General features: G+C 52.8%; 3 protein-coding genes across 7 annotated transcripts in view; 2 read left to right on the top strand and 1 right to left on the bottom strand.

Moving 5' to 3' along the window:
• The window catches only part of PPP1R12C (protein phosphatase 1 regulatory subunit 12C), a 21,488-nt gene extending 4,179 nt beyond the window's left edge, over positions 1 to 17,309 (top strand). The window contains exons 3-23 of one of the 4 annotated variants that reach the window (XM_029244543.1): positions 432 to 562; positions 639 to 757; positions 6,916 to 7,075; positions 10,725 to 10,869; positions 10,959 to 11,033; positions 12,347 to 12,420; positions 12,501 to 12,628; positions 12,727 to 12,800; positions 13,063 to 13,221; positions 13,298 to 13,365; positions 13,983 to 14,120; positions 14,307 to 14,397; positions 14,519 to 14,602; positions 14,681 to 14,741; positions 14,897 to 14,979; positions 15,080 to 15,126; positions 15,208 to 15,301; positions 15,519 to 15,623; positions 15,974 to 16,024; positions 16,215 to 16,265; positions 16,358 to 17,309. In XM_029244543.1, the coding sequence (XP_029100376.1) occupies positions 432 to 562; positions 639 to 757; positions 6,916 to 7,075; positions 10,725 to 10,869; positions 10,959 to 11,033; positions 12,347 to 12,420; positions 12,501 to 12,628; positions 12,727 to 12,800; positions 13,063 to 13,221; positions 13,298 to 13,365; positions 13,983 to 14,120; positions 14,307 to 14,397; positions 14,519 to 14,602; positions 14,681 to 14,741; positions 14,897 to 14,979; positions 15,080 to 15,126; positions 15,208 to 15,301; positions 15,519 to 15,623; positions 15,974 to 16,024; positions 16,215 to 16,265; positions 16,358 to 16,444 (2,025 nt within the window). In that variant the 3' untranslated portion in view covers positions 16,445 to 17,309. Of the gene's footprint in view, positions 1 to 431; positions 563 to 638; positions 758 to 6,915; positions 7,076 to 10,724; positions 10,870 to 10,958; positions 11,034 to 12,346; positions 12,421 to 12,500; positions 12,629 to 12,726; positions 12,801 to 13,062; positions 13,222 to 13,297; positions 13,366 to 13,982; positions 14,121 to 14,306; positions 14,398 to 14,518; positions 14,603 to 14,680; positions 14,742 to 14,893; positions 14,980 to 15,079; positions 15,127 to 15,207; positions 15,302 to 15,518; positions 15,624 to 15,973; positions 16,025 to 16,214; positions 16,266 to 16,357 lie in introns of all 4 variants that reach the window. The other 3 variants (XM_029244541.1, XM_029244540.1, XM_029244542.1) reach the window with 3 other exon arrangements.
• A 1,318-nt stretch (positions 17,310 to 18,627) lies between these two features.
• On the bottom strand, positions 18,628 to 33,337 carry EPS8L1 (EPS8 like 1). 2 transcript variants are annotated; one of them, XM_029244453.1, is made up of 20 exons: positions 30,977 to 33,337; positions 30,306 to 30,358; positions 28,804 to 28,844; positions 28,565 to 28,623; positions 27,842 to 28,003; positions 27,372 to 27,521; positions 26,718 to 26,800; positions 26,084 to 26,345; positions 25,694 to 25,820; positions 25,401 to 25,489; positions 25,231 to 25,305; positions 24,991 to 25,139; positions 23,746 to 23,887; positions 23,611 to 23,639; positions 21,521 to 21,650; positions 21,313 to 21,426; positions 20,842 to 21,106; positions 20,468 to 20,657; positions 19,913 to 20,045; positions 18,628 to 19,818 (listed from the first exon to the last, which is right to left on the bottom strand). In XM_029244453.1, the coding sequence occupies exons 2-20, from the start codon at positions 30,320 to 30,322 to the stop codon at positions 19,732 to 19,734; spliced, it is 2,304 nt and encodes a 767-aa protein (XP_029100286.1). In that variant the 5' UTR covers positions 30,323 to 30,358; positions 30,977 to 33,337; the 3' UTR covers positions 18,628 to 19,731. The 2 variants fall into 2 exon arrangements, with proteins under 2 accessions (XP_029100286.1, XP_029100276.1); XM_029244443.1 differs by lacking the exons at positions 30,306 to 30,358; positions 30,977 to 33,337 and having other exon boundaries at positions 28,804 to 28,973.
• An 8,801-nt stretch (positions 33,338 to 42,138) lies between these two features.
• RDH13 (retinol dehydrogenase 13) lies at positions 42,139 to 59,701 on the top strand. The gene is made up of 7 exons (XM_029244923.1): positions 42,139 to 42,344; positions 45,161 to 45,279; positions 48,249 to 48,404; positions 51,230 to 51,334; positions 52,452 to 52,664; positions 53,446 to 53,547; positions 54,916 to 59,701. The coding sequence occupies exons 1-7, from the start codon at positions 42,280 to 42,282 to the stop codon at positions 55,158 to 55,160; spliced, it is 1,005 nt and encodes a 334-aa protein (XP_029100756.1). The 5' UTR covers positions 42,139 to 42,279; the 3' UTR covers positions 55,161 to 59,701.
• The last annotated feature ends 8,479 nt before the right edge of the window (positions 59,702 to 68,180 follow it).

Raw genomic sequence — 68,180 nt, 5'->3', positions numbered from 1 at the left:
GGGGCTGGGGCCCTGGACCCCTGGGTCTGAGGGAGGAGGGGCTGGGCCTCCTCCCTTCGGTTCATCACTGGAAGCCCCATCCGTCGGCGGTGACTGTGGGTGCGTCTCGTCTAACAAGCACCGTTCAGGATTCCTACACCTGGGTGTGAAGCCCCCCTCTCTTCTCTGTCCAGCTCCTCCTCTCATGGTCTCCAGTAAGCCCCAGATGCCTGGCTGACCTAAGCACTGGGAAGCCGGGGGGTTTTAAACAGCTGGGTGGCTGGAGGGGCCTCCGGGGACAGGGTTGGTGCTTTCTAGAGCCATCTGGGTCTTCTCCTTGATTGTCAGGGCCGCTTGGCCCTGCATCTGCCTAGCGGTCCCTGCCGGGGGTCCTGCCGGCAGGGCATGCAGGGTCTGGACCAGGTGAAGGTGACAGCCTGTCCTGCCCCCAGGCCTGCATCGACGAGAACCTGGAGGTGGTGCGCTTCCTGGTGGAGCAGGGTGCCACGGTGAACCAGGCAGATAACGAGGGCTGGACACCCCTGCATGTGGCCGCCTCCTGTGGTTACCTGGACATTGCCAGGTGAGGCGGGGAGGGTGGGCGGGGCCTGATGAGAACGGGCCCGGACCCCTCCGCTCTGACCTCGCCCTGCCCCCAGGTACCTACTGAGCCACGGGGCCAACATCGCCACGGTGAACAGTGATGGGGACCTGCCCCTGGACCTGGCCGAGTCTGACGCCATGGAGGGGCTGCTGAAGGCGGAGATTGCCCGCCGAGGTGGGCCTCGGGGGCTGCTGCGGGGCGGGCCCTCCGTTCCCGAGGACCCTGACTCTCTGGGCCTCAGTCCCTACATGGGAAGCGGGGTGTGAGTACCTACCCCCAGGGTTATCCAGAGTAATTGGAGGAAGTGCTTGGCACAGAATAAGAGCGCAAACCACTGTTGGCCTGCAGTGTCACTTTATCCTCGAGTGACTGAGGAAGTTGAGGTAGAGGCTTGTCCAGGGATTCGTTACGTGATTGCAGGTGATCTCAGGAATTTTACTGGGGTGTGGGTAGCGGAATGCACAGGCTTCTGGGGAACTGGTCTGTCCCGTGCTCAGGATCACTGAGCCCCAGTGTCCTTAATATGGGGCCCAGGACCCCTCAAAACTCTGTCTGGCCATGCTCATTTTTCTAGGGGGAGTGTGTATTACTTCTAGCAGGTTCTCACCTTCCCCCTGCCCCGCTACAAATAGCCGTCTGGGGCCAGTTGGTGTGCAGTGTGCGTGGCTGAGCTGGGGGCGGAGGACACGGGGCAGGTCAGGTGGGGGATGGCCAGCAGCTTCACCGCTTCACCCAGTCTCCCGCCGGAGCCCTGGGTCACAGCCCAGCTGTGGAGGTGACTGTCTCATCCACAGAGCGAGGGTGGCGGCAGCAGTGCCTCGCGGGTGGTCAGGGCTCAGTGGGTGGGAAGGTGTGAGCGCAGGGCCAGTGGGCCTGGCAGGTCTGGAGGGCTGCACAGGAGGTGCGGGCAGGCTGGTGAAAAGTAGATGCCGGGGCGTCCGAGGTGACGCCCAGACTGCTGGCTTGGCTCTGGGTGGGAGGGACAAGGGCCCGCCCTTGGGCAGCTGTGTGTCGGTGGTCGTGAGAGCCACGCAGGGTATGGAGGTGCTGGTGGGCGAGCCGAGGTGGGCAGCTGAGGTCCAGGAGCCCTGCTTTGGTTCAGGTGGAGGGGAGTGGGAAGCAAAGGAAAGACAGAACCGGGGTTTTCTCCCTCCCCTTCTCCACCTTTTTATCTGAAAAAACTTCAAACTCAGAGGCAGGTTTCGATAGCAGTCCGATGAGTGCCCACACGACCTTCACTGAGATTTACCAGGGCTTTTCAGCAGCCTCATGGAGATACAATTCACAGTGTGTACAGTTCACCCTTTGGAAGTGTACGATCTGGTGTTTGTTTGTTTTTAGTGTGTTCACACTAAATGTTGTGCATCCATCACCACATCGATTTTATTTTATTTTTTAAATTTTTATTATTTTTTAAAATTTTATTTTATTTATTTAGTTTTGGCTGCGCGGGCTTCAGCAGTTGTAGCATGCGGGCTCGGTAGTTGTGGCACGCGGGCTCTAGAGTGCAGGCTCAGTAGTTGTGGCGCTCGGGCTTAGTTGTTCCGCGGCATGTGGGATCTTCCCGGACCAGGGCCCGAACCCATGTCCCCTGCATTGGCAGGCAGATTCTTAACCACTGTGCCACCAGGGAAGTCCCCACATCGATTTTAGATGATTTTGATCACCCCCAGAGAAATCCCACACCCCTGAGCTGTCATCCCCAGCCCTGCATCCATCTCATTGGCTTTGTGTCTCTAGATTTGCCTATTCTGGACGTTTTGTATAAGTGGAATCGTAAAGTATGGACTCAGGGGTTTTTCACTTTTTGGCATGATTGCCCGTGCTCCCTCCCTCTCCTCTGGGGGTGGACCTCCCTGGGTCTCTCCCTGCACCTGGTTCTCATGTCACGTCCAGCTCCCTCCACCTGGATCAGCCTTCGCCCTCCTCACCCCCCGTTGTTTCACACACGGCTCCCTCAGCTTGGACCTGGCTGTTTCTTCAGTTCTGCAGTTTTGGAACTTCTCAGCGAGTCCCTCCGGGAGACAGGCTCTGTCTCTCTGCCCCGTTACTGGTGATGTTAACCTGGAACCTCGTTCGGGGGGTTGCCCAGGTGACTCTACCGTGGAGGCATCTTCCTCCCTTTGTAGTTAAAAAGTAGTCTGAGATGGGGATGGACACATAATACACTAATGTGTATAAAATAGATAACTAATAAGAACCTGCTGTATAAAAAATAAATTAAATAAAATTTAAAAATAAAAAAAAAAAAAGTAGTCTGCAGGGCAATGCTTGGAGGCCACCAGGGGGTGGGTGATCTCTCGGACATCCTGTGTGTTTCTGCAGGAAGTGCCCAGAGCTCACATCACCTTCTCACAGCAGCCCATGTTCCCCTTCTGCGGGGCGAAGGTTGGGGGATGTTGGCTTGTAGGGCCGACCAGGCACAAAGGCCTGTGGTCCTACTGGGAGGCCCCTCTGCTGCACTGCTGGGGGTGGGAGGCACCTGCCAACAGCACTGTAGCCACCGCCTCCGGAGTCGGGTGGCTCCTGCCCCACGGCTCCGCGATGCTTGCCTTCACACGGAAGCCTCAGCGGAGCGTGGTCGGCAGAGTCTCTGCATTTTACCACAGTTTAAAAAAGAAGGGCTTCCCTGGTAGCGCAGTGGTTGAGAGTCCGCCTGCCGATGCAGGGGACATGGGTTCGTGCCCCGGTCCGGGAAGATCCCACATGCCGCGGAGCGGCTGGGCCTGTGAGCCATGGCCGCTGAGCCTATGCATCCGGGAGCCTGTGCTCCGCAACGGGAGAGGCCACAACAGTGAGAGGCCCGCGTACCGCAAAAAAAAAAATAAATAAATAAAATAAATAAAATAAAATAAAAAAGAAGACAATTTATGGCCTTAGGTAACCGCGGTCTAGGAGTTACATGGACTTGAGGTGTGGTTTGATCGAGGTGCACAGTAAAAAGAACCCCTCCATCACTGCTGAACTCTGTATTGACTTCATTCTTAGACAGCTTCTCTCCGTGAGGCATTGATTCTTAGCATGGCTGCTAGCAGTGCGGGCTGGTGCCCCAGCGGAGCTAGAGCTCGACTCCTCCGTAGCCCCATCCACAGTCCTCTGACTGGCGCTCTTAGGGCCGCCTTGGCCACAAGCTTGCCCCTGAGCCAGTCACGGTGGCAAGGAGGATGGCCAGGCCTGGCGAAGTGGCCACCCATGGAGCCGGGCTGTGGGCTCAGCCACGTAGGCTGAAAGCAGGGGTCAGGAAAAGGCAGAAGTCTTCACGGAGGCGGGAGACTGGATGCCTGCAGGTCCAAGCAACAGCTCCACCGCAGATGCTGTTCCCACAGCCCGGGCCGCAGGGACACAGTCCAAGCACAGGACTCTCTGGCTGCTTGCTCAGAAGGGCCATGGTCGGACCCACAGGGACTTGGAACTGGGCAGGGAGGACACGTAAAGTGTTTCTGAAGCATTTGAAGCAATCACTTGGAATCCTAACATCAGGACAGTGGCCGTGGGGCAGTTACTCTCAGAGACGGGCAGCTCTGACAGTCAGTTCCGGTGATGGCAAGGCAGAGCACTCTTATCTCTGGCTGGCAGGAGTGCGGGTGATTCCAGCCACCGTGGGAACCAGCTGGACAGCATGGATTACAGCTGGAGATCCACATTCCCAGTGTTCCAGCACTCCTAGGCCACCCGATGGAGGCTTCAGTGTTGAGAGGATGTGGCCAACACCCAAGGGCGAAGGGATCAGTCAGTAATCTATAAATGAGTGATCCAAGCAGTGGTCGGCAAACGTTTTAGGCAGTAAATTTTTTTTTTTTTTTTTAGCCACACTACATGGCATGTGGAACTTCCCCGACCAGGGATCGAACCCAGGCCCCCTGCCCATGGAAGCTCAGAGTCTTAACCACTGGACCACTGGGGAAGTCCGTAGGCAGTAAATATTTTAGGCTTTGCGGGACATGCTGTCAGGTTGCAACCACTCTACCCTGCTGCTGTGGGGGGGGAAACAGCCAGGGAGGATATGTAAATGAGTGGGTGTGGCTGTGTTCCGATAAAACTTTACTTACAAACACAGGTGGCTGTCCAGAAGAGGCAAGTCCACAGTGACAGGAAGTGGATTGGTGGTTGCCAGGGGCTGGGGAGGGACTGCTTAATGGGGTACGAGGTTTCCATTTGGGGTGATGAGAAAGTTGAGGTACAGATAGGGTCAGTAGTTGCACATTGTGAAAGTCCTAAAAGCCACTGAGTAGTATGCTTTAAAATAGTGAAATTGGGCTTCCCTGGTGGTGCAGTGGTTGAGAACCTGCTTGCCGATGCAGGGGACACGGGTTCGAGCCCTGGTCTGGGAAGATCCCACATGCCGCGGAGCAACTAGGCCCATGAGCCACAACTACTGAGCCTGCACGTCTGGAGCCTGTGCTCCGCAACAAGAGAGGCTGCGATAGTGAGAGGCCCGCATACCGCGATGAAGAGTGGCCCCCCAAAAAAACAAAACAAAACAAAAAAATAAAAATAAAAAAAAAAGACTGGCCCCCACTTGCCGCAGCTAGAGAAAGCCCTTGCACAGAAACGAAGACCCAACACAGCAAAATTAAATAAGATAAATAAATAAATAAAATAGTGAAATTGGTAAATTTTATGTTAACCAAACTGGTGGCCCGCACGTGCAGGCTGTAGTTTGCCAACCCCCATGAAGAGCTCTGTTAATAAACATGGGCAAATCTCGGCAAAGAGCAAAGTTGCAGAAGGATGCGTTTGAACACGCAGGATACTAACTGTGGTTGCTGAATAAAAGATTGGCAAACTCTGCCCTTCCCTGCCCGCAGCAAGGCGCCTGCATCTATAATAGGACTGAATGTAGGTGATTCCCTATGAGGAGGTCGGGGAGGAGAGAGGGAGGGGGGGTCCCTGAGTCCCTGGCACTCTCCTGGCCTCCACCCCAGCCTGGGCCTGCGGGATGGGCCCTAGCCAGCCAGACATTCCTGGAATAGCTGCCCCTGGGAGTCCCCGCCAGCCAGGGGACCCTAAGGTAATCCATTGGAGTTTAGTCCGAGTGCCCAGGTGCCACCGGGTGGCGCCAGTGCGCAGCTGGACCTGGACAGATTTGGTCCGGGCGGGGATTGCGTTTCTGGGATCCTCCGGGTAGCCCCGGGGCAGCATTTCCAACCTGCAGTAAAGGTGTAACCAGTTTCACGTTCAGGAAAGCAGATTCATGATGGTGGTTACCTCTGGGGCCGCGGGGAGGGGCACCCTGTCATTGCCTCTGTTGCCTTGTACTGCTGTAAGCCAAGCGGCCGTACACCGCATCTTCGCCAGTGCTGTCCAGTGGAAAGCCAGAGTCAGCCACAAGCGTGATTGAGAATTTCCAAGTAGGTGCGTGGAAAAACAAAAACAGTTGAAGTTAATTATAGTAATATAGTTATTTAATCCAGTACGTCCGAGACATTATCATTTCAATATGTAATCAATATGAAAAACTATGCGTGAGCTGCCGCACACTCTTTTTTTCTGTGCTTCGAAATCCAGTGTATTTTACATTTACAAGGCGTCTCAGTGGGAAGTAGCCACAGTTCAGGGGCTCCGTAGCTGCACGTTGCTGACGGCTGTTGAGCAGGGCGGCTCAACTCTGTGCAGCGCTTGGGTGAGTGAGAAATTTCACAATCGAAAAACTAACAGCCAGTAATACACTTCCCAGGAGAGAGAGTACACATTCCCTAGAAGGGACTGTTTTTGACTCCCGTCTCAATAGGTCATAACGTGCAAAGTACAGATTCTCAGTGACAGTCTAAAGGTAATATTCCAGCCTCACAAGGCTGCCCGTTTTGATCCACAGCCAACTTACGTTTAAAGTCATAACTTGCCTTTTGCATCCATAAATGCAGTACAGTTTTCCATGAGACCAGTTGACTACAGTGAAATTGGCGAGTGAGGAAGCATGCTTGCCTCGCACAGATGGTGCAGGTGACAGCAGGGAACAGCAGCTGGTGGGAAGGTGCCGCTGCCCCAAGGTACGGGCACTGTTTAGTGGCTTTTTGCCTGGTTTATCCTACTCATGAGTGATAACGGTGACAAAACACACAAAGATGCTGGGCTAAGGACTGTATCTGTAGTGATAGGAAGTGTAAGATGTAAGATTCCTGCGCCCTCCATCCTCCCAGCCCCCAGCAGTGACTCAGAGACCCTTAGTGGACCCCAGGGCTTCACGGAGCATGGTTGGGAAGTAACAGAGCTAGTTCAGAGCTAGTCCTCCCAGAGGAGGCTCAGAGCAGAGGGACCAGGCCAGGTGCCACTCTGTGCTTCCTGGGTCTCAGGATGGGAGTCCCACCTATCCTCCCTTCTTGTCCTCCCAGGTGTGGATGTGGAAGCAGCCAAACGGGCCGAGGAGGAGTTGCTGCTTCACGACACAAGGTGCTGGCTGAACGGGGGCGCCATGCCAGAGGCCCGGCACCCCCGCACGGGGGCCTCTGCCCTGCATGTGGCCGCCGCCAAGGGCTACATTGAAGTGATGAGGTGAGCTGGGCCGGTGTAGACCCTCCCTCTTCCCCTGCCCCTTGCACTGGGCCAGCCTGTTGCTTCTCACTGTCTTACACCTTCTTGTGGATTTTGTCCCTTCCCTCCCTTTTCTAATTTATGTACCTAAGGCCATGCATTTCCCTCTAAATACAGCCTTAGCTGCATCCATAAGTCTTGATGTGCAGGCTTCTCCGTCCTTCAGTTTAAAACGTTTTCCAACTTGTAGTCTTCCTTGACCCAGGGATCACTTAGAAGTATGTCGTTAATTTCCAAATACATGGGATTTTCTGGTCGTAGTTGAATTACATGCATGCCTTATTTCATTGTGCTTCGCCAATAGTGTTTTTTTGAAGATTTGTGGCAACCCTACGTTGTCAGATGAAGGTGAATGTTTTTTAGCAATAAAGTGTTTTTTAATGTATGTACATTTTTTTAAAGACATAATGCTGTTGTACACATAACGGACTTAACTTTTATATGCACTGGCAAACCAAAAAATTAATGTGACTCGCTTTATTTCAATATTTGCTCTATTTCTGTGGTCTGGAACCAAATCCTCAATATCTCCGAGATCTGCCTGTACTCACTTCCTGGCTTACTTGCACTGTGGTCAGAGAACAGGTTCTCTATGATTCCAGATTTCTGGAATTCATTGAGGTTTGCTTCATACCCCAGTCTGTGTAAGCTGGAATGCTTCATAACCCAGTCCGTAAGCTGGAAAAGAATTGTGTTGTTAAGTACAGCGTCCTATATAGGTTATTAGGTCCACTTTGTACTCATGCTATTTAAATCTTCTGTATCCGTAGTGATTTTTCCCCCCATCTGCTTATTCTCTCAGTTGCTGTGAGAAGTGCAGTAAAATGTCTCACGATGATTGGATTTTTGCTGTTTCTCCTTGTAGTTGTGTCAGTTTTTGTGCTGCATATTTCGAGGCCAGGTTATGTGGTGCATCTGTATTTTAAATTGTTGCAGCGTGTACTCTCTGCTCCTCATCCTCGCCTTGGTCTTGTCCATTTCTGAGTGCCTCACCCCTTCCTGTCAGTAGTTGGTTCTACTTCTTATCATCAGACTCCCCTGTTCTCTCTTTATTTTTTCCCTCTCTCTCATGTGATGTTATACTTTCTATTTAGTATATAAATGGAGTCCAGATGAATCTCTCCATCTCTGCTCACCTCTGTGTTAATGAATTTTTAGAAAGGTCTTCCAGGGGAATTCCCTGGTGGCCTAGTGGTTAGGATGCTGGGCTTTCATTGCCGTGGCCCAGGTTCAGTACCTGGTCGGGAAACTGAGATTCCGAAAGCTGCACGGTGCGGCTGGGGAAGAAAAAAAAAAAGGAAGCTTTTCAGTGAGGAACTTAAGATGACGCCTAACAGCTCCAGGCTCATGTCCTGGCTGCTTCCCCTAATTCAGAGGTAGAGTGCCTCGTCCTCCGTAGTTCCAGCAAAAGTCCTAGGTCTGATACTCACTGGGCTACCTTGCACACCTGCTCATCCCAGGGCTGATCCCTGTGGCAAGGAGGGTGGGACACTGTGAATGGTCAGGCCCGGTGATGTGCCCAGCCCTGGAAGCTGTGCCCTCTTCTACCCGTGGCTTCCACCCCTGAGTCTCAGGTGGCCGCTTCAGCTCCTGCCATTGAATCTGTGTCCCAGCCAGCAGGAAAAAGCAGGGGGAAAAAGGAGCAAATGTCCATTTCTTTTAAAAGAACAGTCCAGAAGCGGCGTACATACTGAATACTGACATCCCATTTGCCAGACCTTTCTCAGCTGGCCACTCCTAGCTGTGAAGGAGACTGGGAGATTCTACTTCAGCAGGCAACCCACTGAAAGCTGGGTGCCATTTTTTTTTTTTTTTTAGAAGGGTCTTCCCAGGGCAGGGGGCCTCATCTTCATTCAGGGCTCTGCAGTGGCTCCCCACCTATTTATCTATTTATTTATTTGGCTGCACCAGGTCTTAGATGCAGCACACGGGATCTAGTTCCCTGACCAGGGATTGAACCCAACCCGGGCCTCCTGCATTGGGAGCACAGTGTCTTAACCACTGGACCACTGGGGAAGTCCCTGGGTGCCATTATTAAAGGTGGAAGGAGAGTGGATATTCATGGACAGCCTCATTCTCTGCCACAGAACTGAAACGCTTTGGCCTTAGAGATACTCACTGACTGTAATTTCATTTCCGCCCCTTAGTATGGGTTTATAACCGGATCTATGGACTGCATTTTTGGAAGAATGTAGCTGACATTCTCCTCGTTAAAGATGAGTGGCAGGGTAAAGGTGTACATTTCTTTGATGGTATTCACTCAACACTTACTGAGCACCTGCTGTATGCCAGGCCATCTTTTAGGTACTGGTGATATAGCAGCAAACGAGACAGATCTGGGCCCATGTGCAGTTCGCAGCCTTGTCGGGGAGGCAGACAGACAAGTGACTGAGGAAGCCGGTCACATCACATGGCCCTGAGTGCTCAGAGAGGGGTCCTCAGCCTCCACCCTGGTGACGTGGGGCTGGATAACCCTGGGGGCCTGTCCTGTTCATGGGGGTGGGACACTGACCTCCACCCACTAGGTGCCAGGAGCCACACCCCACCGCAGTAACGACAACCAGGCACATCTCTGGGCGTTGCCCAACGTCCCTTGGGGGTCAGCGTCGTCCCCAGTTGAGAACCACTGGTCCAGAGGGATATAAACAGGGCAGTGGGGGAGAGCGAGTGTGGTGGGGAGGTCCCCTTCGAGATTCGGGGAGGAGGTTGTGACTACCGGGGAGGAGGTTGTGGCGCGTGCTTGGGGGAGGAGCGGACGCCCACACGGCTGGAGCAGAGTGAGCTGGGGGGCCCCACAGAGGCGCTTTTGTTTAAAATGGCTCTTTACAAGGTACCTCGTCTCTCCGCCTTTCCCACCTTGCTTCAGCTCTTTCTCACTGACACGGAACCTAAATGCAGTTCTCTAAAAGCAGGCGTGTCTACCCTACGCTGAGTTTGCAGAATTGCCCTGGACCAGATCGTGTGGTCTAAGGTGGTGATTATCTCACGGGAAAGAACCGTCTAAGCCAGGGGTTCTGTCTCGGCACTGGTGGCATTTGGACCAGATTGTTCCTGGCTGTGGGCCCATCCTCTGTGCTGCGGGATGTTTAGCAGCATCCCTGGCGCCGACCCGCTGATGCTTCTGGCTCCCACCCCTACGTTGTGACATCCAGAAACATCTCCAGACATGGCCAGACGTCCCCAGGCGGCTCTGTGGTCCTGGTTGAGAACCGCTGCTCTGAGCCAGAGGGGTCCTGGAACAGTGCTGCCCCCAGGCCGCCCCTTCTGGGGTCTCATCCTTTCTCTAGGCTTGGGTGCTGGGAACCCCTGCCCTCACCTCCCCTGGAGCTGTCTCACAACCAGGGGTGACGCTCAAAAGAGTTGAGCACTGCAGGTACAAGAAGCAGGGTTCCAGAGGCCACCTGCTAGGCCAGGGGAGGAGTCAAAGCGGTGGCAGAGAGGGTCACTTCCGGGAGGCGGCGCCTTGGGGCCATGGCGCTTCACCCCCTGGCCCAGGACCGTTTTCAGTACTGTCACAGGTGGTACTGCCACCACAGCACAGCTGGCCGACCTTAGCTCTTGGCCCCGAGCCCCTGTCCTGGTCCTTGACCTGAGCCTCCCTGGCCCCCAGGCTGCTGCTTCAGGCCGGCTACGACCCGGAGCTGCGGGATGGGGACGGCTGGACGCCCCTGCACGCCGCAGCCCACTGGGGCGTGGAGGACGCCTGCCGCCTGCTGGCGGAGCACGGCGGGGGCATGGACTCGCTGACGCACGCGGTGAGGGCCGGTCCGGGGCCCCGGGGACGGTGGGGGGTGGGAGGGCCTCTCCACCAACTCCTCACCTGCCTTTTCCCCTCCCCACCCAGGGGCAGCGTCCCTGTGATCTAGCGGATGAGGAGGTGCTGAGCCTGCTGGAGGAGCTGGCCCGGAAGCAGGAGGACGTGAGTGTCTGTCTGCAGCCAGGAGGGAGGGCCTCCACGTCCCTGGGGACCTGCTCTTCCCTGGACGGTGACCTGGGCCCAGTGGGGATCCAGGAGGAGGGGCACAGCTGGGTACTAGGGGGAGGCGGGACCTTGGGCCCCGGGGGACCTTGGGACGCAGATGGGAGTCATCTATCCAGGCTTGGGCTGGGCCTTGTCACCCCTGGGACGCCCCCCCCCCCCCCCCACTGGGCCAGGCCTTGTTGCTGGAAAAACGCAGAATGAAGGGGTGAACGGTGTGGACTCGGGGTCTGAATCCCAGCTCTGCCATGGATTTGCTGTGTGAGCTCAGGCCAGTCACTTAACCTCTTTGGGCCTCAGTTAACTCATCTGTAAAATGGGGATGGGCGCACTTTATGAGTTACATGTTCTGTTACGTGGAGTATGTATTATGCTATGAGTGGTACGTATGTAACTAAACAAAAGCATTCAGAACCCGAACTGGCACACAGTAAGCACTCTTAGGTGGCAGGAAACATCTCCTGAGGCCTTCTGGGGGCCAGGCCCTCTGCCTGGAGCTTCTGGTGAGTGGCAGGTAGACAGGACCAGACCCCCGTGTTTACAGCTTGGCTGTGGCAACATTGAGGGAGACGGTCCTGTTTCCGGCTTGGCGGACTTGGGCAGCTTCCTGGGGACCAGGGCTCGCACACTGTTGAGGGAGCAGTACGTGCAAAGGCTCAGGGGTGGGGAGTCGTATGGTATCCGGAATTTGGAGAGGGGCCGACCCTGAAGGGCCTTGAATGCCAGGGAGGAGCAGTGTGACGGTGAGGAGGCTGGGGGCTCTGGGAGGGCGTTTAGTGGGTGAAGCAGGGTCTCTGAGAGGTGGGGGCACAGACGAGGCCTGGGGGTGTCTGGGAAGGGAGACCTGCAGCACAAGGGGTTTGCTAGGAGGGGCGGGGGAACTGCTGTGCAGGCTCCGAGGTGTGAAGACACAGCAGTCGGGGAACTGCGCCCTGAGATGCCATTTGGGGGCTGGGCCTGACAGCGAGCCTTAAGGCAGGAGGCCGGGCCTGGCAGCCCGTGTCCGGTGTGCTGAGGGGTTGGGGAGAAGTTTGGGTAGCTCGCCCCTGGGAGGTAGAGGCCAGGAAGCCTGGGGGCCCCTGAGTACTGGATGACTCATTTGAGACCCAGGGCGCCATGTCTAGGAAAACTCAGCCAGTGCACAAATCATCTCATTCCCCCCTGTACCACCTCCACCCCGGCACAGTTGTATGTGGGACCCAGGAGGGTCTGCGTGTTCTGCCCCTCCCCAGTGGCTCCCTTCCCCCTTTCAGCTTCGGAACCAAAAGGAAGCCTCCCAGAGCAGGGGCCAGGAGCCCCAGGGGCCCTCCAGCAGCAAACACCGAAGGTAGGGGAGAGGCGCCTGGAGGGTAGGTGGGCTGGAGGTTCCCCAGGGCTTGGACCCCAACGCCCTCCCCTTCCCACCAGGAGCTCTGTATGTCGTCTGAGCAGCCGTGAGAAGATCTCCCTCCAGGACTTGTCCAAGGAGCGCCGGCCTGGTGGGGCAGGGGGGCCCCCAATCCGGGACGAGGATGAGGGAGAAGAAGGCCCCTCAGGTGAGGGGCTGGGGGTCTGGGGTCCTGAATCTGGAGAGGAGGGGGCTGTGGGAGGAAGGGCTGGTGCTCAGAGACCTCTCCTGCTTCCTACACTGTAGAGCCACCCCCTGCAGAATCCAGAACGCTCAACGGGGTCTCCTCCCCACCACCCTCTAGCCCTAGGAGCCCCATGGTGAGTCTGGGTTCCCGGAGGCCGTGCTGGCCTGGGAGGTTGTGGGGGGCGTAGCCATAAAGCCTGTGAACCTCTTGTCAGGGCAGGTGGGGTGAAGACTACAGTTCCCAGAATCCTCTGGGACAACTGACTGCCTTTTCCTGGCTGTGTCTGTCCTCCCCACCCCCCAGTTGTAGTTTGTGATGGTCCTTTTGGGGGTAACACTTGAAGTTCTTGAGAAGTAGGACCCGCTCCCTGTAACTGATACCCTTCCCTTCTCCAGACCCCCGACGAGGCCCCCTTCTCCACGCGCTTTGGCCTCCAGAAGACGGGGAGCTCTGGGGCCCTAGGTCCTGCGGAGAGGCGGGGCGCCGAGGGTGCCTCGGGGGCTGGGCTGCAGCGCTCCGCCTCCTCCTCGCGGCTGGAAGGGACCTCCACTCAGGTGAGCAGGGTGAGGGGCAGGGGACCAGACCCTGCCTAGTCAAGGAGAATAGCCCCCTCCTCTCCTCTCCCCGCAGGCCAGGGAGCCCCGTCTTGCCAGAATTACCCCCACCCCCTCCCGGAAGGTGCCGGAGTCCTCTGCCCCGTGAGTCTGGCGGCCCGGGTCCCGCCGGGAGTGGGGCAGGTCTGGGCCCCTGTCTTGTCAGCCTTTGCTCTCTGGGGTCTGGTCCCTGCCTCCCACTCTTGGCCTCAGTTTCCCTTTTGGTGCATTAAGTAAAAGCTCACAGTAAAACTCCAAGGCCACCGTGATCCGGCCTCCGGCGGCCCCCACCCGCCTCTCCAGCCCTCCGCCCTCCTTTCTGACGCGGGCTCGCTCCTGCCCGGGCCCTTCACTGTGGCTCCCCACTCACCCCCACAGGGCTTCCTTCCTCCCTCTCTCAGGTTTGTTTGAATGTCAGCTTCTCAGGGAGGCCCACCAGCCCCACTGCACTCACTGCCCCAGCCTCCGGACACGCACACCTCCGGTCTCCTGTCCTTGCTCTGTCTTTTCTTCTCCAGGGTGCTTCATCCTTCTGACGTATCATGTGGTGTCCTGATCTTTCTGTGGTTATCCTCTCTTTTGCTTGCATCTTTTCTGCTCAGATCTGACTCATCGGGGCAGAGATAATTTGTTTCTTTTTCTTGTGCTTCTTGCTGTATGTGTGGTGCCTGCCACGTAACGCAAGCTTGAGTAATATTTGCTGATTGAATGCATTCACACAGGTCTGAGATCTCCAGGCCTCCTCCTCCCTTGGATAACTCCACTCCTGCCTCCAGGATTCCGGAGCCTGAATCCCCAGTGAAGCCAAATGTCCCCGTAGCCTCTGCAGCGCCCCCAGCGGACTCCCGCGACCGCCGGAGGTGAGGTGAAGAGGCCTGGGGGCAGGAAGCAGCTGTCTCCCCAGCTGGGAGACAGCTGCCTTACCCAGGAGTCCCAGGGTTGGCGCTGAGGTCCTCTGGCCGAACTTGACTTCCCCTGAGAGTGTCAACCATGGGATGGGACAGGGTCCAAAGGAACCCTCTCTGAGGTCGGGGCCCTTCGCTCAGGTCCTACCAGATGCCTGTGCGGGATGAGGAGTCTGAATCTCAGCGGAAAGCTCGCTCTCGCCTCATGCGCCAGTCTCGGAGGTCCACACAGGTGTGGGATGGGGGCCTGGACCCCTGGGTCTGAGGGAGGAGGGCCTGGGGGCCTAGACTCTGTCCTGAAGTGGCTGGGCCCTGAGTCCTGGACCCCCTGACTGCCCCCTTCTCCGTGCCAGGGTGTGACTCTGACAGACCTTAAAGAAGCAGAGAAGGCTGCAGGAAAGGCCCCAGAGCCAGAGAAGTCGTGCCTGCAAAGCCTGGTGAGAGGGTTCAGGTGCCCGGGCAGGGGGTGGTACAAGATGCCCTCGTCCTCTGACCCCCGTGCCCCTCTCCCACAGGACCCTTCCCGGCGACCCCGAGTCCCTGGGGTCGAGAACTCTGATGGCCCTGCCCAGAGAGGTGAGGTCTGGTCTCTGGGAGGTGGTCAACCTGGGCCCACCGAGCCTCCTGCTACAGTCTTACTGTTTTCCTGGGGGTTGGGCCCAGAGACCCTGACCCTGCAGAGGGGACCCCTCCACAGATCACTGGGCTGACTCCTGCCCCTCCCCCAGCAGAGGCGCCCGAAGGCCAAGGGCAAGGACCACAGGCCGCCGAGGAGCACCGCAGAGTCAGCAAGGAGTGGCGGGGACCTGCCGAGGTGTGCGGGGCGGGGCCCAGGCGGGCCGAGCTGGGGCTGTGGGCCGGCCTTGGAGGTGGGCTGGGGGTGGAGCCAAGCTGAACCCCACCTCCGCCCACAGGGGGAGGAGGCGGAGCCGGCGCCTGCAGACCGCAGCCCAGGATCCAGGTACAGGGTGGGCAGGAAGGGTTTGGGCTGTCTGTGGGGTCGTGGGCGCGCCCCATGACGCCCTCCTTGCCCTCACCCCAGCACTCCCGAGGGCGGCCCCTCTTCTCGCAGGCAGCGGGACCTCAACCCAGAACCAGAGCCAGAATCAGAAGAGCCTGATGGAGGCTTCAGGAAGGTTCGCGATCCCACCCCACGATTGTGCCATTAACCCCCACTTGCTGGTTTTTATATACCTGCCCTCCTGCCCCCTACTTAGTGGCTCTGCCTGACCGATCCAGGCATCCTGCTCTTTTCCGGCCCCACCTGAGCCACAGTCACCCCCCTTCCCCGCAAACATGCGGCATCTCAGCCGGCAAGCCTGACCCCCGTGTCCCTCCTCCTGGGGCCCCCAGCTGTATGCAGAGCTGCGCAGTGAGAACGAACGACTTCGCGAGGCCCTGACCGAGACCACACTGCAGCTGGCGCAGCTCAAGGTGGAGCTGGAGCGTGCCACGCAGGTGAGGACGCCGCGGCCCTGGAGGTGGTGGGAATTGGCTGGCGTGCCAGTGCTGGCTCCGGATTCCTGGGAGGTAGGGCCAGAGCGTCGAGGGGAGGGGCCTGAGTGGTGGGGGTACTAGGACCCTTGGGAGGAGGAGCGTGGGCAATGAGGGGCGAATGAGGGGCAGAGCTAAGATCTCGGAGGCGGAGCCTGGCCCAAGAGGGGCTGGGCTTGTGGTCCTGAGCAGTGGGTGGGGAGGTCTGGGCCAGCCAGGAGTCTGCCTTTCCCCCTCTCACTGCTGGTTTCCCCCTTCTGGCCATTGCGGTTTGGATGCTTCTCTGAGCCCTGCTCTTTTTGTGTCCTCACCAGAGGCAGGAGCGATTTGCAGAGAGGCCCGCCCTTCTGGAGCTGGAGAGATTTGTGAGTAAGGGTGGCTGGAGCGGGGCCAGCTGTGTCCCCAGCCTTACAAGCTCAGGCGGGTCTGGATGAAGAGGGCCACACTGACCTTCTAACGTGCCCCTCTGCCCGTTCCCCGCCTCTCTCAGCCATACTTGACCTCTGGCCCTCCCCGACCCCCGGTCCCTCGTCCTCACCTTCCCGTTTATTCCAGGAGCGCAGGGCCCTGGAGCGGAAGGCAGCGGAGCTGGAGGAGGAGCTGAAGGTGAATGCTAATGGGGAGCTGAGGGCAAAGCAAGGGTGGGCAGTGGGTGCAGCCTGCCCAGGGCCACCTGGCTGACCCGTCCCACCTCGCAGGCCCTGTCCGACCTCCGGGCTGACAACCAGCGACTCAAGGATGAGAACGCAGCCCTGATTCGCGTCATCAGCAAACTCTCCAAGTGACTCTGGAGGAGGCCCTTCCCCCGCACCCATATTTATACAGCTGCTTCTGCCACATGCACCCCTTCCTTTGCGTGAACACGAGTGACAGGGCTCCCGGGGAGTCTCTGAGAAGCCATAACCTCCCCTCGGGACCTCCAGACTGGGAGGGGAGTACAGAGTCCCCAGGAGCCAAGGGGGGCCATCCGAAGCCAGGATGGAGGCGGAGGCCGAGCCAGGTAGGGGGACGTCGCTGAGGGGGGACTGGGGCTGGAGGCGGGACCAGGAAGGAACCGAGGACCAAGAAACGCCAGGACCAGAGTGGCCGCCCAGAGGTCCCCCCTCACGTGTGATGCCACCCTCATCACCCCTCCCACTCGTGAACAGGGATCCGAGAATGTGCCAATAGTCCCTCCGGCCTCGGCCAGGTGGGCCTGTATATAGGGTCCGTGTGCAATAGGGAGGGATGTCTTCTATTTTTTGCTGCCCCCTCGCGGCCCACTGTCTGGGGCAGGGGGAGAAGGTATTTTCGAGATAAAGCACAGGCACCACAAATAAAAGTCGTGAAGTTGCCACTCAGTGGCTGCGTCCTTGGCTGGAGGTGGGGCACTGCTTCCCATTCCCGTGCTGGGGCTGTGCCTGCCCGTCACGGGGTGGGACAGGGCTTCAGGAAGAGCGGCCAGTTGGAACAGAGGTCCCAATCCAGGGCCCACGTGGTCACAAGCTGGCTTGGTACAGAGCAGGAAGGGTCAGCCGGGCGAGGGGTAGGGGCTGTGAATATTGGGTTGGGGAGCTTGGGTCTTGCCATCACTGCTTTTGAAACAAATTTGAGTCAGTTGCCAACATTTAAAACTTGGGGTAGTTCACATATAAAAGTCCGGGGTTTTGACTTTCCTGAATAAACAGGGCTCTGACAGTGCGACCTGTTCAGTCCTGCACGGCCGCAGTTGGCTGGAGCCAAGTAGGAGCTATCCTCCAAGCTGGGGCATTCATTCATTCACTCGCCCACTCATGGTCCTGTTCTCCTTGCCTGGCCCTGTCCTACGTGTTGGTGGTACAGTATTGCATGAGACAGGGAAAGATCCCAGACATTTCAGGAGGAGAGGCATGAGGCACCCAGTGACAAAATAAAGGCGTTGCCAGTGGTAGTGCCGCGGAGAGAAAGCAGAGGGGGCGGCAGGGGTTAGGGAGGCTGGTGTGCGCGTGTGCAGGAGTGCGTGCCTGGCGGAACACTGATTGGCCCAGAGGGGGCGTGGCAGACCACGGGGGTCCGGGATTGGTCCAAAACTGGGGCCTGTCTGATGGCAACCCCGAATGTCAGGCTGTGACATTTTGTACAGGGTGGTCAGAATAGACCTTACTGGAAAGCTGGCACTGGCAGGTACTTGAAGGCGTCTGGGAACGAGCCATGTGGGTATTTGAGGAGTCTTCCGGATGAGAACAGCGTGGGCAAAGGGATAAAAATGTGCCTGAGATGTAGGAAAGTAGCAGGGGATGAGGTTGGAGAAGTAAGGGCTGGCCTCGTAGGAGTGTGGCCCTGGTAAGGACTTTTTTTTTTTTTTGGCTGTGCTGCGTGGCTTGCGGGATCTAAGCTCCCCGACCAGGGATTGAATCTGTGTCCCCTGCAGTGGAAGCGCAGAGTCCTGACCACTGGACCTCCAGGGAAGTCCCAGGGGAGAACTTTTGTCTTGGGGAACTGCTTGCTTCTGTGGTTCTTTGGTTAGAAACGGGCCGGGGCACCAGGCAGGAGGCTGAAAGACGATTAGACACCTGCTGGGGCTGAGAGTATTCCGGGTGAAACGAACAGCATGAACTGAGGCGTGGAGACGGGAAGAGGGAAGCAGAGCACTGTGCTCGAGAAGCTTGTACGCTTGGCAGGCTACAGGCCCTCAGCTGCCGAGCCACATCTTGGATTTTATCTGGTGGGACATGGGGAGCCTGGGGAGGTGTGTGAGCAGGGGAGAGGGTGGGGTTGAGAAGGGAAGGGATCTCGGAGAGATGATGTGTCTGGTTCCCGAAGGAAGCAGAGGCGTGAGGGTGGCAAATAGGGGCTGAGGATCAGCTCCTGCCTGCCTGGGGCTGTGCCTCTGGTTCCTTCCGATCTGGTTTTGGAGGGCGCCATCTGGTGGCTCGGCTAGAAGCTGACTGAGCTCCGGGGGAGAGGCCAGTAGGAATTGGTTGGGGTGGGGAGGGGAGCTTGTCAGGGGACATTCTGGGGAAGCAGAAGCGTCCAAGCTGAACCAGGTTGGGATCCAGAGAAAACCAGTCCCAAACCAGCCTCGCCAGCCACCCAGATGACGGGAAAAAGTTGCTGGCTGGCCAGAGGGAAAAGGAGCTGTTGCTGAGGAGGTAGGAAGCTTCCTGTTAGGCCGTCGTCTCACAGGAGGAAGAGTGGCCGGGAAGCCTGTGACACATTCAGGAGGCAGCCACTTCTCCGTAGCTGGACCCCTGGCTGGAGGTGGAGAACAAGGTGTAAAAGTGGATGCTGGGAGACTAACCTAGGGGATGAGGGCAGGCTTTTCCAAAGAGGGTATTTGAGCTGGGTCAGGACAGCTGAATAGGATTTCAACAGGCAGAGAATCGTTCCAGCCAGCAGAAACCAGCCATTGTTAGAACTCCAGTGGTTGAAGGGGTTTGGGGAGTGTGTGGAGAAGGGCAGGACCAGAATGCACTGGGGATGAGGAGGTGAGGACGAGGTTGGAGATGTAGGGACCAAACCACTCAGGGCCTCGAATGCCAGGCTATGGGGCTAAGACGGCGACGGGGAGCCAGAAAAGGATTTTGAGCAAGGGGTGGACTGGGGCCTCGGGTGTTCAGAAGATCCCTCTGGAGTGAACTAGAGGACAGACTGGAGGCTGGGAGGTCAGGAGGAAGCCTGAGTTGGGAGGATTCAGAGAAAGAAACTAAAGAGAGTGGGGACATCTGCTAGATTCCTTTCCTGTGAGGCTGTTGCTGGGGTGAGGGGCAGGTTCCTGGCCCCTGGTACCCGGGTAGAAAAGGGACAGCAGTTGACATCGCCTGCTAAGAGGAGGCTGTTTATAGACTGGGTAGCATTATCACAATACACAGGGCTCCCGAGCGCAAGCACTTGCCCTAAATTGTCTCAGTGCCCGTTCTCGGCCAATACGAGAGCACTTCTCAGGAGACTGCACTAAGGACGGGCCGATTTATCTAACCGGACGGGATAAGACCAAGGCTGGAACAGGTCGGCGATCCCTGGAGGGATCTACTTCCGTTGGTGGGGGCAGTCTGCAGAGTCCGTTCTCCCGCGGGGCTGCTTCCTGGAAACTTAGCGGAGGGGCGGGGAAGGATCAAATGACTTCCGTTTCCACCTCGTCTTCCATCCTCTTCTTTTGCTTCTTCATTACCGCCTCCAGCTCTGACACTTTCTCTTTGTCCTGGAGTGGGGGTGGGGGTGGAAAATCAGGACCTTGGAGGCAGAGACCTCAGCGCCCTCCCCAGTCCGGGCTCGGGGACGAGCGCCCGCCTCACCTCCAGCAGCGAGCGCTGCACTGTGATCTGGCTGTACACGCGCGCCCCCTCCTCGGGGCTCAGCGCCCGAAACTTATCTTTCTGCAGCGAGAATAGCTGCGCGCCGCTCAGTGCGCCTAGCGCGGCCACGGTCCTGAGCAGGGGCATCCAGGGCACAGTGAGGCCTGTTGGCCAATCACGGCTCAAGCCTCCTCAGCCCCACCAACCACTTTACGCCCGCTTAGCCCTTTGTCCAATCTGAGCAGCATTCTAGCTCTCAAGCCGGGGTGCGGCCGCTGCTGATGGCTCCTGAATCCCCATCCACCAATCATAGCGCGCCGTGGGGGTGGGGGGGCCTGCCTTCCAAGGGAGGCGGGGCTTCCCTAGAGACTCCAATCGGAGCCTGGAAAAACATGCCAATCACAGCCCGACAGTCACAGTTGCTATCAGACAGACCCCCGTTTTGGACCAATCCCGGTCTCCCGTGGTCTGCCATGCCCCCTCTGGGCCAATCGGAGCGCTCCGCCCCTAGCGCCGGTATCTCAGGGTCCCCTAGCCGGCACCTGCCACACTCACCCTGAACTAAAGCCCTTGCCCTGCAGCCAGGCGCGGACCTCCGAAGCGTTGGAGCGCGGGCTGAGCTGCGGCTCCGGGGCGCGGGGCTCCGGGGTGCGGGGCCCCGGGGCTGCGCGGCTGGGGCCTGTGAGGCCCTGGGCCAGGCGTGCCTGCAGCTCCTCGTTGACACTGAGCATCTGGGAGAATTTCTCTGCAGGCGGGAAACCGGGAGGGAGGGGGGACTCAGGGCGAAGGGCCCTGGGCTCAGAGGGTCGGGGACCTCCAGCGTCCTCGTGATGGGTCGGGACTCCGTTTACTCTTTCTGAGCCTCGGTTTCTCTGCCTGGAAAGCGAGGACAAGGACCGCTCCTTCGAAGGGGTGCCCCCACCACTCACCCTTCTTGCCGGAGTCCAAGTTGTTGAGGCTCTCGCAGCTGTCCCTGGGAGACCGAGACGGAGTCGGAGCCTGGGTCCGCGCTGGTCGGGCACCGGGAGCTGGAGCCAGGGTCGGCACTGGTGCGGGAGGGGGCGGGGGGGGAGGAGCCGGGGCCGAGGCTGACGGGGGAGGGAGAGCCGGAGCCAGGGCGGACGCTGGTGGGGGGTGGGGAGCCGGAGCCGGGGCCGACACTGGTGGTGGAGGGGGAGAGGGAGTGCTGTTCTCCTGGAGGGGGGAAAAAGAGGAGAGCACCTGGATCGGAAAGAGGACTGGGTCCCAGTCCCCTTCGCCTGGAGGTGAATTTCCGAATCCTCAGCCACTTCCTCTGCCAGTGACTTTGACCCCTTATCCCTCACGCCTCTTGTTCCCAGGACCCAGGATCTGAGCCCAGCCCCTCTTCCCTCAAGACCCAGGAGTCTGCCCTGGCTCACCAGGCTGCGGCCCCCCCACGGCCCCGGGTGGGGTGTCAGGATATTATAGGGTACATATCCCTCCTGCCCTCTCTGGTCCCGAACCTTCCACCACTTGCGCTGGTCATCCAGGACCTGGAAGAGGGAAGGGTTCAGAGGCTGTGTCTGTAGCTAGGGCTGAGTGGACTCCAACCCCCCAGCCCCACACCCCGTCCCCCACTCCTCTGACCTCCAATATGTCCCACTGCTTGACGGACAGCTCGCTGCTATTGCGCGCCTGGAAGTCATAATTACATAGGACCCACTTTCCCGCCGGCTCCAGCCCCTGGGGCTCAGCTTCTGGTTCCTGGTCTTGGTGACTGAGGAGAAGGGGAAAGGGTTGCGGGGTAAGGAGGTAGCCAGCTCCACTGCTCTGGACTGTAGGGTGTTGGTGTGAGCTGGGGTTAAAGCCAAGCAGGGGTCGAGGCAGGGGAGGCCGGTTAATACTGTTAACAGAGGTTTGAAATTGTAATACCGGTTTGAATATATTGTGCTCCTTATGTGCCTGGCACCATGCAGTAGGCACATGATATGAGTACTAGCATCAGCTCCATTTTACAGATGAGAACATTCAGGCTCAGAGAAATAGAATGACTCTCCCCAGATTACACAGCTAGAGACAGCTGCTATTTATTGAGCAACTACTGTGTACTTGACTCATGCATAATGATAACTCATAAACATAATAAAAACAATAGTTAGCACTTCTATAGCACTTATTACATGCCAGACACTGTTCAAAGTCTGCTACATGTATTAGCTGATTTGATGCTAGAGACAACACTTGGTAGAACCATGAGTTTGGACCCCCTAGTTCCTTCCTCCCTCCAGAGACCCAATTATTATTTCCATTTTACAGGAAAGGAACAGTGATATCAAGTGACACGGTGATGTAAAGGTCACAGAGCAAGGAAGAGGTGTAGTCAGGCTGGGACCCGGGCGGGCTGGCCCCAGAGCTCATGTCCTGAGTAACTCCATTCTACTTGCACACAGCTGGATGTGAACCTGCGTGCTCCCATGACCCTGAGCTCCTAACTGGCAGCCTGTACAAACTCACAGACTTCTCCCTCTTTCAGGGAGGGATTATTATTTCCATTCCCCTCCTGCCCTCCGCAAAGAACTTGAAGCGCAAAAAAAAGGTGAGTTAAAAGCTGTGGGTGTCAAGCTCAAGGTTCAGAAGCACACCGAGAGGGGGGTCCGCTAGACCAGGCAGCTGGGGGGAGGGGAGCAGACTTTTAGCTCTGACAACCCAGTAAAAGGCACCTCAGCCCAGATCAGGCCTACCTGTGCAAGGGAGAGGGGAGTCTTCAGGGCCGAGGCACCCCCTGTGTGGGGCCGGCGGCAGCTCCCAGCACGCCGCCGTCTCTGCTGAGACTCTCTGCCCGAGCCCTCACCCAGACCCCCTTCTGCTCCTCCAGACCTGCGGCTTTGTTGTCTTCTCATCCCACGCAGCTTCCCTCCCATCTGCCCCCCGACATGCCCAAGGAATCCTAGCTCCTCTAGGCCCTTCTTCCCCCGGGACCCAAGAGTCTGCACCACCATTGCTTGTTGGAACTATGAATTTGCACCCCCAGTTCTTTCCTCCTCCAGAGACCTAGGAGTCCAGATCTCAAGCTTTAATTTCCTCGACCTTTTCATGCTTAAAAGGTCCCAGTGTGACACCCAGCAGGGACTGAGACAACTGCTCTAGAGCCTTGGGAAAGCAAGGGTCCAGCCTCCCAGCCTTTACCTCTCTCAGGAGCCCAGAGATACTACCACTTCCTAACTTTCCCAGAAACTTGCCCCTTGGCCCTTTAAGTCTCAAGACTACTTCCCTGGGTCTCCAGGGTCCCAAGCACCAGACTTGAGCTCTTCTTCAAAACCCAATATCTAATTCCCCAGCCTCTTCTCTCCAACACACAGGACTCTGTCCATATAGGGACCCAGGCAGGGAGCTTCCCAGGCCCTGGGAAACCAAACTGCCTTCTTCCAGACCTTTGGGGATCTAGGGGTCCCTCTCAGACTTTACCCACTCCCAGCACCCTCCTCCCTTAGACCCTGGAATCTGGGCCTCCAGTTCCCTCCTCCCTAGAACCCAGAAGTCTGGGCCCCACTCCCTCCCTCGTTGATCCTCCCCCCTGTCCCAGCCCGGGCCCCTGCCTCATCGCCACCTCACCCACCTTTGAAGAGCCGGGAAGACAAAAGGAAAAAGAAAAAAGGGGAAGCCGAGTCAGCGCTGGGACCCCCCAGGACGCACCCCTCCTGGACCCCACCTGACCCGACTCACCCATTGACACTCACCCATTGACAGCGACCTGAGGAGTGCTTTGCTGCAGGAGATGAGAGCAGTAGATCAGGTGGGGCCCGGCCTGCGCCCCAGAATTCCCAGTCACGGCCCCCCTGTGTCACCTGGGGGAGCTTAAGCCTTAGCCTCACCTGCTGGCGGCGCCGCTCGTGCTGTAGCTGTTTCTCTACTGGGTCCTCCCAGGCGCGGCCCTGTGGGTCCGTGGCTGTGGGCTCCCAGCCGCTGTAGAACTCAGGTCTGTATGGGGGTCCCTCCTCTGAGGGTAGCTCCATCCTGCAGCCAAGGAGGGGCAAGGGATCCTCAGGGATCCTGGTATGACCTCCCTGTCAGTAACTTCATGAAGTTTACCCCCTCCCCTTAAGCCTCGTTCTATTCCAACAATTCTAATCCTGCCCCCTTTTGCCAAGCCCTGCCCTTGCCTCTAAGCTGCATCCACGACATCAACTATATTTGTAAATACCCTGATTCCATTCATGCTCCGCCCTGGCCTCTGAATCTCACCTCTGATTCCAAACCGTGTTTCTAGCTACACACATCCCGTCCCTTTCCCCTAAGCCCAGCAGCTAGCTCTGCACCTACTCCCTTGAAGCTCTCAGCCTCCAAGCGCAAAGACTGCTCCCCCTTTCCAAAACCACAGACCAAACGTTTCCTAAGCCCGCCTCTTCGGCATAGCCTCACTCCATTCCTCTAAGTCCTGCCTTTTATTCCGGTTTGAGGTTGTTTTTTTTTTTAAATCATGCTACGAAAAACCTAACTTTAAGATTTATTTTTGCAACTTTTTTAAACAGAGAAAACAACACACTCCTTGGGGAAAGGTGAGTGACTAAGAGGACAGGTCCTGGGTACAAATTACTACCACAGAGCCTGGAGTTGACAGGCCTGCCTAGGAGAGAACCACCGGCACTGCCACACCACCAAAGGGGGTAGCTGCTGTCTGAGGCTCATTAGTTTCATACGCCACGCAAAGCTGCTCGCCTTCCCTCATCGGATCGTGGCATTTGACCTAGTCCCACCTGAACTTCAATTTCTTTGGCGACACCCTCTAGCTAAGCCCCACAACTAACCTACCCTCCTAGCCCCATCTTTCCAACAGCCCCGCCACTTCCTCCCAACCCCACCCCTAAATCACCACGCCTCCTGCTTCCCAGCCCTGTCCCTCCAATCACCACGCTCCCAGCCAGCTCCGCCCCTGGATCACCACGCCTCCTGCCTTTCAGACCTGTCTCTCCAATCACCACGACCCCCGCCCCCCCGCCCCGCCCCTGAATCACCACGCCTCCTGCCTTCCAGGCCTGTCTCTCCAATCACCACGACCCCAGCCTCCCAGCCCCGCCCCTAAATTGCCGCTCCTCCAGCCTCCCAGCCCCGCCCCTTACCCCGGGCGGGTCCAAGAGTCCCCCAACGAGGTCCAGAGAGTGTTTTCAAGTTGGGTGACGTTGTCCCACAGCAGCGCCACAGCCTCGGAAGTCAGATGCGGCCGCCGCACGCAGCTCGCGAACTGGGGGCCGCCCGAGGTGTCCACAATCTGGCAGCGGCACAAGAGTGGGCAAGCTATCAGACCTTCTTGAAGTGGAACCCTCCTGCTGCAGGCAGCCCTCAGGCCGGGGGTGTCTCACCATTTGCAGAGGTCCGAACAGGAAGTGCAGCAGTTCTGGGGAGGAGGGGTTGGCGATGTTGCTGCGCAGCCGGGCCTGTGGAGCCGGGGAGGTTCTGGTATTAGTGCGCGGACAGGTCAGGTTTGTTATTCCCCTCGCCCCCTGACGCCCCGGGATGAACGCGTCCTCACCAGCAAGCTGAAGGCGTACTTGATTTTCTGAAGCACATCAATGAACTCGGCCTCTGAGGGCGGCTTGGCCCGCAGCGTCAGGAGGCCCTCTGTGGGTAGAGAGGCAGGCGCGGTGATGGGGCACATGCAGACAGCGTCCGGCAGGGTCGAAGAGAGAGGCAGAGACCCAGTGAGATCGCGATAGGGAGTCAAACTGGCAGGGGGTGCAAGGGGAGACCCAAGGGAGAGGATGGATATTTGGGAGTGAACAGGAAGGGGGTGTTCAGGATTGCCACTCGGTGGCGCCTCCTCACCCCCGGCCTCCCGGTGCCGGGTCCTGCGGCTGCGCTCTCGGTGCTCCAGCACTCGGGTCGCCTCGGCAGACTTCTGCAGCCTTGATACGAAGGTCTCCACGTCGTCGAACACGTGGTTCAGGATGTCCTGGGGGGCAGAACAGGGGGATACGTGGGACCCCTGAATCTTGGACCCTCATCACCCCTGTCCAAGCCCTCTCAAACCAAGAGCGCTTAGGCATTTAGGCCAGGCCACGCCCTCTGATGTTTGACTCTGCCCCCATTCTGTCCCCTCCGGCCACCCCCCCAGAAGTCTGACCTGACCAAGTCCCCAGAACCAAGCCCCACCCCCTGACAGAAGATTCACACCTGCAGCCAGTCCCGCCCCGGCCCTAGCCCCGCCTCACTCACCACTTCCCGCTCCGCCTGCAGACTGGCCAGGTCTGGGCCGCAGGGGCCCAGGTCCCGAGAGGTCGGGTCAGCGCTGCTGCAGACCTCCGCCCGGCCCGGCCTCCGCATCTCTGCAGTCTCTGGGATGGGGTCCGCCTGGGGTCGCCCGCGGCCCGCGGCCGGCTCCACCGTGTTGATCGCGGCGCGGACCGTCGGGCGGTGCTGCAGGGGCGGTGTCTCGGCGGCGGGCGAGGGGTGGCACTGCAGCTCCTTTCGCGTAGCCCTGCGGGGGAAAGGGAGACTGAAGCTGGGCACACCGAGGGGTCCGGGAGGGGAGAAATTCGGGGCTTCAATCTGAAACACTGTGGCCCAAGGGGGTCAAATCTAGGCTCTCAGTGGTAGGGAGAAATCCGATATATGGGGGATGGGAGAGCACCTCTCCGGAGGGAAACTGAGGCAGAGGGAGGAGAAACCGAGGGGAGGGGAGTACACTTGGTACAGGGTTTGTTTGACTCCATTTAAAACTCGTTCTGCTCTAGGCTAGTGGTATCCACCGATTTCTCGGTTGGGGAAACTAAGGCCCAAAGAGGGGAGCCGGCTCCCCAGAGACCTCCCCGTCGTCTCTTCTCCCCAGCTTCCAGCCCGGCCGCCTTACCTGAGCGCCGCCGCCCTGCGCTCCCCGCGGCCCGAGCGATAGTTGTGCAGAGCCCCCTGGATGTCCTCTCGGATCAGCTCCGCCTGTCAATCACGCCGTCAGGCCACGACCGCAACCCACCCACTGCCCGCCCAGGCGGCTCTCCGGATCGATTCCTCAGCTCGGCCCCAGACCACGTCCAGTTAAAGTTCACGCACTGCGCCCACGCACGTCCACGCCCTGAACTCACACCCCGGCTCTTAAACTGTCCCTGCCTTAGGCCCCTCCCCCAACCACGGAAGCCCCGTCCAGATGGCGCTTCGCCCCTGACCACACTCACTCCCATCCTAGTTCTGGCTGCTCCCCCAGACCCTCACTTCCATGTTCTGTCCACGTTCTGTCCGAGCTCTTAGCTCTTAGCCTCCGTCTCCATTCGGCCCTCTCGATCCTTCTCGACCCTACGTTCAATCTGTTCTCAAATCCCCCTCCCTCCCAGAATTCCTTTACAGGTCACGCCCCCTCCGCTGGCCCTGACCCCGCCTTTGCCGTACACCGTGCCCCCCGTCTTAGAGGCCCCGCCCCGTTGGAGGTCCGGCTCCGGACTCCGCCCAGTTGCAGCTCCGGGTCCGGAATCCGCAGGGTCTCAGTCTGTGGCCCCGACCCCCGCTCGCTCACCCCCAGACGCAGGCCCTGGAAGAAGTGCACGTCGGGCTGCGTGCGCTCGGGCTCCTGGCACACGAGCAGCAGCAGTGAGCAGCTCTGGCCCGGCGGTATCACCGTGTCGCAACGCACGATGGCGCTCAGCGGGTAAGACTCCAGCTCCTCCTGTGGGGTGGAGGGTGGGACAGCGGGTAAACTGAGACCCTGAGCCAAGGATACTCCTAAGTGGTGACAGCAGTGCCAGCACGTACAGGCACTGCGCAGGGCAACCTCCACCCCAAGTTGAGGGGCCAGGGATAACACCCCTGTTTAATAGATGAGGCTAATGAGGTTCAAAAAGGGGGCGGGGGTCCCTTGCCAAAGTTCCTAGAGGAAGGACGTGCAGGAATCAAGATTCACACTCAGATCCCTGAGGTCCCTAGGGCTCTCCATGCCTTGGTGGGCTCAGTCCAAGCTGCTCCTTCCACCCGTGTGCCCCGTGGCACCTTGGAGACTGGGTCCAGCAGCGCAACGTGTTTGGGAGACACGCGCAGCAGCATGTCCTGGGCCCAGACGCGGCCTTGGCTGTCCATGAGGGCCAGCTTCCGCGAGGCGTCCTCCACCGTGTGCACGCCATCCTCCTCACCCAGGCAGAAGGTCACCAGGTGCTGGAGAAAGCAGTGAGTCCCAGGATGAAGCCAGGTGGGCTGAGAAGCCCCTGGAATCAGCCTTATAGCCTGCGACTACGCACACCTCCTCTGGGAAGCCTTCTCTGATCACCTGCGCCACCTCCTCCCAGTGCCCTTTGTGTGTCTTCCCTGGGTCTAGCTCTCCAGCTAGACCCCTTGAAGGCAGAGAATGGTCTGGATTATATCTAGTTCCTTCTAAGCAGCTCTACCTCCGTTAGAGCACCTGGCAATTTTGCTGGTACCTCTGGACCTTGTCTGACCCCTCCTCATCCAGGATTGCATCTGATTTGTCCCTGTGGTCTAACTATCCAGCACAGGAGCTGGTCCAGAGGAAAAGTTGGCGGATTCAAGTGGAATTGAGTTCCTCCACTGAATGCCCACATCTGAGGCAAGGCAGAAGAAGTCCACTTTGCAGATGAGCAAACGGAGTTTCCCAAGTTCTTGCTGCTTGGAGGTCCAACTGCTTTCAACTCCCCCATCTCCTCAGGCCTGCCTTGCCTCCTGCAAGACCCCCCGTGGCAACACAGACCCCAGACTCACATTGACTGGATATTGGGAAACATCGGCCATAACCTCGGTGGAGTAACGCTTCCTCTGTTCTGTGGGGGAAGAAGGAGAATGGCTGCAGGAGACCCAGCTCCCAGCCCCTTCCCCCTCAGACTCAGGAGTCCAGACCCCCAAACCCTTCCCCCATCAGATCCAGCAGTTCGGGTCCTCAGTTACCTCCTCCCTCAGACCTAGTTTCTCTTGGCCCGGGGCTTTCTTGCCCCTCAACTCACCATAGATAGACTTGGCACTCCGTTTGGGAGAAGCTTCTGGACTAGTGAAGGAAAAGAGGGGTGAGAGGGGCCATGGGAATTGGGGGCAGATCATGGGAGTTTTGAGTGCCCAGCAGAGCTTGTGAGGGCAGTGGGGAGCCATGGAGGGTTTTGAGCAGGGGAGGGCAGGGCCAGAGCTGGACTCTAACGAGACAAGTATGGCAGTGGTACTGGCTCGTGGTGGCGAGTGTGGTCTCTACTGTCACACAGACCTGGGTTCGAATCCCCTGTCAGCTACTGCTTTGTCATAAGACCCCGGGTGGGAGACGATCTCTCCTGCTTCAGTTTCCCTTTCCACAAGACAGGGGTTGGTTACCCTATAGTGTCCGTTGGGCGAATTCAATGAGGTGATGCAGTTGGAATGTTGTGCAGCCTTAGTAACTGTTATTATCATCATTAAGGTGATGCAAAGGGCCTAACACACAGTAGTTGCTCAATAAATGGGATTTTTTTTTTTTTTTTTTTTGTGGCTGCGCTGTGCTGCGTGGCTTGCAGGATCTCGGTTCCCCAACCAGGGATTGAACCTGGGCCATGGCACTGAAAGCGCCAAATCCTAACCACTAGACCACCAGGGAACTCCCAATAAATGGGATTTTTTACAATAACATTAGTATTGGGAGTAGATGGAACGTTATCTTCTTCCCCTCCTACCCCCACGGGCCAGGTTCTTTTCAGCCAGATCTTTCTCTGAGAATTCTCGAGTCCCCATTTCCACAGAAATAACAGCTCAGAGCTTGGTTGGGGTCGGAGATGAGAGAGGAAGGATGAGAAACTCTTTTAGTCAAACCTCTGCTCCTCTTCCTGCCCTTGTCAGTCAAATCTCCCCACAATTTGTTTACCTCTGGGCTGGAGAACTCACTCCCTTCCATCTCCCATGCAGCTATTCCCACGCTTTTCTCTTTACCCTTCTCCCTTGCTCACTCCAGGAGACTTGACCCTTCATTATAAACAGCCCTGAGCTTTTAGCAAAGGGTCAATATTTAATAATAAGATATAACAACTGGGAATTCCCTGGAGGTCCAGTGGTTAGGACTTGGTGCTTTCAGTGCCGTGGGCCCGGGTTCCATCCCTGGTTGGGGAACTAAGATCCCAGATGCCATGCAGCGCAGCCAAAAAAAGAAAAAGAAAAAAGGTAACAACGATGGCCTAGCAGCTCTCATGAGTTGAACACCTGCTGTTGGTCAGATGCTCTGCTAGGTGCTGTATGTGCATTAGCCTATCGAGCTCTCAGAATTGTCCCTGTTTCATGGAGGAGGGACTGAGGCTTGAAGAGGTGATGTCCTGTGGCCAGGGCCACACCACTGCTGAAAGTTAGCGCCCGGATTTGGACCCAGGTCTGTCTGCTTGGCAGCAGGCAGCTCAGGTGGTCCTCGGAGTGTCCAGGCCTGGGCTGCGGGTGTGGATGAAAGGGTCGGGGGGGAAGGGCGGGGCGGCCGGGGGACCTGGTGGGCGGGGGTACTTACCCAGTGGTGGAGCTCATGGTGCCGAGAATGGGGAGCTCCTGCCACCTGGAGCCCTGGGAGCCAGCAAAGAGGTGAGGCCGGACCTGATCGCAGGACCTATGATTTCTGCCCCAGCACCTCCCCGCTCAGACCAGGAATCTGGGCCCCCAGCCCCTCCTCCCTCAGACCCAGATGTCCAGGCCCTCAGGCCCTTGTTCCTTAGACCAGGAATCTAGACCTGCAGGCCCTCCCCCCTCACACCTAGTACACTGCCGCACCCCCAGTTCCTCAGGGCTCCATGCATTCAGCTCCCTAACCTGTGTGTACCCCATTTTCCTTCCTCTACCCAGGGATCCTGTCTCCCTGTCTTCTAGCCTTTTACCTTCTCAGGGGCCCAGAAGTCCAGAACTCAGAGCTCCTTGTCCCTTGGAACTAAAGGGTTTGGACACCAAGTCTCCTCAGAGAACCATTCATCCAATTCCTCAGCCCCTACGACCCATAGTCTTCCCTTAGGTGTTCGGGTCCGATCTCCAGCCCCCAGCTCTTCAGAACTAGACTTTAGTTCCCCCAGCCTTTCCTGTGTCTGGACCCAGGAGTCTGGGCCCCCTGCTCCCCTCCCCCAGACCCAGGAGTCCCGACCTCCCATCCCTCCTCGCTAGGACCCAGCTCTCTTCCCTGGGCCCCCTCCTCACCTGCTGCTCAAGCTGTGTCAGACGGGAGGCTCTGAGCTCTTCTCTCCCTTCCCTACAGGGGCCTCTCCTTCCTGCTCACTCCCAGGGCCCTCCCTCCTCCGCATACCTGAGCACTCACCTGGTACAACCTGGCCCCTGGGCGTGGCCCCTGGGCGGGGCTGGCTGACAGACCCAGGGCGCCGGCTGGGATGTCCTCAGGGGAGCCAGAACGCTTATTGTCTCCATCACAACAGGAGAAACTACAGTAATTCGATGTCAAACTCCTTCACGCGTCAGAAATACCCCCTTCGAATTCTCCTGGTATCTCTGCGATTCTCCTGGTATCTCTGCGAAGTTGATTGCTGCTTGTTCATGGTCAATGTGGAAGGAGCCACCTTTCCATCTCCAGGGCTGGTGTCCATCCCTGCTCTGTGCACACCTCCTGTCTGGCGTTCCTATCTCCACCGGTGCCCTCGGCCCCCAGCCCTCCCCTTCCCTCCTCCTTTGGAAATGTCCCTCAGTAATTCCCGATAACGATGACAGCTAAGACTCAATGCCCAACGCTGCTCCAAGGGCATCACAAAAATGAACAGGCTCCCCAGGCATAAAAATCTCCTTTCGAGAACTTCCCCTGTGCCATGGTCCTCGCTAACTGAGTTATACACACCGCTTCTTCCCCAAACCCAGTGAAGTGAGTGTTGGGGTGTCTCCATTTGGCAGATGAGGAAACTGAGGCTCACAAGGGCTCAGAGACTTGCTCAGAGTTACACATGCAGTGAGTGGTCTCCCTGCCGTCTTCCTCCCCAGTCCGGTCTCAATGCATGGACCCCATAGAAACCTAAATCAGCTTACGTCACTCCACTCTCAAAAGGCTTCGGTGGCTCCCCATTTCTCTGGATAAAAGAGAAGACCTTCTACAAGGCCTTAAGTGATGGTACCCTACCTCATCTCTTCCTTTGCTCCTTGAGTACCCAGATGCCATTCTGCCTCAGGGCCTTTGCACTTGCTGTACCCTTTGCCTGGAGAGCTCTTCTCATATCCTCAGATGAGAAGAGGCTTGCTCCCTCATCTTCTTCAGGTCTTTGCTTGAATGGCACCACCTCGGGAGGCCTGGCTGGCAACCTTGTTTAACATGGCAGCACCTCTGACCCTTCCCTCCTTCAGAGTCTCTTCCCTCTCCCCCAACATTTAGTTTATCTCCAGATCATTTATCACCCTGTAACACACTATATTACCTGTTTATTTTGTCTGTTTTATGTCCTCCCCATTAGAATGTAAGGCTTCATGACAACAAAGACTATTGTATGCTCAGTCCCCCAATGTATCTGCAGCATATAGAATAGGGTCTTGCACGTAGTAAGTGCTAGAGTGACATTTGTTGAATTACTGAGTTTTTGTATTTGGTGCGCTCATGTGCATTATTGCTTCACTGAACACATGTTGACCCCACAGTCTATACTAAGAGAGGCTGGAAACCAGAGAAGGCACATCCTTGTCCTGGATTGATGGGGAAGAAAGAACAGACAGAAAGAGAGATAATCCTATTGTGTGGTGTGATCATAAAGAGCCCAAGTGGGTGTGGGTTCGAGTCCTGGTTTGCCACTTAATAATTTTGGTAATACTTATTGTGTGCTTATATCCTCTTCTGAGTACCTTGTGTGTGTGTGTGTGTGTGTGTGTGTTTGTATAAACCTCACAACGTCCTAGGAAATGGGTTCAGTTATCCCCATTTTATACATGAAGAAACCAAGACATATTAAAGTTAAGTAACGTGTCTATAATCACACAGCTAATAAGTGGTAGAGATGGTTGAACCCAGGCCATACAGTTTAGACACTGCATCTTGGTTGTTACTCTGTGCTACCACCTCATGGTCCAGGCCCCTATCTAGCTGTGTGACCCTGGGCAAATTACTTAACCTCTCTGTGCCCCAGTCCCCCATCTGTAAAATGGGGATAACAGCACTGGGAAGATTAAAGGGGGTTACGGAGAGGTCTTAGTACAGTACTCGACGAAGAGAAACTCCTAGGGAAGAAGTGTTAGCAACCACATCGATGATGTCTTTCTTTCCACAGGTCCTATCATGGCAGATGCTAAGGGTGCCTCGGAAGCCTGGAAGCGGCTCCTCAGAGGGTCAGGGCAGGCTTCCTGAAGGAGGAGGGGTGGGGTGGCCAGAGCTAAACCTGAAGGGCAAGTTTGGCAGCCCCAGGTGGCCTGGAGGATGAGGGAGGAGTGTTCCAGGCCAGGAACTGCCTGAGCCACGGAGGGGAGGGCCATCTAGCCAAGTCTCAGTGGCTCCGGGCCATGACAAATGCAGATCCGGCTGAAACCAGGCCCTTTCTTCGTGTGCAGGTGGAGAGAAGTGTCCTTGTAAAGGCATGCAGTGGGAGTCGGGGGCCTGGACCCCTGGGTCTGAGGGCCTGGACTCCTGGGTCTGAGGGGGGCGGGGTTGGGGGCCCGGAACCCTGGGTCTGAGGGGGAGGGGCTGGGGGCCTGGAACCCTGGGTCTGAGGGAGGAGGGGCTGGTGGCCTGGTCCCTGGGTCTGAGTGGGGAGGGGCTGGGGGCCTGGTCCCTGGGTCTGAGGGAGGAGGGCGGTGGAGCGCAGGCGCCCCCAGGCCCCACCCACAGCAGCTTCTTTGCGCTCCGGAGCAGCAGGTGAGACCAAAACCCAGCCTCCGCCCTCGTTCAGAGCCCAGGGCCTCCTTCCTTCTTCCCTGCCACAAAGGAGGCGCCTCCCTCTCTCCAAACCATAGCACGTGGTTCCCAAATACCAGTGGAGGCTCACACCCCTGCACAGTCTGCCTCAGTAAGCCCTGGGTGGAGGCGCTCACCGGGGGGAACCCGGCACCAAAACACCGACAGTAGAGCGCCTTTTACTGAGTGAACTTTAGGACTCTGTGGGTCTGAATTTGCCTCTGTCCCTGAACTGGGATAGCTTTGTTATTGGGGAACTGGATCGTTTATTCTCTCTGTTGGGAGATCCCAGGAACCAAACAGAATTCTCACTGCTGCTTGTTAAGCCAAGATCCTCTGTATGTCATATCTGAAACCACCCCATCTCTTCCCTCATCCTCCTCGCCCAAGGCATGCCCCCCACATCTGTCCCCCAACTGTAGGATTTGCTGATGAATTCCTAGGACAAGGAGGGAGGTCGAATTCACAGGTCTGGCAGGGCATATAAATAAGATGGGAGCTGGGTCTCAGGGAGATATAGTTACTTACATATTTGTCCATTCATTCAATAAATGGTCCCTGAGACCTAATTGTGCCTCATCCTTTGGCCTCAAGAAGTCAGGTCGGTTGGGGAAATAGACCCTGCTGGCACCCACAGTAGCAATTCACAGTGACATGTGCACTGCTGGAGGTGGCAACAGGGCATTGAGTGTCCCCAGAGGAGACACTTATTCCAACTTTGTGGTGGGTATGTGAGGCAGTCAAAGAAGACCACCCAGGTTAAGTGATAACTGGATGGGGTTCTGAAGGGTGAATAGGAGTTCACCAAGGGAGATGCGGCAAGGAATGATATTCTAAGCTTGGGGAGTGGCGTATGCAAAGTCCCAAAGTCATGTAGTAGCAAATACTCAAGCACCTACTGTGTACCAAGCACGTTCTAAGTGCTAGGCAGACAAAACCCCTGCCCTTGTGTTGTTGTCATTCTAGCGGGTGTGGTGGGAAGACAGAAGATAAACAGGTAGGGACACACGCATGAATAAGACTTTCAGATTGTGGTAATCTCTGTGGAGGAAATAAATATGAAGAAATGGAGTCACTGAGGGACAGGCAGGTGTGGCCACTTCTGGTGAGGTAGTCAGGGATGACCTCTCTGACGAGGTGTCATGGGAGCCTTGACCTGAATTTCAAGATGGAGCCAGGAATGCAGAGAGGGTTTTAGGCTGAGGGAACACCTTGGGGAGGCTGGGCAGGTGGGGGTGTGGCTGGCCAGAGGAGATGAGACTGGAGACAGCTATGAGGATGGTCATGATATTGGTGTTGACCATGACAATTGCAAAGGATAGGGTAGCCAAACTTCAACTCAAATGCACTTGCCCCAAGCCTGAGTCTCAAGAAGCTCCCTGTCTGGGTGGGGAGGTGACTTAAACATGGGTTGCCTGAAACGTGCCATAAACGGAGGTTGCTCTGGCAGTGTAGAAGCTCGGAGGAGTTCTTCCTGGGACCTGAGGGGTTAGGAAAGGTTGTTCCTTGAAATTCCTCTGAGACCGGCTGGCCCTGGAGAGGGGGCGGGGAGTAGCACCAGGAGGGTGAGTCTAAAAACTGGCCTGGCCAGAGGAGGGAGGCTGGTGGTGAGCTGTTTATTCTCTGGGCGGGATCTAGGGCAGATGTGTCTCCTGAAGCTGAAGGCATTTGGCTTCCGTGTTGGGGGACTGCATCCAGGAGGCAGTGATGGGGAAAGGGCTCCAGACAGACTTGAGTCTGGATCCTGGGTTGAAGCAAGTGACTTTGCTCTCTGAGCAAGTAAGTGGCTCTTCGATTATTCTCATTTCTTCCTCCCTAAAAGGAGCATAAGCCCTGGTACCTGCTGTAAAGGCTGGTGGGAAGATGAGGTGTGAAAAGACGTGTAAAGTGCTTAGAACAGCTCAGTGCTCAGCCAATGGATGAAGAATAGACAAAGGAATAAATCGATAACTAAATGACCAGATCCACATGTGGTGACAAGGGCTGGTTCTGCAGACACGCAGCTCTGCATTCCAGTGCCTGCTCTGACACCTCAAGCAATGGACAGCCTCCGTCCTAAGCTTCCAGTGACCGTTCATTTATTCAGGACATTTATCCATTCATTCAACAAATGTTTATTAACCATCTACTCTACACCAGGCACTGTTCTAGGTGCCAGGGAACTCAATGGCCCCAGACCTGTCCTTATGGAATTTACATTCCTGTAGAAAACAAAATAAAAAAATAAATGTGTAGAATGTCACATGGTGGTCATAAAGCAGGGAAGAGCGCCAGGGAGGTCCAGCACGTGTTTGGGGGGGTTTTATTGGTTGGGGAGGTCCTCCTCGAGACTATGATATTTGAGTGAAGCCCTGGAGGGAGTGAGGTGTGAGCATATCTGGGGAAAGGTTTTCACGCAGGGGCAAGGGCCAGTGCAAAGGTCCTGAGGTGAATGCTCACACAGCAAGGCTAGTGTTTATGGAGCAGAGTGTTGAGGGCAGAGGGGTAGGACATGAAGTCAGAAAGGTGATGGGGGTGGATTGTGGGTTCCCAGGGTCACTGTAAGGATCAGAAATTGACGGTACTATAGAAGTGTTTTGATCAAATTTTTAAAAAAAAATTGACCTGAAATTAACCATCTTTTTTTTTTTTAAATTTTTGATGTGGACCATTTTTAAAGTCTTTATTGAATTTGTTACAACATTCCTTCTGTTTTATGTTTTGTTTTTTTGGCTGCAAGGCATGTGGGATCCTAGCTCCGCGATCAGGGATCGAACCTGCACCCACTGCATTGGAAGGCGAAGTTTTAACCACTGGACTGCCAGGGAAGTCCCTGAAATTAACTATCTTAAATTGAACTGAATAGCATTTAGTACACTGACAATGTTATGCAACCATCATATCCATCTAATTCCCAAACATTTTCACCCTCCCCAAATAAAGTCCATACCCATTAGAAGTCACTCCCTATTCCTTCCTCCCCACAGCCCCTGAAAACCACCATTTGCTTTCTGTCTCTGTGGATTTGCCTGTTCTGGACATTGCCTATAAATGGAATCATACAATATGTGACCTCATAGTGTTTTTGAGGTTCATCTATTTTTTTTTAACATCTTTATTGGAGTATAATTGCTCTACAATGGTGTGTTAGTTTCTGCTTTATAACAAAGTGAATCAGCCATATGTCTGTTGTATTGGTCCAGTGTTGAAATAATTTCAGACTTGTGGAAAAGTTGCAAAAGCATACAGAGAAAACCTCTGCCGAGTTTCTGTACATTTTTTCCTTTGTAATTAATAAGTATCTTGTGGAGAGCTACTTTGAGACTATGTAAATATCCTGTGTGTCATGAAACTTTAACTCATTAGTTTTGGCATCTACGGATGCTTCCTGCCTGAATCGAGTATGACCAAGATGGTTCCCCAATGGCAATTGAGTTAAGTTTCAAAAGGATTCCCTAATTTCTGTGTGGAGGACAGGGGGAAGCAGGGAGACCAGCTAGGAGGCTTTCATATTAATCCGGTGAGAGATGGTAGCAATGGACATGCTGAGACATGGTCAGATTTTTGGATATATTTTCAAGGAAGAGCTGGCAGGCATTGAGAGAAAAAGAGGAGATAAGCATGACTCCATGTTTTGCTCTAGGCAATGGGAAGACTGGAGTTACTATTTTCTGAGATGGGATCGCTGCTCTAACAGAAAGACCTGGACTATTAGTGGCTTAAATCGGGTTGAAGTTTATTTATTGCAGTTGATCCAGGGCCCATTTGGCAGCTCCATAATCATCAGGGACCCAGGCTCTTTCCATCTCATTACTCTGGCAAAATAAGGTTTCCACCTCGTGCTCCAAAATGGCTGCCTCAGGTCCTGCCATCAGATCTGCCTTGCAGCCAGAAGAAAGGAAGAAAGGGGGCAAGTGTCTTTTCATTTTGAGTACACATGTCCTTTTTGCTCACATCTCGTCTAAGTCAGAACTTAGACACATGGCCACAGCTAGGTGCAGAGGAGGCTGGGAAATGATTCTTTGTTCTATGTGCTCATGTGCCCAGCTATAAACCAGTGGCTCTAGTATTATGAGCAAGAAAGGAAGAATGTATATTTGGGGAACAACTAGTCAACTTTCCCTAATGGGTCCGGAATGCTGCTCTTCCTACATCCCTTATGTCCCTCTCCAGTCTGTATTCTACATCTCACCTGGAAACAAAATTCCTAGAACATAGATCTGCTCATGACCTTCCATGGCTCATTACTCTTTCATGGGTCTCCAGTATCCTCTGAATTAAAGCCAAGTTTCTCAGCCTGGCATTTGAGCCATAATCTGGCTCCACCTTCCAACCACTCCAGCCTCATTCCTTCCACCCCATCCACACCTTACACTCCCACAATAACCGCACGTACCTGTGTGCTACCTTTTCCTTAAGCTGATCCCACAGTCTGGAGCATCCTTTCTGGCCTGAGGAAATCCTTTCTGTTTGTATCACTGTGATCAACACCACATCCTGCAGGAAACTTGCCCAGCCTCCTTACAGTGGGGCCCTCTGCCTCTCACAAACTCTCAGAGTCCCCATCACCCCATCCTAGCGGAGAGGTCAGCTATTTGTATGGTGCCTGCTTTACTCCAGGCAAACTCACTAAGTCTTTCCTTTCCTGTCTTCCTACCTTCTCACCACCCTTCCCTCCTGTCCACACTCTGCCCCTCCTCCCTTTTGCCTTCCCTTCCTCCCAGTTATGGAGCATAAAAGCGCTGCACTCAGCACCTGTACTAAACAAAGAATCAATTTTTCCAGTTACTAAGGTCATGTGACAAATCATTCCAAGACCTAGTGGCTTCAGACAACGGCCACATTTAGTTTGCTCACAAACCTGCCATCTGCACAGGGCTTGGTGGAGGTGACACATCTCTGCTCTACATGGTGACAACGGGGGTGGATTGGAAGCTGGGGCAGTGTCTTGGATGGAAAGGCTCAAACAGCCGGAGCATGGACCAGTTAGGGCTCCTCCACCATCTGACCTTTTCTCTATGTGGTCTGTCCAGCATGGTAGCTTCAAGGTAGAGAAACGTGTTTCTTACATGTCAGTTAAGGTTTCTGAAAATGCATGGAGAGAGACAGAGAGAGAGAGAGAGAGAGAGAGAGAGGGAGGAGAGAGAGAATGACGGGTATGATAAGCCCTCTGATGGGGGAAGAGTCCTCTCAGTACCTGGAACAGCACCCAACATTTATCAGGAATTTATTAACAACTTCAACAATGATAAAGGGATGCATAGCTTACCTGGTAGCCGAAAGAAGAGATATTCTAAACACCTTGGGTGCATATGGGAATCACGTAGGAGGTCCTCAGAGGAAGGAATTTGGATGCATTGTTCTGTTTATAGTAACAACATTACAGCCATCAATGCTCTGGCATTTACTGTGGGTTAGATCTTTGTCATGAATTACTTTCTGTCATCCTTCCAAACTTTGTGACAGGGGCCAGCAAACTGTGTCCCTCCACTTGTTTTTGTAAATAAAGTTTTATTGGAACACAGCTGTGCTCATTTGTTTGTATACTGTCTGCGGCTGCTTTCCTGCTGTAATGGCAGAGTAGTTGCAACAGGGACCAGATGACCCCAAAAGCTGAAATTATTTGCTATCTGGTCCTTTGCAGAAAATATTTGTTAACTCCTGCCCTAGAGGTAGGTATTAGGAGACCAGTTTATAAAAGAGAAGAAAAAGGCTCAGAGGGGGATGCTTTATTCGAGGTTGAGAGAGTCAGCGTCCGTACTTTTTATTTATTTTCATTTTATTTTTTTTGCAGTATGCGGGCCTCTCACTGTTGTGGCCGCTCCCATTGTGGAGCACAGGCTCCGGACGCGCAGGCTCAGCGGCCATGGCTCACGGGCCCAGCCGCTCCGCGGCATGTGGGATCTTCCCGGACCGGGGCACGAACCCGTGTGACCTGCATCGGCAGGCGGACTCTCAACCACTGCGCCACCAGGGAAGCCCCTTATACAATTTTTTAAATACAATTTTTAAAGGCTCCACTGCATTTACAGTTATTACAAAATATTGGCTATATTCCCCGTGTTGTACAATAAATACATCCCTGTAGCCATCTAACACCCAGCAGTTTGTACCTCCCACTCGCCCACCCCTATATTGCTCCCGTCCCCCCACTGGTAGCCACTTGTTTGCTCTCTATGAGATGGTGATTCATGACAGCTTTGGGGTTGTTTTTATCTCTTGTTTTTGCTTTTGAGTTTGCAAAGTCTGTGTGTGTGTGGTTAATCCATTTGATAACCCACTTGGGCTCAGCTACTGGTATTCCTCATCTGTGGATGATGGAGCCAAGAGGTGATGCTTCAGAGTTTCTAGATTTTCTCTACCCTGGACATCCCCATCTTAGAGACAAACCTGGAGCTTGCTGTCCAGGTGCTTTCAACCTGTCCCCAAGAGTTCCTGCTGTTGCTGAGGGCAGGGCCTCCCTAGACTTGTTGGGACAAGCCTTCCCTTCCTGGTCAGGACTCTGGAGCCCCCTGTGGCTCTTGAGCCTCATGTAGCTCCAAGGAAAGTGGGTGATAAGTTTCCAAAGAACTGCCCACCTCCAAGACTTCTGGATCCTCCATCCTGAGTGCTGTGCTGACCCCTGACCCTCTCATCTCCAGCTCTGTACACTTCTGCCGTGTCCTGCCCCCACTCACCAGTTTTAACTAAATAAGCATGTTTTGTCTTGCTAAAAAACCAAAAACCAAAAACCAAAAAAACCTCTTGGGACATGTGGAAACAATTTATCGGTCAGATATTTGTCATTTCATAAGTATTCTGAAGTATGCCTGTGGATTGTTGTCAAACCTGATCCAATCATAAATCAAATGAGTTACTTGGAGTCAAATAATTTCCAAAACAAAATTATGCAAATCTTTTCAGTGTTTTTTTTTTCAGCTTTATTGCACTATAATTTACATGCAATAAAATACACTATTTTTTTTTTTTTTTGCGATACGCGGGCGTCCCACTGTTGTGGCCTCTCCCATTGCGGAGCACAGGATCCGGACGCGCAGGCTCAGCGGCCATGGCTCACAGGCCCAGCCGCTCCGCGGCACGCGGGATCCTCCCGGACCGGGGCATGAACCCGTGTCCCCGGTATCGGCAGGCAGACTCTCAACCACTGCGCCACCAGGAAAGCCCTAAAATTCACTATTTTTAAGTGAACATGCTGATGAGATTTGACAAATATGTCATCATGTATATAAACACCAGTGCGGTTTAGAGATTCTTTCCAAACCCCCAAAAATTCCCTTTGCAGTAATCACTTCCCCCAACCCTTCTGCCCTTGGTAACCACTGATCTTCATTCTCTCACTATAGTTTTGTTTTTCCTAGATTGTCATGTAACTGGAATCATACATATTGTGTAAATACCAGTAGTTCATTCCTTCTTTGTGTGTGGGGGAAGGGGCCCACACCACAGGGCATGTGGGATCTTTGCCGACCAGGGTTTGAACCCATGCTCCCTGCATTGGGAGCTTGGAGTCTTAACCACTAGACCATCAGGGAAGTCCTCATTCCTTTTTATTGAGTACATTATATGAAGTTATTATAAATAACTTATTCCTTTAGCTGTCGATGGACATATCAATTACAAAATTGGGTTGCTTCCGACTTTTGGGTATTATAAGTGGGATGGGTTGAATTGCCTTGCCCCTCTCCCCCCACAAATTCATATGTTGAAATCCTAACCTGCAGTAGACCACAGAATGTGACATTATTCGGAAATAGGGTATTTGCAGATGTAATTAATTAAGATGATGTCGTTTTGAATTAGGGTGAGCCTCTCCTCAGGCCCAGGAGTCCCAGTCCCTAGCCCTTCCCCCTTCAGACCCAGAGGTCCAGACCCCCAGCCTCTCCTCCCTCAGACCCAGGGGTCCAGGCCCCCAGCCCCTCCTCCTTCAGACCCAGAGTGTATGCCCCCATGTCCTCCTGCCTCAGGACCCAGGAGTTTGGGAACCTCCCAGGCTAGTAGGTCTTGGATTCTGAGCATTGAAATTATCAAATTGTCCCAGAAAGTCTACGAGGAACACATATATTTATGTTCCTTATTTATTTTTATTGCAGTATAGTTGATTTACAATATTATATTAGTTTCACGTGTACAACATAGTGATTCAAAATTTTTATAGATTATATTCCGTTTACAGTTTTTATAAAATATTGGCTATAGTCCCTGTGCTGTACAGTATATCCTTGTAGCTTATTTTATACATAGTACTTTGTAAGGAACATATTTTTAGAAGAGGAAACATGCTGGTACATTTGAAAGACACAGAGGACCGAAGTCCGGAAGCAGCAGCCGCTGGATTGGGATCGTGGGGTCCCTTCAGCAGCTGTGCGAGTGTGACATTATTGGAACTGCGTGTAGGCCCCACCCCCGAGACCACGGCCTCGCCCCCGGCTCCGGAAACTACCGTGCCCAGCTGCAGCTGCGCTCACGGCCCCTCCCTATAGGTCCCTCCCCCGGAAGTTCCGCCCCGCCCGTTTCCGGAAGCCGAGGGTTCCAGCCCGGCCTGCACTTCCCCACGTGAATCCCAGGCAGCGCGTTCCTAGGACTGACCCCGGGCGCGCGTCTGCGGGCGGCTGCAGTGGGACCCCCCCCCCCTCACCAGCTCCGGCCCGTAATGAATCGCTACATTCTGCCGCTCTCCGTGCTGGGCACAGCGGTGGGTGGCGCCGTGCTGCTCAAGTAAGTACGTGCGGGTCCCGCAGGCGCGGTAACGGCTGGCCGGTGGGCAAGGACGAGGGAGGGAAAGCCGAGTGGAGATTGCCAACCCTTGGCCCACCCAGGAGTCCTCCAGCTCACCCGTCCAGCAGTGCTCCCAGAGAATGCGGGGGCAAGCCTGGTCCCCGAGAGGGCAGGTCATGGCCCAAGGTCACCCAGAGAAAGGAGCGGATCCGGGCCCTGGTAAACATTTTGGTCTAGTTGCTTCTGGACTTTTAATGGATTAATTCTTTAATTCAGCGGACGCTTATTGAGCACTTCCCATATGTCAGGTCGTGGCCCAGATGCAAGGAAAGTGTGTACCACCTAAGCTCCCGTTGTCCGAAATTAGAGAAACAAATTAGAATTGTCCACGTCAGTAAGTGAAAAGATCGTATTGCGTGGTATATAGACATACTGTAGTTCTTTCTTCTCTTTCCTAGGCTAATTCGTTTAATAAAAACAAGACAAAACGGGACTAAGAAGTAAAAACTATTAGGTATAAAATAAGCTACAAGGATATATTGCGCAACCCGTGGAATATAGCAAATATTTTATGTTATAAATGGAATAGGTTATAAATGGAATATAACCTTTAAAAATTGTAAATCACTATATTGTACACCTGTACCTTATATAATATTGTATATCAACTATACTTCAATATAAAAATCCCCCCCAAACCAAAAAACAGCTACCAAATATTCTATAGGAGCATCGGTCAGTAGAACTTCCTGTGATCATCGAAATGTTTTACATTTGCCCTGTCCATTATGAGCCATACCGTGCGACTACTTTTTATTTATTTATTTTTGGCTGCTTGGGTCTTCGTTGCTGCGCGTGCGCTTTCTCTAGTTGCGGCGAGAGGGGGCTACTCTTTGTTGCGGTGCGCGGGCTTCTCATTGCGGTGGTTTCTCTTGTTGTGGAGTACGGGCTCTAGGCGTGCAGGCTTCAGTAGTTGTGGCACGCGGGCTCAGTAGTTGTGGCTCGCGGGCTCTAGAACACAGGCTCAGTAGCTGTGGCGCACGGGCATAGTTGCTCCGCGGCATGTGGGATCTTCCCCGACCAGGGCTTGAACCCACGTCCTCTGCATTGGCAGGCAGATTCTTAACCACTGCGCCACTGGAGAAGTCCCTCGGCTGCTGTTATTTTTATTCATGCTGATGCCTTTCAGTTCTGAAAAAGCTTAAAAATAAAAAAGGGCCAGCATGGGAAGAATAAAAGAAAACTGAATGCCCTAGGGGGGAAAGTATGACTATTGTTTTTTGTTTTTTTTTTTTTACTTTTTATTTTTAAAAACAATTTTATTGGAGTATGGTTGCTTTACTATGTTGTGTTAGTTTAGACTCTTTATTTTTAATTAAATTAAAAAATTAGCCTCAGGGGACTTTCCTGGTGGCGCAGTGGTTAAGAATCTGCCTGCCAGTGCAGGAGACACGGGTTCGAGCCCTGGTCCGGGAAGATCCCACATGCCGCGGAGCCACTAAGCCCGTGCACCACAACTACTGAGCCTGTGCTCCAGAGCCCACAAGCCACAACTACTGAGCCTGTGTGCCACAACTACTGAAGCCCGGGTGCCTAGAGCCTATGCTCTGCAACAAAAGAAGCCACTGCAATGAGAAGCCCGCGCACCGCAACAAAGAGTAGCCCCGGCTCACCGCAACTAGAGAAAGCCCTTGCGCAGCAACGAAGACCCAATGCAGCCAAAAATAAATATAAAAAATAAATTAATTAATTAATTAAAAAGAAAAATAATAGCTTCTGGTGGCTGGTGGCTACCGTGTTGTACGTTGCCTTTCTTTTGTGTGGAGATAATATTGTTTATTTGGCCAGTTCCCTGTTGGTGACATTTGGTTGTTTCCAGTATTTAGCCTCTGGAATGTGGGCATAGTAGCAGAATAAGGGCCCCCAACGATGTGCATGTCCTAATTCCCAGAACTTGTCAAAAGGGACTTTTCAGATGTCACTGTGTTAAGGGCCTTGAGATGGGAGATGATCTGGGTTATCCAGGTGGCCCAACATCATCACAACGGTCCTTATAAGAGGGAGGCAGAAGCATCAGAGTCAGGGGCTTGAAGATGCTGTGCCGCTGACTTTGAAGGTGAAGGAAGGGGCCACGAGCCAAGGGATGCAGGCGGCCCCTAGAAACTGGAAAAGGTATGGGGACGATTCTCAGTTCTCCCTGGAGCCTCCAGAAGGCACACAGCTCTGCCGACACCTCGATTTTAGCCCAGTGAGACCCATTTCGGACTCTGACCTGCAGACTGTAGGAAATACCGTTGCATGGTTTTTTTGTTTTTTTTTTGCGGTACGCGGGCCTCTCACTGCTGTGGCCTCTCCCGTTGCGGAGCACAGGCTCCCGGATGTGCAGGCTCAGCGGCCATGGCTCACAGGCCCAGCCGCTCCGCGGCATGTGGGATCTTCCCGGACCAGGACACGAACCCATGTCCCCTGCATCGGCAGGCGGACTCTCAACCACTGCGCCACCAGGGAAGCCCCGTTGCATGGTTTTAACCCACTGAGCTTGTGGTGATCTGTTAGAGCAGCCACAGGAAGCGAATACAGGGGGTCTTTCTAAAATGACGATTGTCTCGCTGTGCACGCTCCCCGCACCAGACCATGCTGAGTCCTTTACCTGTACCACGACACCGGTCCCATGGAGTTATGCGATGTCGCTTCCATCTTTCCGTTGGGGGAACACAAGCTCAGAGAGGTCATTTCCCTGAGATCACAACAGTCAGGGACACCTGTGGTGAGAGAGGACAGACAGACCGAACTGACCTGCCGTTTTTTATCTCCAGGGACTTTGTCGCCGGCGGGGCTTGTCCCAGCAAGACCACCATTCCCGGGAAGACCGTCATTGTGACCGGCGCCAACACGGGCATCGGGAAACAGACGGCCTTGGAGCTGGCCAGAAGAGGTGAAGTCCCAGTGGGCACCTGCTTCTCTGCCTGGGGCTCGGGCGTGAGATCTGGCGGTGGATGGTTTGATTTCCCAGGGAATGTTAAGGCATCTGATTCTTTTGGTTGCAAGTGGCAGAAACAAACTCAGGCCGGCTTAAGCCCGAAAGCCTTGTGTCTCTGGAAGAGGGAAGGGCAGGTTCAGGGTCTCAGAGGAGGCCGTGGGTGCTCAGCAGTTATTGGTTTGGGTTTTTCTCTTTGCATCGGCTGTGCTCTTTCCTACTGTAGTTGGACTCAGTCCTAATGGCTGGGTCGGGGCCTAGGTCAGAGGTTGGGGGTCAGGCTCTCCCAAGCTTACTGGTCAGGCGTTTTGTAGAAAGAACACCCTTCGATTTGGGTCTGTTTGACGTTTTTCTCATGGTCAGACTGGGCTTATGGAGAAGTGCCCTCCTCAGCACACGCAGATGTCTTTTGAACTTGGAATCAGTGTGGTTTCCTGTGGGTTCAGGTACGAGAAAGGGAGGAGTTAAGGTTTTGTTTGAACAGCTGGAAGACCAAAGCTGCCTTGGCTGGGACGGGGAGGCCAGGGCAGGGCACGCGTGAGGGCTGGGGAGACTGGAAACTCTCCTTGGGCTGGTCGAGTCGAGGTGACCAGTGAATGGGTCCCTGATGGACTGACCAGGCCTGAGCTGCCTGTTCACCCCTGAGGTGAGAGTGGTGGGGGGCCATGAGGGCAGCCCCCCTGCCCCCCCACACCACATGGGGTTTCCCCAAGGGAGGGACAGGCGCTCCTTTCAGGAAAAAGCGAGAAGGGAGGGACTTCCCTGGTGACGCAGTGGTTAAGAATTCGCCTGCCAACGCAGGGGACGTGGGTTCGAGTCCTGGTCCGGGAAGATCCCATGTGCCGCGGAGCCACTAAGCCCATGCGCCACAACTACTGAGCCTGCGCACCACAACTGGTGAAGCCCACGCCCCTAGTGCCCGTGCTCCGCAACAAGAGAGGCCACCGCAATGAGAAGCCCACGCACCGCAACAAAGAGTAGCCCCTGCTTGCCGCAATTAGAAAAAGCTCATGCGCAGCAACAAAGACCCAACGCAGCCAAACATAAATAGACAAATTAAAAAAAAGGAAATTAAAAAAATGAAAACAAAAAATAAGACAGCTAATTTATTTAAAGAAAAAGAAAAGTGAGAAGGGAAATTGGGCCAACATACCCACTGTGGTCCCTTGAGAGCCAGGCTGCCACTGGGAGGACAGACAGATCCAGGACTTGATGAGTCCATTCTGGACTGTGTGTTGGGGGGGCCAGATGTGTAGGAGGCAGCTGGCCCAGCTGTGGAGGATGAGCCCTGTAGACCCACGCGATTTGGCATCCTTGCTGCCCGTCCTCCTCTCCATCCCTGTTTCTTCTCACTTTTCTAATTTGAAAATAAAAGTTTAAAAAAATTAAATTTTTTCCTTTTTTTTTTTTTTTTAATTTTGGCTGTGCTGCCCCGGCATGTGGGAACTTAGTTCCCCGACCAGGGATGGAACCTGCGCCCCCTACAGTGGAAGCACGGAGGCTTAACCCGCTGGACTGCCAGGGAAGTCCCCCCAAAGTTTTCTTTTTAAAGGCTGTATTAAGATTTAATTCACACATTTAAAGTGTACACGTCCATGATTTTTAGTATATTCACAGAATTGTACAACCGTCACTGGTCTCCATTTTAGAACATTTTTCATCACCCCAAAACGAAACGTGGCTCCTCTAAGCCATCATCCCCTAATTTCCCTTCCCCGCCAAAGCTAGGAAACCACTAATCTTCCTTCTGTGGATTTGCCTCTTCTGGACGTTTCAGATAAATGAATCATGCACTCTGTGTCCTTTTGTGTCTGGCTTTCACTGAGCATCACGTTTGTGAGGTTCATCCATGGTATAGATAGGTTGGAATTTCCTTCCTTTTCATGGCTAATATTCCACTGATGGACAAACCACATGTCACTTATTCATTCATGCCTTAAAAATTTTTTTAAAAAATTTTATATTGGACTATAGTTGATTTACAATGTTGTGTTAGCTTCAGGTGTACAGCAAAGTAATTCAGTTATACATATACATGTATCTGTTCTTTTTCAAGTTCTGTTCTCATTTAGGTTGTTACAGAATATTGAGCAGAGTTCCCTGTGCGGTACAGTAGGTCCTTGTTGGTTATTTATTTTATGTATAGTAGTGTGTACATGTCAGTCCCAAGCTCCCAGTTTATCCCTCCCACCAATATTCATTTATCCCTTGATGGACATTTGGGTTGTTTCCACCTCTGGCTGTTCTGCACAGTGCTGCCGTACACATGTGAGTACACATTTTTGTGTGGACTTATGTTTCCATTTATCTTGGGTATCTATACTTAGGAGTGGATCTTTTAAAAAATTTTTATGGGAGTATAGTTGATTTACAGTGCTGTTTCAGGTGTACAGCAAAGTGAATCAGTTATACATATACATATATCCACTCTTTTTTTTTTTTTTAGATTCTTTTCCCATATAGGTCATTACAGAGTATTGAGTAGAGCGCCCTGTGCTATACAGCAGGTTCTTATTAGTTACGTATTTTATGCATAATAGTGTGTATATATCAATCCCAAACTCCCAATTTATCCCCCCCATCCCCTGGTAACCATAAGTTTGTTTTCTACATACGTGACTCTACTTCTGTTTTGTACATTACTTCATTTGTGCCCTTTTTTTTTAGATTCCACATATAAGTGATATCATCTGATACTTGTCTTTCTCCGTCTGACTTACTTCCCTCAGTATGACAATCTCTAGGTCCATCCATGTTGCTGCAGGTGGCATTATTTCGTTCCTTTTTATGGCCGAGTAGTATTCCATTGTATATACGTACCACATCTTCTCTATCCATTCCTCTGCTGACGGACATTTAGGTTGCTTCAGGAGTGGACATTTTTTAAAAATTCCATTAAAAGGTTTTTTTTGGTCTGGCTCTTCCAGGAGGCGCCATCATTCTGGCATGTCGAGACTTGGAGAAATGTGAGGCAGCAGCCAAGGAGATTCGAGGGGAGACCCTTAATCACCACGTCAACGCCCGGCACCTGGACTTGGCCTCTCTTAAGTCCATCCGAGAGTTTGCAGCGAAGATCATTGAAGGTAAGAGGAATGACGCTGGCCTTGTGGGGTGAGGACTTGGGCGGCCAGGCTGTGAGGAGGGAGTTATACCAGGCAGGTCCTAGAGCCAGGTATTGGTCGCCACCTGTTTTCGTTCAGCCTTTGGGTAAAGATTTTACTTTTTTTTCCTCTTCTGACATTTTCACGTTTACATATTTTTCATTTTTACATGGGGGAAAGAAAATTAAAAGAATAACATTTCATGACATGTGACCATTATATGGAATTCAGATTTTATTTTATTTTGGCTGTGCCACATGGCTTGTGGGATTTTTTAAAATAAATTTATTTATTTATTTTTTGCTGCATTGGGTTTTCGTTGCTGCACGTAGGCTTTCTCTAGTGTGGCAATCGGGGGCTACTCTTCGTTGCGGTGCTCTGGCTTCTCATCGTGGTGGCTTCTCTTGTTGTGGAACACGGGCTCTAGGCGTGCGGGCTCAGTAGTTGTGGCACGCGGGCTCAGTAGTTGTGGCTCGCGGGCTCTAGAGTGCAGGCTCAGTAGTTGTGGCGCATGGGCTTAGTTGCTCCGCGGTATGTGGAATCTTCCCGGACCAGGGATTGAACTTGTGTCCCCTGCATTGGCAGGTGGATTCCCAACCACTGCACCACCAGGGAAGTTCTGGGATTTCTTTTTTTTTAATAAATTTATTTATTTATTATTATTATTTTTTTGGGCTGTGTTGGGTCTTCGTTGCTGCGCGCAGGCTTTCTCTAGTTGTGGTGAGCGGGGGCTACTCTTTGTTGCGGTGTGCAGGCTTCTCATTGCAGTGGCTTCTCTTGTTGTGGAGCACGGGCTCTAGGCACACGGGCTTCAGTAGTTGTGGCGTGTGGGCTCAGTAGTTGTGGCTCGTGGGCTTTAGAGCGTAGGCTCTAGAGCACAGGCTCAGTAGCTGTAGCGCACAGGCTTAGTTGCTCTGCAGCATGTGGGATCTTCCCGGACGAGGGCTCGAACCTGCATCCCCTGCATTGGTAGGCGGATTCTTAACCACTGCGCCACCAGGGAATCCCTGGCTTGTGGGATCTTAGTTCCTGGACCAGGGATGGAGCCGGTGCCCTTGGCAGTGAAAGTGCAGAGCCCTAACCACTGGACCGCCAGGGAGTTCCCAGAATTCAGATTTTAGTTTCCATAAAGTTTTATTAGCATGCAGCCATGCCCATTGATTTATGTATTATCTGTGGCTGCTTTAGTCCTGGGAGGGAAGAGTTTAGTAGAGACAGACCATATTGCCTGCAAAGCCAGAAATATTTACTACCTGGTCCTTTACAGAAGAAGTTAACTGACTGCTGTCTAGGAAAACTAAGTCCTCTGTGTGCTTGGATCCTACAAGAAGCAGAGGCCAAGGAGGGAGGAAGAGTTAGGTGGAGAAGGGCACAAACACTGGTTCAGCCAACATTTCCGGAGGCTCTCTGACTCTTGGGTGACGCAGGTGACACAGACGTGAGTCAGATTCAGGCTCTGCTTCTGAGGAGCGCCCGGGCTGCTGGGGGACATGGCTGTGACAATAGGTAACTAAGGGTTAGTGCAGAGAGTCTGGAGCTCCCACATTCTTTCCTGGGTGTTTCTTTTTGCAAATCCAGGGATCAGGCTGGCATTTCTCTGCACTTCCGTCACGTTGATGCCTGACTCACTCTTTTTGCTCCCCACCACATGGTCTCAGAACCACTTAAGAATTTATTTTTTTTCAAACAGGAATAACATTTGGAGGGTTAAACGTTCAGAAAGTGCAAATGGGGATACAGCAAAACATCTTCCCGCCACGCCTGCCATTAGCTCCCAGCATGCCGTCCTCAGATGTGTTCAGTGCTCTACCTCTTGTGTGTCCTTCTGGGGACCATTTATGCATTTATAAAGCAAACGGGGATACACTTCCCCTTGGCTTTTTTGTACAAAGCGGAGCCTGTTACATACCTGGTGCTGCCCCTTGCTTTTTCTCCCCAGTTCTATCTTGGAGATCATTACAGGCAGAACTTTTCCCTTCTTTTCTTGTGGCTAGCTTGTGTTTTTTGGGGGTTTTTTGGTCTTTTTTTTGGCCACTGCGTGGCACGTGGGATCTTAGTTCCCTGACCAGGGATGGAACCTGTGCCCCCTGCAGTAGAAGCATGGAGTCCTAACCCCTGGACTGCCAGGGTATTCCTATGTGTGTATTTTTTAAATTTTTATTGAAATATAGTTGATTTACAGTGTTTTTGTAGTTTCAGGTGTACAGCAAAGTGATTCAGTTATATACACACACGCTCACACACACACACACAAATTCTTTTTTAGATTCTTCTCCATTATAGGTTAGTACAAGATATTGAATATAGTTCCCTGTGCTATACAGTAGGTAGGTCCTTGTTGGTTATCTATTTTATATATAGTGATGTGTATATTTTAATCCCCAGCTCCTAATTTATCCCTCCCCCGCTTCTCCTTTGGTAACCGTAAGTTTGTTTTCTATGCCTGTGAGTCTATTTCTGCTTTGTAAATAAGGTCATTCGTATCATTTTTTTAGATTCCACATGTGATATCATATGGTATTTGTCTTTTTCTTTCTGACTGACTTCACTTTGTATGATAATCCTCTAGGTCCATCCATGTTGCTGCAAATGGCATTATTTCATTCTTTTTTATGGCTGAGTAATATTCCATTGTATATAGGTACCACATCTTCTTTATTCATTCCTCTGTCGATGGACACTTAGGTTGCAGAAAATACTTGTCGAATAGATAATAACGAAGCTGTTCTACCCAGCAGGTTGTATTATCACCCCTATTACAGAAGGGGAAACTGAGTCACACATTTGTCCTCACCCCTGTCTTCTAGAGGAGGAGCGAGTGCACATCCTGATCAATAATGCAGCTGTGATGCGGTGCCCCCACTGGACCACCGAGGACGGCTTTGAGATGCAGCTTGGCGTTAACTACCTGGGTGAGGCTGCAGGCTGTGTGGCATCAGCCTGGGACGTGAGCAGGAGCCCCCGTGGGCCAGACACAGGCTCCGGGAGGGGTCTTCCTCTCTCCATGTGGCCAGGCGGCCATGAGCAGGGTCACCTGGCAGCTCAGGGAATCGCCTGTTCATCGCTGGACCCTCAGTCCTTCGGACCTTCCATCAGCCTCTTGGCCATTCGTCCCTTTGTCTGTCTGTCCCCCAGTCTCTGTCTGTCCTTCTCTCACTGTGTCAGTTTATCTTTTGTCACCCTGAATGCATCTGCAGTCTGTTAGTAAGGGTGATGGACGTTGGGTGGACACCAATCATATAGGACTAAGGCCCACCCTAATGACCTCACCCTAATGGCCTCATTTTACCTTGATAACCTCTCTAAAGACCCTCTCTCCAAATAAGGTCACATGCTGAGGTACTGGAGGGTAGGGCATATTTTTTTAGGGGGGTTGGGGAGGGTGACACAATTCACCCATAACACATGTGACTACCCTTCACCCCCTTTGGGCTGGAACTCAGTCATGTGACCTGATGGAGCTGCAAGGGAGTCTGGGAAATGTAGTTTTTCACTGGGCAGTCTCATGCATAACCCAAAATTCTATCACTGAAGAAGAAATGGAGAAAGGATTTTGGGAGACAGAAGGCATCTCTTCTCTAGCTGACCTCATAGAGGGTTATCACAGGGCTTTGCGACAATTTGTTATCAGGAATGTCTTGTACATTGTAGGTTTTTTTTTTTTTTTTGACATGCCACACGGCTTGTGGGATCTCAGTTCACTGACCAGAGATTGAACCCTGGCTGCAGCAGTGAAAACCCAGAATCCTAACCATTAGGCCACCAGGGAACTCCCACATTGTAGGATTTTTAGCAGCATCCCTGGCCTCCACCCACTAGGTGGCAGTAGCACTCCCTCTACTGTCCACAATTGTGATGATCAAAATTGTCTCTAGGTGGTGCCAAATGCCTGCTGGTGGGGGGCGCAAAGTTGGACCCTGTTGAGAAAAATGGGTTATGGGAGGATGAAATAAGGTGATGTTCTCAGTATGGTCCTGTGCACGGGACAAGAACTCAGTGAAAGTTATCTTTTCATTTTCCATCATCCAGGTCACTTCCTTTTGACGAACTTGCTGCTGGACAAGCTGAAAGCCTCTGCTCCTTCGCGCATCATCAACCTCTCGTCCTTGGCCCACGTTGCTGGGCACATAGACTTCGAGGACTTGAACTGGGAGAAGAGGAAGTATGACACTAAGGCAGCCTACTGCCAGAGCAAGCTGGCCGTTGTCCTCTTCACCAAGGAGCTGAGCCGGCGGCTGCAAGGTGTGTGTGTGGCGAGCCTCGCTGGTCTCCCCTTTCCTTTAGCTCTGAGCCTGAAACAGTCCTGCTGTGACTCTGGGTGGACGGGAGGTCAAGCATTGGCTCCAGGACCGAGTAGGCAAACATATGACACACTCACCACCACGCTCCCTGCTGGTGCCTGAAGCAGACATCACTAATCAATCACAGCATTCTTCTCTGCTTATCCCGGACAGGCACCTGAGCCTTTGGTGCTCTAGACCAGTGAAGCTTTGGCAATACCTGGAGACATTTTTAGCTGTCAGTTTGCGGAGCAGGGGCAGGTTGGGTGATGTTCCTGGCATCTAGTCAGCAGAGGCCAGGGATGCTGCTCAGCTTCCTACAAGGCACAGAATAAAGAATCATCTGACCTCAGTGTCCATAGTGCTGCAGTTGAAAAGTCTGCCCTTTGCCTTTGCTTCTCAAAGAGTCAGTGGACCAGCAGTGTCAGCTCACCTGGGTGTTTGTCGTAATTGCAGCATCTCAGACCCCACCCTGACCCACTGCTTCAGACTCTGTGGGGTGGAGCCCGGCGGTCTGGGCTTCTCAAGCCCTCCAAGTGATTTTTACACACTCAGGTTCAGAGGCTCTGCCCTGGGCAGCCACGAGACAGAGCTGCCTTGCAAGTGAAACTGGGGATGTGGAGGTTTCAGAGCAAGAGGGCGACGTGGATTCAGGGGGAGCCCCCTAGGATGGTTGGTATCAGCCTTCCTGGTGAGGGGTGAACCTGACGTCTGCCTGCCTCACTTTTTCCTTCTCTCCCCAGGCACGGGTGTGACTGTCAATGCCTTGCACCCCGGCGTGGCCAGGACAGAGCTGGGCAGACACACGGGCATGCACAGCTCCACCTTCTCCAGCTTCACGCTCGGTAAGTCCCGTCCCAGTTTGGGGTCCCTTAACTGAACCCCTGTCCTCCTAGCTTGGGGCTCAGGACCCTCCCTCAGTGTATTAGGGTCTTCCTGAGAAACAGAACCAATAGGATGTACATAGATATTTAGAGAGATTTATTAGGGGGGATTGGCTCATGCATCTGTGGGGCCTGAGAAGTCCCAGGATCTGATCTGCATGCCAGAGGCCCAGGAAGGCTGACAGTGTAGTTGCAGTCCAAACCCAAAGGCCTGAGGACCAGGGGAACCGATGGTGTAAGTCCCAGTCCAAGTCGAAGGCCAGGAGCGCCAGTGTCTGAGGCCAGGAGGAAATGGATGTCCCTGCTCAAGGAGAGAGAGAGAATTCGTCCTTTCTCCACCTTTTTGTTCTGTTTTCACCCCCAACTAATTGCATGGTGCCCACCCACATTGGTGAGGGTGGATTTTACATAGTCTGTTGATTCAAATGCTAATCTCTTCACACCCTCACAGATACCCCAGAAATAATGTTACCTGCTTTCTGGACATCCCTTAGCCCTGTCAAGTTCACACATAAAATTAACATCACACTCAGAGACTATCTCAGGGGCTTTGCTCTGCCCCCTGCCCTGTATCTTCCCTGGTACTGAGTCACTTTCATATGTCTACCCAGCCTGCCAGCCTGAGAATAGCCCCGGGAAACAGGCCAGAGCCTGTTTGATGAGACTGTTTCAGAGGTGGAGGTCATGGAGCTGACTTCCTGGAGTCCGGCCATGCTTGGGCTAACTCCAGTTTCATCCCAAACTAGCTGGGCCACCCAGCAAAGTGACTTCTCTCCGAACCTCCCTTTCCTTATCTGCAAAATGAGGGTCATAATAGTACCTGCCTCAGTGGGGAGGATTAGATGAGACCTCCCTAAAAGAGCCAGCACAATTCCTGGCCGAATAAATAATTAGAGCTTTATAACTAGTGTTTATAATCCTGAAAAACATTTAGTTGGTGGGGGCTAGGTATCAGGGACCTTAAGCTGAAGCTGGCACTGGAGACACTCAATACACAGAAGCTACTTTAAAGAAAGATCGGGTGGGATGAGGACTTGGGGCTGACATAGAGGAGGGGGACCTTCTGTTTGCCTGGGAAAAGCCAGGGGGGCTTCCTGGAGGAGGCAGCTTTCAAGCTGGTCCCTGCATCTGGAATTATTTGTCTGGGCAGTGCCAGGGAAGGGAGCTCCTGGTGTTGGGAAACAGAGGGGTAAAGGCCTGGAGGAGAGCTCTGTGGGACTCCAGGGAAACTTCTGGCCTTCGTGGGCCCTGAGCCACCTGGGGTGGTGCTGGGCTTTCTGTATCTTCCTCTCTGAATGTGTGGACTGAACTCTCTGTGGGCCGATGCAGGGCCCATCTTCTGGCTGCTGGTCAAGAGCCCCCAGCTGGCGGCCCAGCCCAGCACCTACCTCGCTGTGGCGGAGGAGTTGGAGGGCGTTTCTGGAAAGTACTTTGAGGGACTCAAAGAGAAGGCTCCGGCCCCGGAAGCTGAGGATGAGGAGGTAGCCCAGAGGCTTTGGGCTGAAAGTGCCCGCCTCGTGGGCTTGGAGATGTCCTATGGATCCTCTGAGAGGGGACAGCGCCTCCCCAAATGACTTCTTGGAGCAGGTATGAAAGCCACCAGGGAGGCAGTCACCAAGATGGAACAGCAACCAGCCAAAGCTGGCTGCCATGCCCGAAGCACCCTCTAGTTGGCAGTATTGGCCAAGGAATGCTGGCTGCCATGGCCACTGCACCCTCTAGGTAGCAGTCTTGGCCAAAGAATGCTGGCTGCCATGCCTGCAGCGTCCTCTAGGTGGCAGTATTGCCCCTTTTCTGGCCACAGTGGATTGGAGAGCAGGTGAGCGCTTGACCCAGGGGCTGGCTGGTACAGTGTGCCCTGCTGCCAACAGGTGAGCTGGCCCATCAGATGCCTCCCTTGGGAATCCAAACCAGGAATTTTGGGGTGCGGCATCAGCTCCCTCTGGTGTGGGCCATGTCGGGGACTGGATGGCCATGGGCAAGTTGTCTGGCTGATGCTTGAGTTCATGGTCCCCCGTTGGACCTTGCACACCTCCAGTCTCCTCTCTGAGCCTTGGTTTCTCCAGCTGTAAACTGTGCAGGATAATCTGACTACCTCATTGGATGGCCGTGAGTTATTGCTTGGCTTGGAGAATGGCAGCTGCATATTCCTTGCCGTTGGGTGTTTACTGAGGACCTTCTGTGTGCCAGACCCTGGCAAGGTGCTGGGGATGCCCTCCAGGAACAGACCGACTCAGATCTGGCCTTGTTATCTCCGCGTCACGCTGGGGACAGCATGGTGGGGAGGAACCACTGAGGAAACAGGATGCCTGGGATCACGACCTTCCCTCCCATCCCTACTCGCCAACTGCCATGCTGTGGGCGGCCCTTGGAGGGACCCGAAGTGGGCCTCTCTGGGCTGAAAGCAAGGAGTGAACAGTTCTGAGAGAAAGACAGATACCATATGATATCATCATATGTGGAATCTATTTAAAAAATGATACAAACGAACTTATTTACAGAACAGAAACAGACTTACAGATATCAGAAAACAGACTTACGGTTACCAAAGGGGAAACGTGTGTGTGATGGGGAGGGATAAATCAGGAGGTTGGGATTGACATACACACACTACATATAAGATAGCTAACCAACCAGGCCCTGCTGTATGGCACAGGGGACTCTACTCAGTATTCTGTGATAACCTAGATGAGAAAAGCTGAAAAAGAATGAATACGTGTGTATGTATAATTGAATCACTTTGCTCTACACCTGAAACCAACACAACATTGTAAATCAACTATACTCAAATAAAAGTAAAAAAAAAAAAAAGAGTGAACAGGTATGGTTCCTTCTGGAGGCTCCCAGGGAGAACCTGTTTCCTTACGTTTTTCCAGCTTCTAGAGGCGCCTGCACTTCTTGGCCTGTGGCCCCTTCATCTGCAGAGCAGACAATGGCAGGCCAGGTCCTTCTCACGCTGCCATCTCTCTGTTTCTCCCGCTTCTGCCTCCATCTCCTGTTTTTAAGGACTCCTGTGATATCACTTGGCCCATCCAGATAATCCAGGATCATCTTCCTCCTTTAAAGTCAGCTGATGAGAAACTTTAATCCCATCATCCACCTCAATCCCCCCTTTGCCTTGTAAAGTAACAGGGTTCTGGGGAATAGGATGTGGACACATTTGGGAGGACCCACTTTTCTGCCTACCACTCTGTCCTTTTCAAAATCTGCTTCCTTAGCACCCCCAGTGTACTTCCCATGCGTTCCCTTCTGCTCAAATAAAGAGGAATAAGCTTCAGGGACTTCCCTGGCAGTCCAGGGGTTAGGACTCTGCGCTTCCACTGCAGGGGGCATGGGTTCGATCCCTGGTCAGGGAACTAAGATCCCACATGCCACATGGCGAGGCCAAAAAAAATTTTTTTTAATTAAAAAAAAAAAAGGAGTCAGCTTCACTAGTGTGGCTTGCAAGCAAATCAACTGAGAAGAACAGATTTTTAAAATCACAAACTCCCTACCCGCTAAAAAAGAAGAAAACTTGGGGGTGTGTTAGCAAGAAGAGGAATTCAAAGTCTGATTCTAGAACCCACTTTCTTTTTGGGGGGAGCGTTAGAGGCCTAAGTGCCCAGGAGAGCAGCTAATCACAGGGAGATTTGTCTATTATGTAGATGTGAGCAACACACCTCAGGGCTAATTCTAACCACAAACCTTCACAACCAGTGTCTGCTTCCTTTCTGAAACAGAAACCCCAAGGAGCACAAATGGTGACTCACACATCAACCTAATCCCCATCTACTTCTCTGAAGGCTTTGAGGTGATTCACAAACCTAGCTACGACCTTCAGACTGATGAAAGATGATAGAAACCAATCTCAAACAAAACAATGCAAAACAAAACCCAAAGCCACAGAAGCCCAGAGAGGAGATGGCGCAAAGTAATAAACAGACCCAGGAATGCAACGTGAAAGGACAATGCTTCGGGGGTGGGTTCTTCACAAAGGGAAAGCAAGTCAGGGTCAAATCCTCAAACCTCACTCTGGGGCTTGGGAATTCTGTCAGGATGCCTTGGGCTGCTGGTGACAGGACATACTCAAAGGATGTAAGCTGAGCTGACTTTCACCCCAGGCAAAAGCAAGAAGGAACGCTATTTCACAGAAGTAGAAGCCCAGGGGTGTGGCAGGCTTTGAGTTCTGGAACATCATCAAGACTCCTACTGCAAGATGACGGTCTGACAGTTACCAGTGCAACGTCATTCCAAGGCTGGGTGTTTGTAACAGGTTGAATGGTGGGGTGCCTCCCCCTAAAAGATATGTCCAAGTCCTAACTCCCAATACCTGTGAACGGGAGCCAATTTGGAAAAAGTTTCTTTGCCGATGTGATTAGGGATCTCGAGGTGAGATTGCCCTAGATTATCTGGGTGGACCCTAAATCCAACAAGTGTCCTTAGAAGACAGAGAGAGCAGAGGAAGAAGCAATGAGGGGATTGAGGGCAGAGACAGGGATGATGGAGCCTCAAATCGAGGAATGGCTGGAGCCCCCAGAAGCTGCAAAGGGCAAGGAACAGAGTCTCCCCCAGAGCTTCTGGAGGGTGAGTTCCCCGCCCCGCCACTTTGAATTTGGACTTCTGGCCTCTGGAAGTGTGAGAGAATACATTTATGTGTTCTAAGTCACCAAGGTGATGGTATTTGTTACAGCAGCCAGAGGAAGAAACTAGTGCAGTCTCTGTGGGGTGGGTCGCGAGATGACTGTCAGAGCCAATCTGGGCCACTTGTTTTCTTGTTTTTTGCCCAGTGATGGGGAGAGAAGCATTTCTCTTTTATTTGTCAAATTGGGCTCAGGTCATGTGCTCATCTTAGAACCCACAAAAGCCCCCCAAGGGAAAGGCAGAAGGTAACGGACTTCAAGCAGGGTTTCCCAACACCAGCGCTGCTAACACTTGGGGCCGGATAATTCTTTGCTGTGGGGCAGGGGTCCGTCCTGTGCGCTGTAGGATGTCGAGCAGCAGCCCTGGTCTCTACCCACCAGATGCCAGTAGCCCCCACCGGCCGGGTGAGACCCCCAGAACTGTCTGCAGACATTGCCACATGTCCCCGAGGAGGGAAACTGGCCTTCGGTCGAGAACCACGGATGGAGGCGGATCTGGATATGTTTGCGGGTCTGTGAGCGAGCCGAGGGTGGGGTCAGGCGGAGCTAGTCACCAGCACACGGGGGCCTTGCTTGTTCTCACCTGGGCTTCATTGGGGTGGAGTGCAGCTGACAGGCAAGGTGCTGGGAAACAGGTCGTAATGGAAACAGTACAGGTGACTGACTCAGGGCAGCCTATCTCCTATGGAAGACACGCCACGAAATCCAGAGGTCCTCCTGAAGCTGTAGGGCAGGTGCTGCTGAAAATCCGGCGAGGGGTCTTGTTATCACAGTGGCAGAGCTTCCAAGGAAATGCAGTAAGCATTCTTGGAACCCACCTGAGACCTGGGATTGGGTCATTGGTGTGGACGAACCTGAAGATCTTGAGCTGCTCAGTTTCCCTGAGAACACCCCCGTTGCTGGAGACCAGCACCCCTTGAGGGAAGGTCGTGGTTCTTCCTCAGGCAGGTGCCTCACAAGATGACGTTCCTCATCTCGAGGTCCGCCCCATAAGCTGCGGCGAATCCCGGCTCACATGCTGGGTGCATTGCAGGGTCTGGCTGAGGTGAACCTGGGGACCATACCTGGGAGTGGATTTCGGGGGAGTTAGACGGGGGATGAAATATGAGACCAGCTGTGGAGAATCCATGTGCAGAGGGTCACTCATCTATAATGAAGGTTTTATTTAATGTTTTGGGCTTTCTGGGTAGCTGGAGACTGTGGCAACTGCATGAGAACGTGTCTCCCACATAACCTCTAAAGACGGTGCAGCCCTATATTAATATCCTGATTTCGGTGACTGCACTGTGGTTACATACGAGAACGTCTTTGTTTGCAGGAAAACCCATCAGGATTTAGATGATGGGGCATCAGGTCTGCAACTTAGTCTCAGACGGTTCAGGTAAAAGTCCTTTGGACTTAAAATTAAAGTATAGCTGATTTACAATATTATATGAGTTTCAGGCGTACAACATAGTGATTCACAATTTTTAAAAAAAATTTATGTATTTTTTGGCTGCATTGGGTCTTTGTTGCTGCGTGTGGGCTTTCTCTAGTTGCGGCGAGCGGGGGCTACTCTTCCTTGCGGTGCCTGGGCTTCTCATTGCGGTGGCTTCTCTTGTTGCGGAGCATGGGCTCTAGGCGCATGGGCTTCAGTAGTTGTAGCATGTGGACTCAGTAGTTGTGGCTCACGGGCTCTAGAGTACAGGAGTTGTGGCGCACGGGCTTAGTTGCTCCGTGGCATGTGGGATTTTCCCGGACCAGGGCTCCTAACCCGTGTCCCCTGCATTGGCAGGTGGATTCTTAACCATTGCGCCACCACGGAAGTCCTGTGATTCATAATTTTTAAAGGTTATACTCCATTTATAGTTATTATAAAATACTGGCTATATTCCCTGTGTTGTACAATATATCATTTTACCTTATTTATTTTATATATATGTGTGAAAACCACCACCAGAAAGAGAAAGGTGTGAAAATAGTAAAAAAGCATTCAGACACATCAGGGCACTGACTACTATGGTCTTGGAAACGTGACCCTCCTTTGAGAGAAGAGAACTGAAATTAAAGGGGAGCGGTACCTTTTGTATACTGCATGGTGAAGGGAAAAAGGAGAGAGAAAGAAAAATTAGGATTTTCTAATAAAAAAAGGAAAAAAAAAAATCAAGGACTTAAAACTCCACCTGTTTGCTAGTCATCTAGTAAAAAGCTGTACTTCACTACCCTGACAGCAGAGGGCATCCTTGTACTAAAAGCTTTACAGTAGCAATCACGAGCATTAAATATATATTTAGGAATACATTGAACAAGAAATGTGCAAATCACCCCAAAGCCAACAGCTCTCTACGTAGAAATACATGGGCACAAATAGGAATTATCAAACACTGCCACCAAAAGAAGCCACCCCCCCCCACCTCCAAAAATGAGAATCTAAAAATTCAGTTGATATACAACTAAGAGCAGAATTGCTGTCATGTGGTAACAACTTGAGGAACTGCCAGATTGTTTTCCACCCAAGTTCGGAAAAACATTATTCACGACAGCCAAAAAGTGGAAGCAACCCAAGTGCCCATCACCAGATGAATGGTGGTCTATCCATACAATGGAATATTATTCAGTCATAAAAAAGGAACGAGGGCTTCCCTCGTGGCGCAGTGGTTGAGAGTCCGCCTGCCGATGCAGGGGACACGGGTTTGTGCCCCGGTCTGGGAAGATCCCACATGCTGCGGAGCGGCTGGGCCCGTGAGCCATGGCCGCTGAGCCTGTGCGTCCGGAGCCTGTGCTCCGCAACGGGAGAGGCCACAACAGTGAGAGGCCTGCGTACTGCAAAAAAAAAAAAAATTAAAAAAAATTAAAAAAGGAATGAAGCACGGACACATGCCATAACATAGATAAGCCTTGAAAACATTATGCTACGTGGAATTGCCACCTGGAAATATATTTATGGAATGCCTTTTCTGTATTTAAGAGGGCAAATCCTTGCACTAGGCAAAAGAATCCAGTTTAAAAAAAAAAGGTATATGCAGGAGAAAAACTTCAGAATTTAATGAGCGGCCTTAAACTAAATACATAATGGAGCTTAAGATTTTCAGTGAAAGATAACATCTTTGGGGGGTTTTGCCCTTCACACTCCAGCCCATAACGTGGAGTGAAGCCAAAGCTGTGACCAGGCTTGGGGATAGTTTTTCCATTTATCTCCCCCGCTTACACACACCATCAAGGACTTCCTCAGGGCAGAATCTCCTTGTTGGTATCTGTTCAATTTACAGATGCAGACTCAGCAATTCCTCCCTCAAAATGTAGCCTATGAATATACATGCATGTGGGAAACATGATGTGTTGATTACATTTGTAAAAGCATGTCAGTTGCATTTCTTTAATACAGCAAGGCTGGAAACAACGTAAAAGCCAGCAATACGGGTCATCTTAAGCAAATAATGGCGCATCCAAGAAAAGGAACATTTTGCAGCTGTTAGTAAGCACCAACACTATTTTGCTGTTATTTTTATTTTATTTTATTGCTGTTATTTTAAAACACATCGTATGGGAGAAGTGTTCAATGAGGGCATAGTGAAATGTGGGTGGATGGGACTTATGTGCCTGGACCCCAGCCAGTGGGGACACCACAGCACCCGCAGCAAGAGAGTAGAGAGAGGGACAGGAGATAAACACAATACCTCACGAATAGGCACTATTTTCCCCATGTGGCCAGGAGCAACCATCATTAACATGTGTCCAACAAAGAGCTTAAAATGAGAGTCTGTCCAAGGAGCCCTTTGGGGCTGGAAATTCAGGAGTGGGGTCATCTCCTTAGAGGTGACACACTAGGAGGATATTCCCGGGGTTGGATGGCGTGGCAAGAGAAGGTATAGGTTGACGGAGAAGATTTGGTGGATCTGATGAAATGGAATTGAGAAGAAGAAAAAGCAGAGGGGGGTGAGTCAGAGAGAGGAGAAAACTTGTCTTGAACCCCAAAAGCTGAGGATAGAAGATTTCGGAAGAGCCTGGGATCACAAGTGCCAGAGAGCGTGGAGAAGCACGGGGAAGCTGACGTGGGGAGAAAAGTTGTGGGTTGAACCAAGGGCTGATGACTCCTCCTTGCCAACCTCCACCGTTGTCTTGACGTCTTCCGCTCCAGGGTCTCCCCAAAGGGAACACGAGCAGTGGCCAGAGCTGTGCACTCGAATGAAGCATTGTGCAGCGGAGAATCTTGGGGTGTGGTTCACAGTTATGAGGGCTCCTCCATGGTCGGCTGAAGCTAATGAGCTCTTGACTTCCTCTTGAAATCCTTTCTGCTGAACCAGGCATCAACCAGGAAGACCCCCAGGATCACCAGAGACATTGCAGCCAGAGCGAAGCGGACGACATTCTCTGCATCGTGGTTCCCAGGGGCAGCATCTGGGGACAGAGGCAGAGAAATTCCTGACGTGGAAACTTGCCCAGTCTAACATCAGAAACCCCAGACTCTTTTTTTTTTTTTGGCCTCGCTGCTGGGCATGTGGGATCTTAGTTCCCTGACCGGGGATGGAACCCCGTCCCCTGCATTAGAAGCACGGTGTCTTAATCACTGGACCACTAGGGAAGTCCCCAGAAACCCCAGACTTTAAAAAAAATTGATTTATTTATTTTTGGCCGAGGCACGCGGCTTGTGGGATCTTAGTTCCCCAACCAGGGATCGAACCCATGCTCTTGGCAGTGAAATTGCGAAGTCCTAACCACTGGATGGCCAGGGAATTCCCAAAAATTGTTTTTAAAAATTGAAGTATAGTTGATGCACAGTATTATATGTTACAGGTGTACAGTATAGTGATTTACAATTTTAAAAGATTATACTCCATTTACAGTTATTATAAAATATGCCCCGTGTTGTACAATATATCCTTGTACCTTATTTTATACCAAACAGTCTAAACAGAAGCCCCAGATTTGAAAATCATCATAGTTTCCTACAGCTGCGGTAACAAATTACCACAAACGTAGTGGCTTGGAACACTAATGTCTTATGATTCTGGAGGTCAGAAGTCCAAATGGGCCTCACTGGGCTTAAATCAAGGTGTTGGCAGGGCTGCGTGCCCTCTGGAGGTTCTGGGAAAGAATCTGTTTTCTTACCTTTCCCAGCGTCCAGAGGCGGCCTGACCTCGTCTGCTCACGGCCCCTTCCTCCATCTTCACATCTATCAATGACGAGTTGAGTCATTCCTATATCACATCACTCTGACACTATTTCTTCTACATTCAGAAACCCCTGTGATGCACTCAGCCTGCTGGGTTAATCCAGGGTGGTCTACTTATTTGCAACCTTAAATCAACCATAATTCCCCTTTGTGGTACCGGATTCACAGGTTCTGGGGAGGAGGGTGTGGACATCTCTGGGGCACAATTACTCTGCCTAGTATCACGATTGTTTTCTCATCCGCTCGGTTTGATCATTCTCAGCCAGGTAGCCCTGTTTGAACTGAGAACTCCCGAGTACCAGAATCATGGCATGGCCTCGTTCAGGTTGTTAACTGCGTAAGAGCAGTCGGTCAGTGGGTGGATAGGAGTGTAACTATTCTGCTCTCCTCTCGCCAGATCATAAGCCCTAGCTGAAGGCAGTGGTTGCTTCTAGGACTGATTTTTTTTTTGGCCACGCTGCACGGCTTGTGGGATCTTAGTTCCCCGACCAGGGATCGAACCTGGGCCCTCAGCAGTGAGAGCACAGAGTCCTAACCACTGGACGGCCAGGGAATTCCTTAGGACTGATTTTTTTCTTCCAAGTAATGAAGCAGCATTTTAGGGGATAATGACTTGTAGTAGGTTGAACAGTGCCCCTCTCCCCTCCCGAGACGTGTCTGTCCAGAATCTCAGAATGTGACCTTATTTGGTATTACAAGTAAGGGTCTTGAAGATGTAATTAAGGGAAGGATCTTGAGTCCTCCAGTCCTGGATTAGGGTGAGTCCTAAATCCAATGATGAGCGTGCTTATTAGAGGCAGAAAAGGAGAAGATGGAGGGCAGAGAGTGCAGTGACGCATCTACAAGCCAAGGGAGGCCAAGAATTGCATCCACCAGCTGCGGGGATAGAGGCATGGCATGGATTTTCCTTCAAAGCCTCCAGAAGGAACCAACCCTGACGACACCTTGATTTTGGACTTCTGGCCTCCAGAACTGTGAGAGAATAGGTTTTTTTATTGTACATTTTTACAATTAAAAATTTTTATTTATTTTAAAAACTTCCATTTTTTTATTGGGATAAAATACATATAACATACATCTACCGTCTTGATCCTTTTTAACGTACAGGTCAGTGGTATTAAAGACTGTTGCGTGACCCTCAAACCACCATCCGTCTCCAGAACTCTTTGCATCTTGCAAAACTGAAACTCTGTATCCATTAAATATTTCCTCATTCCTTTGTCCCCATCCCCCCAGGCCCTGGCACCCACCATTCTATTTTCTGTCTCTGTGATTTTGACCACTCATAGAAGTGGAATTATACAGTGTTTGTCTTTCTGTGGCTGGCTTATTTCACTTTGCATAATGTCAGTTTCCTGTTCTTTCAAGCAACCAACTTTGTGGTAATTTGTAGGACAGCACTAGGAAACTAATACAGGGCTCTTCTACTAACTTATCGATACTGTATGGAGGTGAAGGTCTAAAAGGATTATGAGAATTATGATCAACAGCTGGGGCTGCCGCTGATTTCCCTCACCTCAGACTATCTTCTCCTGGAGCAGGGGGTGCCCCAACAATATTACTCACTGTTGCTTTTATTTCTTTTAAAGGTGGAGTTTTTTTTTAAGATTTTTTTTGATGTGGACCATTTTTAAAGTCTTTACTGAATCGGTTACAATGTTGCTTCTTTTTAAAAATAAACGTATTTATTTATTTATTTTTGGCTGCGTTGGGTCTTCGTTGCTGTGCGCGGGCTTTCTCTAGTTGTGGCGAGCGGGGGCTACTCTTCATTGCAGTGCACGGGCTTCTCATTTTGGTGGCTTCTCTTGTTGCAGAGCATGGGCTCTAGGCGCGCGGGGTTCAGTGGTTGTGGCACGTGAGCTCAGTAGTTTGCAGGCTCAGTAGTTGCAGGCTCAGTAGTTGTGGCACATGGGCTTAGCTGCTCCACGGCATGTGGGATCTTCCCAGACCAGGGCTCGAACCCGTGTCCCCTGCATTGGCAGGTGGATTCTTAACCACTGCACCACCAGCGAAGTCCACATTCCTGTCAGGCATGTGGGAATCTTAGCTCCCTGACCAGGGATCGACCCTGCACCCCCTGCATTGGAAGGCGAAGTCTTAACCACTGGACCACCAGGGAAGTCCCTAAAGTTGGAAGCTTTAATTAATGGAATTAATTTTTTAAAACCCAGCTTTTGGTTAGTTTTGGGTTTTATGAAGTTTTTTGTTTTTTGGTTTAATACCTTTTTTTTGGCTGAACCTTGTGGGATCTTAGTTTCCTGGGCAGGGATGGAACCTGTGTCCCCTGCAGTGGAAGCTTGGAGTCCTAACCACTGGACAGCCAGGGAAGTCCCTCACTGTTGCTTTTTCAGGGCTAAGATCCCCTCCATCTCTGCCCCATGTTTTCAACCCCAGTAGCACTGGGTCTGCAATCCCCATCAGGGACTCTTTGGTCACAGGTCAACAAGCTGACATTTGAAAATGGCTCTGCCCCATAGACCCTCATACAATGATGGAAATGTCCTTTATCATTTGAGTTTTACTACTGATTCTCTAGGGCTGTGCTGTCCCATATGGGAGCCGTTAGGCACTCAGTGGCTGCAGGGCACATCACGTGCCTATTGCAGCTGAGGAAGTGAATTTTAAGTTTTATTTAATCTTCATTAACTGAAAGCAAAGGAACTGCCTCTAGCCAGCTGCTGCCATAGTCTGGGAGTCCCGGGAGCAGGTGGGAAGCGTGGGGACCCTCACCTCTCTCTGGGAGCATCAGGACATCACTGGGTTCTGACCAGAGGTAGGGGAAGTTCTTGTGTAGACCGTGGTAGCATCTGTAGGTCCCCAGGTGCATCAGGAAGATGGCATTCACAGGAAAGTCGGCCTCAAAAGCCCCAGCTCTGTACTTGGAGCTTAGGTTCTGGGCAAATTCTACTCTTCCGTTCCTGGAAAGAACGAAAGCCTCACACCAGGTCTCTGAGTGATACCGCAGACTGAGCTTCTTAGAGGGGGTCTTCTTGGAGAAGGTGCCCCAGTGAGCCGAGAGGGAGGGTTTTCTGTCCACACCTGGGAAGGAAGAGAGCCAAGGTGGTGAGTGGGCGGGCGCCACTCCCCGCTCCCTCCCGATTTAACCTGAGCACATCTTCCTAACGCCCAGAAAGCATGCTTCCTGTCTTGCTACACTTGTCAGAAGCTTGAGGCCTCTCCAATTTTGTCCTTGTTTCCTCTGTGTCTCTTTTTCTCCCTGATTCATTCAGTCTCCATTACTGTTCCTCTCACCCAGGAGTCCTTACTGTGACTCAAAAGGTCCTACAGGGGGGCTTCCCTGGTGGCGCAGTGGGTTAAGAATCCACCTGACAATGCAGGGGACACGGGTTTGAGCCCTGGTCCGGGAAGATCCCACATGCCGCGGAGTAACTAAGCCCATGCGCCACAACTACTGAGCCGGCGCTCTACAGCCACAACTCCTGAGCCCACGTGCCACAACTACTGAAGCCCGAGCGCCTAGAGCCCGTGCTCTGCAACAAGAGAAGTCACCGCAAAGAGAAGCCCACGCACCGCAATGAAGGGTAGCCCCCGCTCGCCTCAACTAGAGAAAGCCCGCGTGCAGCAACGAAGACCCAATGCAGCCCAAAAAAAAAAAAAAAAAAAAACTTGTGGAAAAATAATCTGCCTGCATCCCCCTGTGTGTTGCAGTCTTCTCAAAGGCATCCCTGCGCCCCCAGGGTTGCCCAGGCGTGGGTCGGGCACCTAAGGGCTTCAGGAAATTTTTACTCGATACAGGCAGTGAATCTGGGTTTCCACTTGGCCTTTTATGTCACACACCAACATGGAGGTGACCCAGTCTGAGAAAGGGCCTGGGAAGATCATAGGCTGATAACACACCCCACTGCAGGGAGCTGCCTTTTCTTCTCCCACAGCCTGAGCGAGTCTGTTTAGGGGTCCAGGGAGTTCACAGGGATGGAGAGGGTGTCCGAGCCGTAGATTCCTTACCTGTGACTATGAGCTTCAGTGGTTTACTGGAGCTTTTCCATTTATAGGGGAAAGTCTTGTACGAGCCATACACCTGTAGATCCCGCTGTGGGCTGCTGTCACTGGGGAGATGTGGAATCTATTATAGCTCTGCTTGATGCAGTTCATGAAGTCACCTTCACCATGTTGCTTGGACAGAGTAAAAAGATCATACGTAGATCCTGAATTACAGTATAGGGTCCCAGTTTCTCCTAAAGTCACCACAGGGTGTGGCTGGGCAAAGAGTGACAGTGCACCTGTGTACACATCTGAAAATAAGGAGGAACTGGCATTTACCATAAGCCATCAACAACTCTCAAATATTTGATAGAATCTATATGTATAAACGCTCAAAGCAATTCATTTCAGTGTTACATGTAATAACAGGAATATGCTCCTACTATAATTTCCTGACAAATGAAAATGATATATTCTGTGGAGGAAGAAGGTCACAAGATACTCAGATTTTCATACATGATGTCCAGGATTCATTAAAAAAAAATTACCTCCTATATGTCCAAATCCATCAAGATGTAGACGTTAAATATGTAAAAATTTATTTGCATAGCAATTACACCTCAATAAAGCTTGAAAAATTACTTGCTGTGTTAGGGGTAAGAAAAGATGTTCCGGACTTCCCTGGTGGCGCAGTGGTTAAGAATCCGCCTGCCAAGGCAGGGGACATGGGTTTGAGCCCTGGTCCGGCAAGATCCCACATGCCGTGGAGCAACTAAGCCCGTGCACCACAACTGCTGAGTCTGCATGCCACAACTACTGAAGCCCGTGTACCTAGAATCCATGCTCCGCAACAAGAGAAGCCCGCGCACCGCAATGAAGAG

Source organism: Monodon monoceros, unplaced genomic scaffold (assembly GCF_005190385.1).
Source record: "Monodon monoceros isolate NGI ecotype Baffin Bay Population unplaced genomic scaffold, NGI_Narwhal_1 Super_Scaffold_10, whole genome shotgun sequence".
In the NCBI taxonomy this organism is placed as follows: Eukaryota; Metazoa; Chordata; class Mammalia; order Artiodactyla; family Monodontidae; genus Monodon; species Monodon monoceros.
The sequence above is the reverse complement of the archived record's forward strand: the minus strand, read 5'-3'. Positions and strand labels throughout refer to the sequence as shown.

Bases quoted from the DNA above. Each gene is read 5' to 3' on its own strand.
- EPS8L1 (XM_029244443.1), bottom strand. From the start codon at position 28,945: ATGGCTCCCCACTGCCCTCACAAGCTCTGCTGGGCACTCAAAACTCCC. The intron at 25,306-25,400 runs GTGAGGACGCGT...CCGGCTCCACAG, and splicing joins AGTACGCCTTCAGCTTGCTG to GCCCGGCTGCGCAGCAACAT. The intron at 20,658-20,841 runs GTGAGTGGTGGG...TCCCGCCTGCAG, and splicing joins CTTGGACTCCGGCAAGAAGG to AGAAATTCTCCCAGATGCTC.
- RDH13 (XM_029244923.1), top strand. From the start codon at position 42,280: ATGAATCGCTACATTCTGCCGCTCTCCGTGCTGGGCACAGCGGTGGGT. The intron at 52,665-53,445 runs GTGTGTGTGTGG...TTCTCTCCCCAG, and splicing joins GCTGAGCCGGCGGCTGCAAG to GCACGGGTGTGACTGTCAAT. The intron at 53,548-54,915 runs GTAAGTCCCGTC...GGGCCGATGCAG, and splicing joins CTTCTCCAGCTTCACGCTCG to GGCCCATCTTCTGGCTGCTG.